Here is a 72,089-nt window from a genome sequence, read left to right as displayed (position 1 = left end):
AAAAAATCCTTTAGTTACCTTGAGCCAAAAGGGATCAGAAAATACAATTGCAAGCATGTGAACATGGCAAAAACATAATCAGTTCTCAGACTTAGTGAAAACTGGAGCATGCTGAAAACAGATATCAAGTAGGCATGTTTACGAGCTCGATGCACTCACTACGGAGCAAGTCATGACAATCTAAGCATACACCCATCAAGAATACATAAAATGCAAGCTAGACATGGCAAGAACAATAGCATGACATGCATGGATCAACTACAACATCATCGGCAAAATTGCAAACAAGTTGACAATCTGCCCAGATTCACAAAGTAGCAAAAGTAGAGCTCGATTGAATCAAGCTAGGGTGCTTCATAATTGCAAACAAAGACATGGATGGATAGAGCACTACGAGATTAACAAAACATCCTTACTGATCATCCTCAAAAGAGGCACGGATCACTACGAAACAACATGAACATATGGCAACATGAGATAAACAGATCACGGACTTAGTGGAAATGCTAAGTCCCTGAAATCAGAATTGCCAAGTGCACCACTTTGCAAGCTCGTGCTAGTCACCACACACATCACAAAAATACATGGGTTGCACCTCTGGAAAGATGGAAAAACCCTTAACAAAACATATGTAGAGCTCAGGGGCATATCATGCACACAATAATCATGGCAAAAATGACAAATAGCTAAATGGAGCAACAGATCTGACAATTATCCCAAGTAGCCCTCTTCTAACAGCATTTCGGGCATCAAGATGCACTCAAATAAAAATGATGCAATGGAATGAAATGATGTACTCTCTGAGATGAACATTTTGATATGCTATATGCCAAAAACGGAGTTACGGATGCGGAGATACGACACGGTGAACAGGAGCATATGGATCTGGGATTTTTGGGACTTGGCTGAAAATACTACCTCCAGATCTAGGGTTTGCCCGACGCGGAAAACGAGGCGGCCGGATCTTCGCCGGAATCACTGTAGACGACCGGATCCGACGACGTGGGACTTGCCGGTGACCGGACTTGGCGAGGACGGCGATGGCGGCGGCACCGCCGGGCGGTGAGGGCGCGGTGGCCTCGGGGCGGGGCGGAAGCCGAGGCGAGGCGAGGCGGGGCCGAGAGGCGGCGGCGGCGGCTCGTCGGCGTCCGGTGGCGCGGGCGCCGGCAAAAGGGGAGGCGGCGGCGCGAGGTAGGAGAAGGCGGCGGGGCGACGGTGGGGGCGGCACGCGCGGATGGGCCCGCGGGGCCCCTGCCTGGGCTCGGCGGGCCGGCAGCGGAGAGAGGCGGCCGGGCGTATAGGGAGGCACCACGTGGCGGCGGCGGGGAGCAGCGGACACGTCCGGCCGGACGGAAATTTGTCCGCCGGCGCGGAGATGATTTTTAGGGTTTCAGACGAGGGGGATCCGGATTTTCGGGGAGAGGCCTTTATATAGGCATAGAGGGAGCTAGGAGTGTCCAAATGAGGTGCGGTTTTCGGCCACACGGTCGTGATCGAACGCTCTAGATGATGGAGAAGGTTTTGGTGGGTTTTGGGCCAAGTTGGAAGGGTGTTGGGCTGCAACACACACGAGGCCTTTTCGGTCCCTCGGTTAACCGTTGGAGTATCAAACGAAGTCAAAATGGCACGAAACTTGACAGGCGGTCTACCGGTAGTAAACCAAGGCCGCTTGGAAAGTCTTGGTCCAATCCGGAAATGTTTAATCCCCACACATGAAAGAAAGGTAGAAATGACCACCGGAGGAGAACGAAGCGCCGGAATGCAAAACGGACAACGGGGAAAAAGCTCGAATGCATGAGACGAACACGTATGCAAATGCAATGCACATGATGACATGATATGAGATGCATGACAACGATAACAACACACGGAGACAAAGACCCGAACCCGAGAAAATAATATAACTTAACGCCGGAAACGGCAAGAGTTGGAGTACAAATTGGGAAAGTCACAACCGGGGTGTTACAACACTCCACCACTACGAAAGGATCTCGTCCCGAGATCTAGGACTGAAAGAACGCCGGGTACTCAGAACGGAGGTGATCCTCGCGTTCCCAGGTAGCTTCACGGTTGGAATGGTGTGACCACTTGACTTTGAGAAATTTGATTGACTTATTGCGAGTCTTGCATTCAGTCACTTCAAGAATAGCAACTGGGTGCTCACGATAAGAGAGATCTTCTTGGAGCTCAATGTCCTCGAAGTTGACGGTGCGGTCAGGAGTCTTGAAGCACTTCCGGAGCTGAGAGACATGGAACACGTCATGAACATTTGCAAAGTTTGAAGGAAGCTCGAGTTGATAGGCGAGATCGCCTCTCTTGCTGACAATCTTGAAAGGTCCCACGTATCTAGGGGCAAGCTTCCCTTTGATACCGAAGCGACGAGTACCTTTCATAGGAGAGACGCGGAGGTAAACATGATCTCCGATCTCGAAAGCCAAATCACGGTGCTTACTATCATAGTAGCTCTTCTGGAGGGATTGGGCTGCTTTGAGGTTATCTCGAATGACTTTGCACATTTCCTCTGCCTCTGTGATTAAGTCATTACCCAAAAGCTGACGTTCACCGGTTTCAGACCAGTTGAGAGGGGTACGGCACTTCCTGCCATACAGAATTTCAAATGGGGCCTTGCCCGAACTTGCTTGAAAACTGTTGTTGTAGGAGAATTCAGCATAAGGAAGACAATCCTCCCACTTCATGCCGAAGGAGATCACACAGGCCCTGAGCATATCTTCAAGAATCTGGTTGACACGCTCGAATTGACTGCTAGTTTGAGGATGGAAAGCTGTGCTGAAGCGGATGTTAGTGCCCATGGCCTTCTGAAAAGAATCCCAAAACTTGGATGTAAAGATGATGCCACGGTCTGAAGAGATCACTTGTGGAATGCCGTGCAGAGAGACAATCCGAGAGGTATAGAGTTCCACCAATTGAGCTGCAGTGATCGACTCTTTGATAGGCAGAAAATGAGCCACTTTGGTGAGTTTGTCGATGACAACGAATATAGCATCATTGCCATGCTTGGACTTTGGAAACCCAGTCACGAAGTCCATCTCAATGTGATCAAACTTCCATTCTGGAATGGCAAGAGGTTGGAGGAGACCAGCTAGACTTTGATGTTCTTCCTTCACTCTTTTGCAGACATCACATTCATTCACGAATTGAGCAATCTCGCGCTTCATTCGAGTCCACCAATAAACCTGCTTGAGATCCTGATACATCTTTGTGCTCCCAGGGTGGATGGAGAGGAGAGAATTGTGAGCCTCGTTCATGATCACTTTACGGAGGTCACCTTTTGGTACAACAATACGATCCTCGAAGAAGAGAGTATCTTTGTCATCAAGGCGGTAGCACTTGTACTTGGGTTGATTCTTGGCAATCCCAATCTTCACCTTTTTCACCATAGCATCAAGAAGTTGGGCTTGGCGAATCTGGTCTTCCAAGGTAGGAGAGACTTGAAGGTTGGCGAGGAAACCTTGAGGAACAACTTGCAGATTAAGTTTGCGGAAAGCTTCACAAAGCTCGGGTTGATAAGGCTTGAGAATCAGACTGTTGCAATAAGCCTTTCTGCTCAATGCATCAGCAATCACATTGGCCTTGCCTGGAGTATACTCGATACTCGGATTATACTCTTGAATCATTTCGACCCATCGAGTTTGCCTGAGGTTGAGATTAGGCTGAGTGAATATGTACTTGAGACTCTTGTGATCAGCGAAAATGTCCATTTTTCTTCCCAATAAGAGATGTCTCCAAGTCAAAAGAGCATGCACAACTGCCGCCAACTCGAGATCATGAGTGGGGTATTTCTTCTCGTTGGGCTTCAACTGGCGAGGGGTATAAGCCACAACTTTCTTCTCTTGCATCAACACTGCGCCAAGACCTTGGAGAGAGGCATCACAAAAGACCTCGTACGGCTTGGATTCATCAGGCGAAGTCAGAACTGGAGCGGTGACCAATTTCTCTTTCAAAGTGTTGAAAGCAATGTCACACTTCGGAGACCAAACATACTTGACGTGCTTCTGGAGAAGATTAGAGAGAGGCTTCGCGATCTTAGAAAAGTTTTCAACGAATCTTCGGCAATAGCTTGCGAGACCGAGGAAGCTATGGAGTTGCTTCACGTTCCGAGGAGGTTCCCAATTCACAATTGTAGAAACCTTCTCAGGATTCACGGCAATGCCCTTGGCAGAGATGATATGACCAAGATAAAGAACCTCATCGAGCCAAAATTCACACTTGGAGAACTTGGCGTAGAACTGATGTTCCCTGAGCTTATCGAGTACCAAACGCAAGTGCTTGGCATGATCTTCCTTGTTCTTCGAGAAAACCAGAATGTCGTCGAGATAGACCAAAACGAAGTCATTGGTGTAGGCATTGAAGATGAAGTTCATCATGCGAGAGAACGTCGGAGGAGCGTTGACGAGGCCAAAAGACATGACTGTGTATTCATATGAACCATAGCTTGTCCTGAAAGCCGTCTTGGGAATATCTTGCTCACGGATTCGAATCTGATGATAACCCATACGGAGATCAAGCTTGGAGAATACTTGGGCACCTTTGAGTTGTTCGAATAGCTCATTGATGTTGGGAAGTGGGTATTTGTTCTTGATGGTCTTCTTGTTCAATGGACGGTAGTCAACACAAAGTCGGTCCGTTCCATCCTTCTTCTTCACAAAAAGAACACCACAACCCCACGGAGAAGAACTAGGCCGGATGAGACCCATTTTCTCTTGAATATCGAGTTGCTTCTTCAGCTCCTTCAACTCTTCAGGTCCGAGCTTGTAAGGACGTTTGCACACAGGTTCCGTGCCAGGCTCAAGATCAATAACGAATTCCACTGGCCGGTGCGGAGGCATTCCTGGAAGCTCTTCTAGAAAGACGTCTTGATATTCGCAAACGACTGGAATTTGAGAGATGGCATCCAATTCACCCTTCTCATTGAGAGAAAACAGACGGATGGTATTATCCCGAGCAGCAAAGACAATTAAATCCTCAGACGAATGAGTCAATTGAATCTGCCTGGCAGCACAATCAAGATGTGCCTTGTTATTAGAAAGCCAATCCATTCCGAGAATAAGATCAATATCCGAGTTACCAAGAACAATTGGGGAAGAAAGGAACTTGCAATCGCCCAATGTGATAGTAACCTCCGGGACGCAGGTGTTAGCTATCATCTGCTTGCCTGGTGACACAATTTGCAAGGAACTTTGCAGATACTGATAATCGCACTCATACTTTGATGCAAAAGGTTTGGAAATGAAGCAATGCGATGCACCAGTGTCAAAAAGAACTCTTGCAGGAATATCGTTAACAGGAAGGTTACCCATGATCACATCTGACGAGTCCTCTGCCTGGGCTGCATTCATCAAATTGACCTTGGCGTGCTTGGGGTTATGCTTGACCACAGCTGTACTTGCCGATCTCACAGGAGGAGGAGGGGGAAGACGCCTCTGGTTGAGACACTTGTTGGCATAGTGACCCTTCTGTTGGCACTTGTTGCACGTGACCTCTGAAAGCGGACGGTGATATGGAGCACTCGATCTTGGAGCTTGAGACGAAGTCTTGTTCTGAAAGCCAGGGTTGGGTGGGTGGGAAGATCCACTGCCACCTTTGCTCTTCTGCTGATACGGCTGACGGAACGGAGGAGGAGGAAGCCAAAACTTCTGCTGCTTGGCCACTTGAGTAGAGGAAGAAGGAGTAACATCTCTGACTCGCTTCTTGGAAGCATCACACCTCAACTGAGCGGCCTCTTGCTTCAGTGCCATGTTGTAGAACTCATCGTATCTCAAGGGCTCAAAGAGAACAAGAGCTAGCTGAACTTCTTCTCTGAGACCACCCCTGAACCGATATATCATGCTCTTCTCATCAGGGACGTCCTGCTTGGCAAAGCGGGCGAGCTTCTGAAACAACTTGTTGTATTCATAGACAGACAAAGAGCCTTGCTTCAGGTTGCGGAATTCCTCACGCTTGCTTTCAACCACGCTCTGGGGGATATGATGAGCTCGGAAATCTTGACGAAATTCATTCCAAGTAATAACACGTCCACCTCTGGAATCCTTGTACTGCTGGAACCATTCTGCAGCTTGATCTTTGAGTTGGAAGGAAGCGAACTTGACAAAGTCCTCAGGCCTGACGTTACTGCACTCGAAATGCTTGCACAGATCCACTAGCCAATCGTCAGCATCGGTTGCCTCAGCACAATTGCTGAAAGTCTTTGGCCCGTTAGCAAGGAACTGGTTGAGTGTAGCAAAGTGATTCTGATTGTTGCCTTGGTTCCCTTGGTTGCCTTGATTGCGCTCTTGAAGAATTTGCATGATCAACTGTGTGTTTGCATTGGTTGCGGCCATCATAGCTTGCCATGCCTCCGGAGGAGGTGGAGGTGGTGGCGGATTAGGATTCGGAGTCGTGCGCGTTGGAGGAGCCATCCTGAAGAGGTTGACATCCATTAGCGCGTTGATAGACAAATATTGAAGCTGAATCCAACGGAATGAAAATTGCAACATATAGTCTTCACATCCGAACAGAATGAACGAATGCATTCCTCTTGAAATGGTCACATATCCATAAATTGAGAAGCCACTTAGAATTTAGGTAGAGAAATAAATCAACAAGGTACGGCTCAAGAACGAATACTCGGTAAGAAATCCCAATCTCAAACCAAATATCCGTGGAAGAAGAACTAGAGCTACAAGAATTCCCACCTATGAAACTCCCGAACCTTTCCGATTATGCAATCAGGTGTTGGGGATACAGGGGAAGCATAATATCTCACCCAAACTAGCAAATACTACATCCAGTTGTATCCATCCTTCAACACATAACCAAGAAATCTTCGGAAACCATCTACCTCAACCTTCGAAAAGCATCCGTTATACAAGTTATGGCGATACTCCCGAACTCCCACCCCAGTACTGGGTGGCGTCGAGGTTATCTCACCAACGAACTGCATAAAAGATATTTTCGATGTCAGCGTACTAAACTCAGGTATTCCAGAACTGCAACAATAAAATTATGACGACAACACCTCAGAGCTCAACTCCCCGGGACACTTCCATAAAACCCCTGACAGGAGGCACCAAGACAATGTTCTCATCATAAAACCATCGAAACGATTCCAAGATACCCGCGTGATCCTAAAAAAAATTTAGTGAAATTTGAGAAGAGAAAAGTCAAAACTCTACGTCAGGATGCCTTACCAGAGCGATGAGGAGACTGGGAAGTAAAAAGAATTCCTAACTCTCCGATATATAATTCCTAAATGACTCAAAACATTTTTTCTAGACACAACTCGGCCGCTAATAACGATCAAGCAATGGGGCTCCTAAGGTCGGGGAAGGCTCTGATACCAACTTGTAACACCCTCGATGCGACTATATCTCCCACGTGTCGAGGCACGACTTAGAGGCATAATCGCATTGAAGGCATATGTTGCAAGTTAGGCAATCTTCACAACATCCCATGTAATATAGATAATAAAAGGGGAGATAACATAGTTGGCTTACACACGCCACGTCAATCAAGTACATAAATAACATTACATCATCCAAACACTCAAGGCCCGACTACGGCGCCAAAATAAAAGATAACCCAACATGCGACACGGTCCCGATCACCCCCAACTGGGCACCACTACTGATCATCAGGAAAGGAAACATAGTAACGTTGAGAGTCTTCGTCGAACTCCCACTTGAGCTCGAGCGCGTCACCTGGAGCGGAATCATCAGGCCCTGCATCTGGTGTAATAGTAATCTGTGAGCCACAGGGACTCAGCAATCTCGCACCCTCGCGATCAAGACTATTTAAGCTTATAGCTATGGCAAGGTAAATATATGTGGAGCTGCAGCAAGCAACTAGCAATTATGGTGGCTAACTTATTCGCAAAAGAGAGTGAGAAGAGGAGGCAAAGCGCGATCAAGAAACTAGAGAACAACCTGCGCAAGCATTACTCCAACATCGTGTCCACTTCCCGGACTCCGCCGAGAAGAGGCCATCACGGTAACACACTCAGTTGATTCATTTTAATTAAGTTAAGGTTCAAGTTATCTACAACCGGACATTAACAAATTCCCATCTGCCCATAACCGCGGGCACGGCTTTCGAAAGTTCAAATCCCTGCAGGGGAGTCCCAACTTAGCCCATGACAAGCTCTCATGGTCAACGAAGGAATAGACCTCCTCCCGAGACGTTCCGATCAGACTCGGTATCTCGGTTCTTCAAGACACTTCGACAGGTTAAAACAGATCCAGCAACACCGCCCGAACGTGCCGACAAATCCCGATAGGAGCTGCACATATCTCTTTCTCAGGGCACACTCAGATTGTCTAAACTTCCGGTAGGCCAGCCCAGAGTTGCCCCTGGTAGCCACCGGCGGCTGACGAGTTGGACCAACACTCAGAGGAGCACTGGCCCAGGGGGGTTTAAAATAAGATGACCCTCGGGCTCCGGAAACCCAAGGGGAAAAGAGGCTAGGTGGCAAATGGTAAAACCAAGGTTGGGCATTGCTGGAAAAGCTTTAATCAAGGCGAACTATCAAGGGGTTCCCATTATAACCCAACCGCGTAAGGAACGCAAAATCCGGGAACATAACACCGATATGACGGAAAACTAGGGCGGCAAGAGTGGAACAAAACACTAGGCGAGAGGCCGAGCCTTCCACCCTTTACCAAGTATATAGATGCATTAAGAAAACAAGATAATATAATGATATCCCAACAAGTAAAATAATGTTCCAACAAAGGAACGACCTCCAGTCTTCACCTGCAACTAGCAACGCTATAAGAGGGGCTGGGCAAAGCGGTAACATAGCCAAACAACGGTTTGCTAGGACATGGTGGGTTAGAGGTTTGACATGGCAATTTGGGAAGCTTGAAAGCAAGTGGTAGGCATCGTAGCATTGGCATAGCAAAAGAGCGAGCAATCTAGCATAGCAAAGATAGTAGTGATTTCGAGGGTATGATCATCTTGCCTGCACAGTTGTTAGAGTTGACTGGATCTCCGAAAGAAACTCAATGGGCTCCTCGTTAGCAAACTCTTCTCCCGACTCTACCCAAACAAGACAAACAAGCAACAAGGACACAATCAACCACGTGCAAGGATCAACCAATATGGTGCAAGGATGGTATGCTATGCGAGATGCGATGCGGGAAGTATATGCAAGATGTGCCAGGGAATGCATGAACCTAGCCTCAACTTGGAAATCCAAGTGTGCCACTGGAAAGATGAAATGAAATCGCTTGAAAACGATATAAAGAACGCCGGAATCGGAGTTACGGTTTGGAAATGGCAAACGATACAAATATGACACCGGTCTGCGATTTACAGCAAGTAGCCTTCTAAATGCAATGAGAAGAACATGCTACAGCAACCAAATATGGCAACAAAATACATGGCAGGGATGCATTCAAGATGCTTAACAAAATTCTAGCACTGAGCTACGGCCAAATCATTCATTAACAGGTTCAAACAAGCATGGCAAAAATGCATATGGCAAATAGATCTCAGACTTAGTGAAATTAACACTTGTCTGGAATTTCATGGCAAAAATGGCAAAAAATCTGACAATAATCATGGATCAACAGATCTGACAATAATCTGACAATAATCATGGATCAACAGATCTGACAATAATCTGACAATAATCATGGCAAAAATGGCAAATATCATGCACACAATAATCATGGCAAAAATGACAAATAGCTAAATGGAGCAACAGATCTGACAATTATCCCAAGTAGCCCTCTTCTAACAGCATTTCGGGCATCAAGATGCACTCAAATGAAAATGATGCAATGGAATGAAATGATGTACTCTCTGAGGTGAACATTTTGATATGCTATATGCTAAAAACGGAGTTACGGATGCGGAGATACGACACGATGAACAGGAGCATATGGATCTGGGATTTTTGGGACTTAGCCGAAAATACTACCTCCAGATCTAGGGTTTGCCCGACGCGGAAAACGAGGCGGCCGGATCTTCGCCGGAATCACTTTAGACGACCGGATCCGGCGACGTGGGACTTGCCGGTGACCGGACTTGGCGAGGACGGCGATGGCGGCGGCACCGCCGGGCGGTGAGGGCGCGGTGGCCTCGGGGCGGCGCGGAAGCCGAGGCGAGGCGGGGCGGAGAGGCGGCGGCGGCGGCTCGTCGGCGTCCGGTGGTGCGGGCGCCAGCAAAAGGGGAGGCGGCGGCGTGAGGTAGGAGAAGGCGGCGGGGCGACGGTGCGGGCGGCGCGCGCGGATGGGCCCGCGGGGGCCCTGCCTGGGCTCGGCGGGCCGGCGGCGGAGAGGGGCGGCCGGGCGTATAGGGAGGCGCCACATGGCGGCGGCGGGGAGCAGCGGACACGTCCGGCCGGACGGAAATTTGTCCGTCGGCGCGGAGATGATTTTTAGGGTTTCAGACGAGGGGGATCCGGATTTTCGGGGAGAGGCCTTTATATAGGCATAGAGGGAGCTAGGAGTGTCCAAATGAGGTGCGGTTTTCGGCCACGCGATCGTGATCGAACGCTCTAGATGATGGAGAAGGTTTTGGTGGGTTTTGGGCCAAATTGGAAGGGTGTTGGGCTGCAACACACACGAGGCCTTTTCGGTCCCTCGGTTAACCGTTGGAGTATCAAACGAAGTCCAAATGGCACGAAACTTGACAGGCGGTCTACCGGTAGTAAACCAAGGCCGCTTGGCAAGTCTCGGTCCAATCCGGAAATGTTTAATCCCCACACACGAAAGAAAGGTAGAAATGACCACCGGAGAAGAACGAAGCGCCGGAATGCAAAACGGACAACGGGGAAAAAGCTCGAATGCATGAGATGAACACGTATGCAAATGTAATGCACATGATGACATGATATGAGATGCATGACAATGATAACAACACACGGAGACAAAGACCCGAACCCGAGAAAATAATATAACTTAACGCCGGAAACGGCAAGAGTTGGAGTACAAATTGGGAAAGTCACATCCGGGGTGTTACAACATATTTCCCTTGAATTGGATTTGTAAACCGGAATTCTTTCTGATGACCCGGAATTTCTTCATTGAGCCGGGATTTTGTAACTGTCATATACATTCTAAGCCGGAAATTTTCTGACGGCCTTTAAATTTTCATCAATATAACAGTAGCCTCCGGAACCGGGTTATCTTTCCCTCCATCGTCCTGGGGTTTTTTAATTTGCTGAAACTGGCAAGATTTGCTGAGTCATGTCATCGTAGCCCCCGAGTCTCAAGGTGACTCGAGGAGTTTGGCTTAAGACTCTCCATATTTAACCGTGATATAAACCGGTATGAGTCAATCAACAGCTCAGTGATATAGCTTGTCCTGCATTGGAGAACTTCACAAGACAAAGTAATCGCTCTTTTTAAAGAAAGTAATATATAATATAAAAATATACTGGATGGATTTCACCTGATATGTTAGGCCAGTAATTTATCCATCGTGGAGTTGCCGATCACCACAGTGAAGCTGAAATCAATTATAGGCGAGCCGGCCGCAAGAACAGACAAATGAGTCGGCTGCGGCATTGTAAGTCGGCGTGGACGAGCAAGTTGTCCTCCTCGTTGTGAGCCGGCGTGGACGCGTGAACCGGCCACGAGAGTGGACGGGCGAATCGTCCGTGGCGTTGTAAACCTATGCGGACGAGCAAGTTGTCCTCCGCGTTGTAAACCGGTGCGGACGCATGAACCGCCACGAGGGCAAATGAGCGAGTCGTTTGTGGTGTTATAAGGCGGCGCGGACGGGTGAGTCGGCCACGGATTGTAAGCCGGTGCGGGAGTCTGTTGAGTAAGGACGAGCACCTGTGCCGAATAATGTTGGCATGCCTTCATCTCCGTGGTATAATTCCACTTTGCAATGAATAATTCTCCTGCATATAAGACACAACAGGGCAAACTAGTTTTGCTCGGACGAATTAATATGTGCTTAAAAATAAATAGGGTAAATAGCACCTGGTATTTTTGTCAAATAAACAAGGATGTTGGTGTTGGATGAATTTTCTGGAAGCCTGACATGGTACAGATGTTGCACGGCCCCCAGCGTCAACGTATGTTGTATTCTCTCCATTTCAAAATATAGTGCGTCCGCGCTTTCCGAGATCCGATTTTAACCATAAATTTAACCGACGAGACCAACTACAGTGGGAGAAAAAAATTATATAATTGAAAACTTCTTTCGAATACGAATTTACTAATATAATTTTTGCTCCCGCCACAATCGGTCTTGATAGTTAAATTTACGGTCAAAATTAAAGCATGGGGATAGAGAAAGCACTGCATTGTGGAATAAAGGGAGTATTGCAAACTGTCGAGCCCTTCACGCGTTCATCGGACACTGTCGTGTAGACGGATGCAGGAACGGCGTCTAACCACAAACAAGTTTAGCGTCGTCGTCGCTGTGGAGCAGTAATGGAGAAATTGATTCATCACTTTGACTAGTCTTTGTCTTTCACGTAATGGATGATGGTCCTCTTTGGAAATTGTGCCATTGTGCTTTTCAATTAGCACTAGTAATAAGTCCTTGGAGCCATGCAGTAAGTCTTTGGAGTCCTGAACGGCGTCCGGCCAGGCAGTTTCAACACTCCCCACTTCCCCTCTCCTTCAGGCAGCGTCAGGCGCTCGAGAGCAGAGGGCAGGATGGCTCAGCGGCAAAAGGCGAAGGGGAGTCAAGGCAAGCTGGCAGGATGGCCGGGCCACACGCGGGCCGAGCTGGAGACGACCAGAACGAGGCAGCGCTGGCGCGGCGGCACAGGCCAGAGCAGGACACAGCCGCAGCAGTAGGAGGGCAGTGCGACCGGCGGGCGAAAGTGGCGACTCGCGGGGGCGCCACAGTAGCTGTGGACGCGACGACGGTAACCCGGTGTCTTGAGAAGGAGCAACGGGGCGACCGCCGGCGGGGCACAGCGACAGGCGAGCTGGAGGTAGGAGCCGTGGTAGAGGAAGCGCCGGCGACTTGGCGAGGCGGTCCACGGCGACGGCTTGCTCGGCGTAGCTGCAGTTTAAGAGGCGGCCGGGCGGCTTCAACGGGCCGGAGGCGCGGTGAGTCAGCGACGAGGCGACTCAACCAGATCGGCCTCGTGGCAACGGCGGATCGCTTGGGCGGCGCCGTGACGCGATAGCAGCAGGAAGTTTTCGTCGGCGCGAGGGACGGCGGCGGCGCAGGTGAACTGGGCGGATGAGGAGGAGTCACGCCGGCGACTCGTGACAGGGGCAAGGCCGTGAGAACGGCGGCTTTTTGTGAGGTCGAGGTGACCCACAGACTTGAAGTAGGAGCAGCTCTCCTGTACGGTACTTGTGAAGGGTCACGATGGAGGAGGTGGCGGCTCCTAGGTGCATCCATGGCGGTGAGAGCCGACTGCTCGACAGGGGAGCACGGCGAGGCACCGGCGACTCTGACAGAAGATGCGGTGTCTTGCCAGAAGTGGAGCGCGCCGTGGCAGCAGAGACAGGGTAATGGGCGACTCGGACGGGCGCCCGGCGATGCACGGCCGCGGCCGCGGCAGAAGAACATCCGTAAGGCGGCAACGGCTGCTCAGGTGATTCGGCGCAAGGGCAAGAGGCGAACAGCGGATCGCTCGGGCGGCGCCGCGGTCCGTTTTCGGGTCGTGTTCAAGTCCACCTTCGCCTCACCCTCCGGGTTGTGGCCCTTCTTTCCATCTTTTTTTCTTAATGAATGTGGCAGCCTTTCAGGCGCGTGCTGTGCAAGTTGATGCCCTTGTGCGTTGGCGTGAAGCAAGGACTCACCGCTCGCTTCTCCCCGTCGCCTCCCTCTTCTCGCCCACCTCGCCGGCACCACCTTGCCCGCCTCGCCCACCTCGCCGTCCACCATCTCTCCCTGTCGCCGTCATATTTCTCCCGCCTCCACTCGCACCCCACTCCACTCACACCCCACTCCACCCACGCCCCACATCCGAGGTCAAAGCTGGGAATTTTGCTCCGGTGGCGAGCTTCTGGGCGACGGAGGAGCCGGATCTGCGTGCGCCATCGCTTGATCTGCGTGCACCTGCTCTGGATCTGGCGAGGGAGGTGGTGGATGCCGTGCGGAGGTGAGCTACTGGGCGACAGACGCTGTTGGTTGGTGAAGAAGAAGGGCAAAGGGGATGGCCGCCGACGCCACCTACGCGAAACGGGTGCTGCTCGCCTGCAACGGCGCTGGCGACGCCGTCTCGCGGGGGGTCGCCGTCGGCCTCGTCAGGCACGGCTGCAGGTACTCCCTCTCACCTCGCCGTCGCTTCCCTTCTCTTCCTATTGTCAGCATTGTCTGCTTTTTTTTCGCGTGGATGTCTGCTTTGTTTTCTAACGAAACGTGTTGCTGATCTTACTGGCTGCCATGGCAGATGAGCGTCTTGAGCAAGGAGGAGCTGATGCAGGTGCCAGGTGCTCCAGGAACTGAATAATTTGAAAATATTCAGCTCATGATACCTTTGATAACAAAGGTAAGACTATGTAGTTCATGAAAAACAACATAAAATTTTCTCGCTACTGTCAGCATTGATGCTTTCTTCGAATTTATGAGAAATTAAGATGCATCATTAAATTAACTGAAACATTTCTGTTAATTAAGATGCATCATTAAGCAGAGGAGTACTTATTTGTAATCTTGCATTTTCTTGATTTTTTTTGAGTAAAATCATCTTGATCTGTTTTTGCTTCATGTTCCAGCTGTAGATGGATTTTTTTTTACTGCGTGAGTAGATGGATTAGCTGTAGATGGATGCTCATTTGGAGTAGATGGAGTAGATGAATGTTCTCTTTCAGCTGCAAAGACCCTGCTGAACAAATCGCAGATCATTGCCATTGCCCTGAAGATGTAATTTCGCCTTTCTCATGCCTTTTGTGTTTTGCCAACTTCTACTCCTGTACTCAAAATTATTCAGCACATGGCAGTCAATGATAGAGCACTTGTAGCTTGTGTTTATACTGAACTCTGTTTATGTTTATATTGAACTCTGTTTCTGTTTATACTGGCAAATTAGATGCAGAGCATTAGAGTGTTGATTTGTGCTGATTTCCACACAAATTTCCAGGTCTTCAGCGGCAAAGGGAGAGGGGCATCAACAGAGGATTGTGAGGAGCGGAGCAGCAGATGGTCGAGAGGAGCGGAGCAGCAACAGAGGATCAATTCGAGATGGATGCACGGGCGGGGACGGACATGGGGCTCTCGATCGGAGCGGAGGAAGGCGGCCGGCGAGAGAGCTGTGGCCGACGGGACGGGACCTGGGGCTCTCGATTGGAGCGGAGGAAGGCGGGCGGCGAGGGAGCTGTGACCGGCAGGGACGGACGCCGGAGCTGCGGTGGAGGATGTGGGAGCTGGGGACGGCAGAGGGCGGAGCCTGGCGGAGGAGAGGAGCGGAGGAAGAGGACGATCCCAGCGACATTTTTTTTTTTCAAATTGAGGGTAGTTTGGTACTTTCCTCCCTTTTCACCTGGTCGGAAAGAATGCCCCAGCGACAAATATTACGGAACAGAGGGAGTATCATTTAATGTTTTAACAATGATTGAATAAATAAACAAAAAATCTGACTAGGGCGATACAACAACTACGTAACTATGCTCTGCCCCCACAGCTTTCACACAATCTAATTTCATTGCGTCCTACGATCTTCCCACATTTCACGTTAAACTTCACTGAGTGGCAACTACAAAATCAAGGACAGTAGTTGTCCAAACTTTAGCCAAGCAAACATGAATATCCGCTGTTGGGATCACCGTTGGAACACAGCAAAGCCCTCGGAAAATCACCCCTTGTCAATCTGGGATTCAGTTCAGCTCTTTGAAAAAAAAGTTCGTCTTATCTTTGCAAGATATTCACTTGGCTCGCTTTGCACGGCTCATCCATTTCTTTATAGGAAAAACAGACAGTCTCGGTCTTCCTGCTTCCCTTGGAGGTGGTGACTCTGGTGATAATTCCTTCTGCTCATCCGTGTCCTTCTGATCAGAATATGGTAGCAATTCAAATGCACCCCGTGTAAAACCTCGAGCAATCTGGATTGTTTTCATTAGCAAATGAGTTCGCTTACGTTTATCATTATTGAAGATTCATGGAGGGTGTAAATGGATAAAGAAACGCATGACATGTTATACCTTCAACAAAACCCAAACTTTGAGGGAGCTACTAAGGATCCCTAATTTAGTCCTTTTGCCTGACGTCAAGTACGTGCACATCTCATGGTCCACCCTAAGCAAAAATCTTGGCCACAATTTTGGTTTTTCTGGATCTGGATTATGACCAGAGACGGCCTGTTCATTGGAAAAGATTTAAGACAAACATTCCTTGTCAATAACTGTGACTAAAACACTGAGTACATCATGACCTGAAGTTCTATGTCTGGAATTTTGGCTATATAAGGAGATCATATGTGCATCCAGAAGAAAAAGGTTTATCATAATGCCAAATTATCTAAACAAACATGCGATTTCAATTCCATGGGTCATCAGTATTGTATCAAATTATCTCTAGAAAATTAGCTACATCCAGTGTGAGCATTCATTTCGATAGCGTAACACAAACTAAAGCCATAAACTGAGGACGGACAACAAACAAGCATTGTCTGTAGGACTTACCAGGCGTCGACAGATTTCACGTTCTATCTTAGAAAAGGACGTATCAAGAGCTTCAACACGACCAATACCATGGCAACATGGACAAGGCTCGCTGATCATGAAAGTAACACTTGGTCGAACCTGCATACCAACCAGGCATATCAACATTACTGGCAACATGATAATTTAAAGGAGGGGTGTCGGGATGACTCAAAAGTAATAAACAAATAACAGTAGTAAGTACTCCCTCCGTCCCAAAATTCTTGTCTTAGATTTGTCTAAATACAGATATTTAGACAAATCTAAGACAAGAATTTTGGGACGGAGGGAGTATGTTGCTACACGAACATAATTTCACCATTAAAATAAAAAACAAGAACATTCAGAAACTACTGATGACTAAGCAGTTACAACCTTATTTTCAAAGAGAAAAGACAGTTGATGTTAGCTGTAATCTTTATGTTGTATTTACTTGGCTATTATTAGTGTAGGTCCGCTCGAGCTTTCTTAGTATGTACTCCCTCTGTCCCAAAAAATATGCACGCAGGCAGCTAGTAGTCAATTTGCTTTCTGCATGTACTAGCAGCTGCTAGAGTTGCATGGTCGATTTAGCATTAGCAATCGACTTGCCCATTATCTATAGACCCCAGGGCAGCAATACAAGCAACAGCTTCAGAAAAACACTATCCTGTGTTCAGCCCCAGCTTCCCTCTGCCTCTCTATCTCAGCCTGAGTTCTAACATTCAATATGAAAGCAAGGTGCTGATCCAAGACCATGTTAGCTTCAGTGGGTGGCCGCATCGGTCGCAGCACACAGCAGCATGTCTATAGTCGTCGTTCGCCTTCCACGCAGCCAAGCCGCAGGGGGCGCCATGACAGACCAGAGGTTGCCATCCAGCGCGGGGTGAAGGAAGTCAACGGCGCGGTGTTCCTGCAGCTGACTCAGGAGGAACTATGAGGATTGGAGCCTCCTCATGAGGGTGAAGCTGGAGGGCCATGATCTGTGGGAAGCCATCGAATTCGGCGACACGACCACCAGGAAAATCGCATGGCGCTTGAGGCCATGGGTGTCTTCCGCACCGAGAACGGTGGCGAATTCACCTTGCTGGAGTTTGCACGCCATTGTTAGCTTCCGCGGGGACCGGACTATCCTGGTCAAGCTGGTAGTTGGTGACTTAGTTCTCAATGTTATCAGCGTGTATGCCCCGCAAGTAGGCCACAATGAGAACACCAAGAGGGAGTTCTTGGAAGGCCTGGAGGACATGGTGAGGAGTGTACCGATTGGCGAGAAGCTCTTCATAAGAGGAGACCTCAATGGCCTCGTGGGTACATCTAACACAGGTTTTGAAGGGGTGCATGGGGGCTTTGGCTATGGCATCAGGAATCAAGAAGGAGAAGATGTCTTAAGCTTTGCTCTAGCCTACGACATGATCAGCTAACACCCTCTTTAAAATGAGATAATCACATCTGGTGACTTTTAGTAGTGGCCAACACTCTAGCCAGATTAATTTCGTCCTCTCGAGAAGAGAAGATAGGCGTGCGTGCCTAGATTGTAAGGTGATACCTGGAGAGAGTGTTGTCCCTCAGCATAAGCTGGTGGCTGCTGACTTCCGCTTTCAGATTCGTGTCCAGTGGGATAAGTGTGCCAAAGTTGCTAGAACGAAGTGGTGGAAGCTCAAGGGGGAGGTAGCTCAGGCGTTCAAGGATAGGGTCATTAAGGAGGGCCCTGGGAGGAAGGAGGGGATGCAGACAATGTGTGGATGAAGATGGCGACTTGCATCCGTAAGGTGGCCTCGAAGGAGTTTGGAGTGTCCAGGGGAAGGAGAAGCGAAGCTAAGGATACCTGGTGGTGGAATGATGATGTCCAGAAGGCGATTAAAGAGAAGAAAGATTGTTTCAGACGCCTATACCTGGATAGCAGTGCAGACAACATAGAGAAGTACAAGATGACGAAGAAGGCTGCAAAGCGAGCTGTCAGTGAAGCAAGGGGTCGGGCGTATGAGGACCTCTACCAATGGTTAGGCACAAAGGAAGGCGAAAGGGACATCTATAAGATGGCCAAGATCCGAGAGAGGAAGACGAGGGATGTTGGCCAAGTCAAATGCATCAAAGACGGAGCAGACCAACTCCTGGTGAAGGACGAGGGGATTAAGCATAGATGGTGGGAGTACTTCGACAAGCTGTTCAATGGGGAGAATGAGAGTTCTACCATTGAACTGGACGACTCTTTTGATGAGACCAGCATGCGTTTTGTGCGGCGAATCCAAGAGTCTGAGGTCAAGGAGGCTTTAAAAAGGATGAAATGAGGCAAGGCGACGGGCCCTGATTGTATCCCCATTGAGGTGTGGGAAGGCCTCGGGGACACAGCGATAGTATGGCTAACCAAGCTTTTCAACCACATTTTTCGGGCAAACAAGATGCCAGAAGGATGGAGACGGAGTATATTAGTACCAATCTTCAAGAACAAGGGGATGTTCAGAGTTGTACTAATTACCATGGAATTAAGCTGATGAGCCATACAATGAAGCTATGGGAGAGTCATTGAGCACTGCTTAAGAATGACAAGCGTGACCAAAAATCAGTTTGGTTTCATGCCTGGGAGGTCGACCATGGAAGCCATTTTCTTGGTACGACAACTTATGGAGAGATACAGGGAGCAAAATAAGGCCTGAGTTCTAACAGTTGATGCAGTCGAACTTCTGATTTTGACAGTATTCAGATGCTGACATACAGTGTTTTCTGCCAGAATCCCCATATACTGGAAATTCAGTATAAACCATGACCGTGGGAGAGAACAGAGAAACCTTGAGATGAGAAGAAAACGTTTGTACGTACACTGACAACATGAACTTCTGAATCACACTTCCATCTTCACAAATTTCAATATAGAGAGTATTCTCATTAAAACGATGTCATTTTTAGTCAGAGTTTGCACCCTAGCAAGCATAGGTCAGGCAAATCGTGGATCAGAACGATGGGTGATTAATCAGTTCAGGATACCTCACCTAATTATGTCTTAAATTTTATAAGGAAAATGGACAATAAATGTGGCAATAGTGATTTCTCAATATTTTTGTTTATTTAGCCTTCTTTGGATACCCTTGGGTTTCATCAACTTACTATTGCTCAATACGTACTATATAATCAGATAAATATGTGTTCATGTTATTGTGAACCTCTTGGATAACTGTCAGCATGCTGGCAAAGTGATTCAAGCAATTACGAGTTTGCCACTGATAACTCCAAGTAACAACCAACAAGATTTATTGCGCTCTTATGAAAATTGAAGTTTCCAGTATACAAGAACATAGTGTCAGCATGCTGGCAAAGTGTCAGTAGCACATTACCCTTTTTCTAGTTATTTCCATCAAACCTAGCTTTGACAATTCTGAAACACCAACGGTTGAGCGGTCCTTTTCTACTGCTTTCTTCATTTCATCATAGATTAATCTTTTGTTTGCTGAGGGAAAATGCTAGATTAGATCAAGGATAAAAAAAAGGAGCAGCAAAATACGCATAATCTTATGGACATCATTAAGTGCAAGAAACATTGATTAAATAACCAGGAAGGAATTTGTCTCAACCATCAGAAGAAAAATGGGAATGCCATAACAGATTGGTCACGATGTCAACTAACAATTTAACCAACTCTGCAGGATGCCCAAATGGTAGTACAAGTAAAAGCGGTGTTCTCTATTACCTGTAGTGGCCTTAATTCAGAGCATAAGCAAAGCTCTTAAAATTCCATGAAGATTCAGTTTTGAACAGAATGCACTTTTTAAATTACAAATCGTGAATTTCCTGTCAGAAGAGAAATGATGGCACACACAAAAATCTAGCCAAACAATTCCTAACTTTTGCAAAGTATCCAGATCAGATGCCAAATATTCTTATAGAGATACTGAGCAAAATTTAATCATTTTTTTGTTGAAAATCCAACCAAATTTACCAGCATCCAGATACATATAACAACTTAACAGGTAAAGAAGAAGAATTTGTAGGACAAACACCACACTGAATCTTACTGGCAGGAGTAATGATATGCAAGTGTTTGACTACAAAATGTAATATACTGTTCACTAATAAAAGAATGCCATTAAATGAAATCTTATACTTGATTTTTTACAAAACAATCTAGCAGTTTAACATCAATAAGCAGCATCATTTGCTAGGTAATTTTACCCTAGCATGTGAAAACATGAGAAGGTACAGGTCACAGAATGATATTCAATGAGACTGCATTCTAGTAAATTCTAAAACATCAGGCTGCACAAATGATACTAGTATACGATATAAAATTGTACAAGATAGTCAAGTATCAACGGGTTGGCAGAAAAAATAAATAAATAAAGCAAAACATAAATGCAAGTTTAGTGAGAATATGTAAAACAAATGCACAATCCTGGATATGCATTTACATGACATTATTACTTCTACGAGAGTCGAAACTATATCTTACAATCGTCCGTCATGTCGATAAAATCAACAACAATGATGCCACCAATATCCCTCAAGCGCAGCTCACGAGCAATCTGTGTTGAAGAAATTTCAAGATTAGCAATCAAGTCCAGTACTTTAATAATCTTCCATACTTCAAATATACAATCAACCTATGCAAGCCAGATTTATTATCTTGCTCCATAGCGTGTGTATGGTTGCTGGTTACACAAAACACAAGTACCAGTTGCAGGTATGGTATCATTGTGCAAAGCAATTTTCTAATAGGGATATCAATGCATCAAGTATAATTTGAGTAATAAATGGTACTCCCGTTCCAAAATAGTGTTTACTAGATTTTTCAAAGGCATACTTTTAAACTTTGACCGAGTTTATAGGAAAAAATTATCAGCGTCTAGAATTCCAAATCAATACCATTATTTTAATCATGGTTATATTTCATATGGTATATATCCAGTATAGTAGATATAGATAATTTTCTCGGTGAACTTGGTCTAAGTTTCTGAAATTTAACTTCTGAGAAAACCAATGTGCACTATATTATGAACGCAGGAGTACAGAATATCCTGATGAAGGCTGATTGTCCCAGCTAAAAAAAAGAGAAATATGCACTATTTAATCTTAAAAAGCAGAAGGTTATGAAGTAAAATGTGTGCCATCAGACAGTGAATTTTTTATTTAGTACTTGAAATGAAATAAGTAACAATTCCTTTGTGAACCATACACAGATATCACTTCTCAAAATACAATCACCTAAATGACAGTAAGTCAACAACACTCATAAAATGATAAAATCCAAATATTATGCTATTATTTGATGTTACATTCTACCAGAAGGGATGCATTTATTTTTGAATGTGCAATAGCTACGTGTGTGTGAGCAGCCCACTCATTAGGTCATCCTGCCTTGGGATTAGATAACCAACATATAAAAGAACTAATGAAAATTTGTGATATGAGCATGTGATACACTGATGCTAATATATAGCTAACAATATGAAATTAATAGAATAGCCAAACAGAACCAACAGCCCGGACAAACTGACATACTACCGCTATTCAAAACATAAGGCACATAAGTATACATGTGATCAACTTTTTAAAACTTTGACCACTAATGTTGTTGTATTTGTCTTGCAAAATATTTGCATGTCATATATCATTTTACTAAAAAAATTAAGCATATTATAAAGTAAAAATCGTACTCAAGATCATGCATTGGAGACTGAAAAGTCAAACACCCCTTATATATAAACAGGGGAGTAGCAGCTCTAGCACATACACCAACTGCATCCCTTAAGTGCTACTGCAAAGTCGATAGTTTCATCATAAATATGTTCACTCATAACAAGAAGCAAGAGCAATATTTTCATAGCAAACCTGTGCCGTGCAAGACAAAGTGCAATGAATTGCATCTGTAGCAATTAATAAAGCAATGAAAGTGAATCACGACAGAAGGATAAGTTCATGACACAGATAGATTCTGAGAGACAATTTGGAAGCAAATATACTGTTTTCCTGCAAAGCAAAAGCATAAAGCACATACTTGCTTTGCAGCTTCAAGATTGACATCTAAAATAGCCTTCTCCTGCGACGTCCCTTGACCAAACATACTGTGGCCACCATTCACATCAATGGAAACTAGAGCTTCAGTCTGTTCTATAATTAATGAACCCCCATTCTGTAGCACAACCCTGCAACAAAGGAAACACTATCATATAATAAGGCAGAAATTTATAAGCATCTCTAATATCAATCGGCGTGGCTCCTTCACCAGCTCAAGTTGCCGCGGGAGCTGCTAAAGCTTGACCTAACCAAAGCGTTTGACTCGATCTCCTGAACATTCGTCCTCAAGGTTCTTTGTCGCTATGGTTTTGGCAAGAAATTCTGCGGTTGGCTGTGCATATTGTGCTCCTACGCCAATACTAGGGTCCTGATCAACGGCATGCCCAGCGCACCGATTTGGCACCGGAAGGGCATGTGGCAAGGGGACCCGCTTTCCCCGCAAATCTTCATACTGTCCGTCGACACCCTCTGCCGCTTGGTTCAGCCTACCCTGGACTTTGGCTTCTTTACCCTCATAGGCAAATCCTGGCTAAATCCCTGCACGCTGACGACGTCATTGTCCTCTGCCATCCTTTCAGGCAAGAGTTGTGGTACAGACATGCGAAAAGCTGGTGACTCAATAAGTGGTGGCTGTTGCAGGCGAACTGAATACTCGCTGGTCTCCAATCGCTTGGCGTCCAGCTGTGTACTAGTATGCGATTGTGGATGGCGTCGTGACGAGCGGTGGAGGCAACGGTAGGCCTCCTAAACTCCCTGCAGCGAGACGTGGTACACCAATCGATCAGATCTATCACATTGACCATTGGCACAGCCCGGGGCAAAACAAACACATGGGCAGGCCACAATGTTACATGGGCTGGGCTTCTTTACTTTGGTGCATTAGCTTGATGTGTTTATTACCTAACATCCCGTCATTATCAGAAGGACACTAGTGTTTGAACCCCTGAAAACCAGCCGCTGAATGAAGACATGGACGAAATATACAAGATGACACCTCATAATTCCGTCGATAATCATCCATAGATGTTGTGCCACCTAACTTCTGGGCAGTTTTTAGTCTGTATAAGTGGAGGAAGCCGACTTATGGTGGATTTCGTCGCCTCTGGCTCCCAAGGATGGCCGAATTTCCCCTTCGTCCCTCCATAAATACCGCCCTAGGACATTGCTGCAACTTCGTGTAAACTGATGTGTCCAACGACCGCCGGTGAACCGCTTTTCAGAACCCCAACTCATATTCGCAATACTCACATTGCTGTTCATAGCTTGGTCAATAACAACTCTGGAGTTGGTTTAGCGATTGCATGGCACAGCGTCAACACACATTGTAGTCGGATCGTCAAAGTCAACTCCTATAAAATCAAAGGAGTACCTCTAATCGGAAGATCAGGACACCCAAGTGCCTATCATTGGCAATGGGCAGTCTTCTTGCCAGTTTTGGTCTGACCGCAGGCTTGGCAGTAGCGCGGTGGCAAAATTATCAACTGACATCCTCGCCAAGATCCCTAACAGTCGAGGTGAAATTCGCACCGTGGCCCAGGGGCTTCTCAATGGTGCCTGGATTGACAACATCCTGATTGAGCTTTCCTTGTTGGGGCTCTGAGAGTTTGTGACGCTCTGGCGAGCCTACCAACCCTTCGATGAGCCTGAATGCCTCGTCTGGAGGTGGACTAAGTCTGGTGTCTACTCTGCCAGACCAGGCTATAGGGCAACCTTCCATGGGTCTGTCGCTGTTGTGCCTGGAAACATACTTTGAAGACATGGGCTCCTCGTAAAGTCAATTTTTGGCTGGCCGGTCTGATCGTTGTTGGAATGTGCAGCGCCCTTGCCCACAAAGCGCTGCCACATAATCCTGCTTGCCTGCTCTGCGTCCAAACTTTGGAGACCATGCAGCATCTCCTGGTCCACTACCTGTTCGCCAGGGATATTTGGCATGAGGTCATGCCTTGGTTCCGTACCTCCTCCAGGGGGCCTGATCCTGGCGAGACCCTCATCGACTAGTGGCTGGAAACCAAGCAGAGAACCTCCAAGGAGCGGCGAAAAGGCCTCGCTAGTACTGTACTCCTAACATCTTGGATGATCTGGAAGCACAGGGATGCCTGCACCTTCGGCAACGCACAACCGAACGATCGCACCCTTCTCAGTGATATCCTTCTTGAAGGTTGTGCCTGGGTCAGAGCCAGAGCCGCCGGGCTGGCTGCTTGCTGGCCAGAGGGTTGGGACAGTTCACTCATTCCCGAGGGAACCTCCTTTTTCTGCCATTTTTCCTTCTTTTTTTTCCTTGGCTCCCTTGGGTGCCAATGTCAATTCGGTCATGGGCCAATTGACTTGTTTGGCCCATGATGGATCAGCTATTACAAAACCAACTTCTAAGTTAACTTAACTCTTTGAGCTAGTTCTACGCAGAAATACCTACGACACCAAGCCACTGTAGTTGTTGCACTCTGCTCTTTGGATTGGCTTTTATTAAATTAATTTATTCTTAGTTAGGAAGTGATAAAAGCTATGGTAGCAGCAATGCAGAGATAACATCCACACTACTCCACAAAAGCAGCTCCTTGGTCCAGACGTACTGAAGCTACTTATCAAACTCAAATACACAATTACAGATGCAATTTTGCTCTCCAGTAGAATGGCTCGCAGATACTACACACAGGAAGCAAAAACATTAGCAGCTGTAAAACGAACATCAGTAATGCAGGAAGAGATATCATACCTTTTGCAGAGAATATTGTCGATCTCCTTTTCGATCTTATATTCATCGAATATGGGAGTTCTTTTCTCGTAGAGGTCGACTCGATTGCAGAGCTCAGGTGCAACCTCTTGGAGATAGCCCGTAACCTAGAAACGAAAGAAGAAAAGCTTTTTTTTACATCAAGAGGTCTGGAAAATGTGATTTTCTACTAAGAATGGACAATATCCCTCAATGTAAGGTAGGGCACACAATACATGTTTTGCTTTTATATCCATAAGAAACACTAATATGCTGACAGTAAAATGTAAATTGTACATTTTCACTTTAAGGTTGTTTTAAGGTACACTAATATGCTAACAGTACAACTATCCATATTTAATTATTATGCTTTGTAGGACAGTGGAGGCACACCTGTGGTCGAACCCATAGATTGTTCTGGCGACCCACTCCTTTGCTGCCTGGAGCTCTACCTCAACTAGGTCAGCCATAACTTGTATTCCCATGAGGCCATAGGCCAGTATATATACATGTACAGGTGTAGGATATGCAGAAAACCCCTTATACAATGGGGTAAATGCAAAAGGCTACATGGCTATATAAATAGTACTCTAACACCCACCCTCAAACTCATGGTGGATAAACAACACCGAGTTTGAAGAGATAGAAACCATGCTGCACCCTAGTCTGGGCCTTCGTAAAGAAATCCGCCAACTGTAACTCGGAAGGCACATACTAAAGAGCAATAACCTGATCCTGCACACCAACGCACACATAGAAAGCATCAACACCAATATGCTTGGTGAGCTCATGCTTCATAGGATCGTGCACGATGCTAATAGCGCATGTACTGTCAAACAATAGCAGGGTAGGTGTAGTGACAGAAACACCAAACTCCTAAAGTAACCACTGTAACCAAGTCACCTCTGCCTTCAAAAGAGCCATAGCTCGCAACTCAGCCTCTGCACTTGAATGGGAAACTGCAGTCTGTTTCTTCGTCTTCCAGGCAAATGAGAGAACCACCAAGAAAAACAAAGTAAGCAGAAAGTGAACCGCGGTCTGAGGGATCACTAGCCCACGTAGCATCCGAATAAGCCTGAAGCTGCAAGGAACTAGAGCAAGGAAAGAACAGACGGTGAGAGATCGTGCCCCGAAGATACCGGAGAACACGACGGAGATGACTATAGTGAACCGAAGTGGGAGCAGAGACAAACTGACTCAGAATATGGACTGGATAAGAGATATCTGGACAAGTGACAGCTAGATAGACAAGACTACCAACAAGATGATGATAACGTGTTGGATCAAACAAGGGGACACCGTCAATATCACGGAGGTGGACATTGAGCTCCATGGGAGTCAACAATGCGCTCATTTGTAAGAGCAACACAAGCAAGATCCTGGATATACTTTTCCTGGGAAATAAAAAGGCCATCGGTGGTAGAAGAGACTTCGATTCCAAGAAAGTAGCAAGGAGGGCCAAGATCAGACATAAGAAACTGCTCACTAAGACGGGCCTTCACAAAGGCAATATACTCGGGGTCGTCGCCAGTGATGATCATGTCATCAACATAGAGAAGAAGAAGAGTTCGACCATGAGCAGAAAGGTGGACAAACAGCGCTGGATCATGAGCACTCGCTGAAAAACCAGGGGCTGTCACCACAGAGGCAAAACACTCAAACCAGGCGTGAGGAGCTTGCTTAAGGCCAGAAAGAGAGAGCGATGAAGACGGCAGACCATGCCATCAGGAATAGAATACCCAGGTGGTGGCTGCATGTAAACCTCCTCACGCAGCTCACCATTAAGAAAGGCATTCTTAACATCAAGCTGAGACACAGACCAGTGCCGAACAAAGGCCACGGCAAGAAGTGTACAAATAGTGGTCATCTAGGCCACAGGAGCAAAAGTCTCATCATAATCACGACCGTGTTCCTGTTGAAAACCACGAGCCACAAGACTAGCTTTGTAGTGCTCAAGAGAACCATCGGAACGAGTCTCAACCTTGTAGACCCACTTACAAATGATGTGACAGACACGAGGAGGAAGAGAAACAAGATCCCACGTGTCGGTGCACTCAAGAGCAACAAGCTCCTCAGCCATCGTAAACTGCCATCCAGGATGAACAACAGCTTCACGATATGAAGTCGGCTCAAGAACAGCAGCGCTTGCGCTTGGAAAACCAAGTCGATCAACAGGCGGAAGCGAACAAGGACGCAAGCCATAAGTAGGTTGATGAGATGGGGAAGATGGCACATCAATAGACACATCCACATTACGCGGACGACGAGTATAATACCGAGGAAAAGATAGAAGAATACGAGGAAGAATCACTGAGATAGGTGAGGGTGACGAAGAAGACACCGGGGATGAAGGAGCAGAATCATGTGACGAGCGAGGTGAGGAAACCATGGGAGATGGCGTTGGATATGCATCAGTCGGAGAAGCAGGGGCAGTAGGACGGACGGACAAGGGCTGAACAAGAGTGATAGGTGTGTCAGGAAAAGTGAGGAAAAATATATCCTCCACTGAAAAGGTCGAGGAAGATGGACGCGGGTAGAAGGGACGAGACTCGTCAAAAGTCACATCCCGAGAAATACACATCTGGCGACTAATTGGATCCCAACAACGATAGCCCTTACGCTCATCATTATAACCTAAGAAGACACACTCAACTGAACGGACAATTTGGTGTGTTCATGAGGGGCAAGAACATAGCAAGCACAACCAAACAAATGAAGCACCGAATAATCAGGAGAACTATCAAAGAGATGCTCGGAAGGAACGCCACCCTGCAGAGCAGTGGATGGCCAAAGGTTGATGAGATAGGTGGAAGTGGAGACAGCCTCAGCCTAGAAGTGAGGTGAAAGAAGAGGCGGCAATCATCAATGCAAAGCCGTCTCAAGAAGGTGACGATGCTTGCGCTTAGCCACGCCATTCTGAGCATGAGCACCAGGACATGGCAACTGGGCAAGAGTACCCTGCTCAGCAAGGACTCCATGCAACATCTTGGAGATATACTCTCCAGCAGAGTCAGCACAGAACACACGAATAGGCATAGTGAACCGAGTGTGAACCATGGCAGCAAAATGCTTATAGATGGATAACACCTCACTACGAGAAGACACAAAATATATCCAGGTGTATCGAGAGAAATCATCTACAAAGATAATATAGTAGCGATGACCTCCTTTCAAGGCAAAGGGAGTTGGACCCCGGACATCAGAGTGAACAAGGTCAAAAGGACGCTGAGACAGTGTCGCTATGAGGATAAGGTAATTGGACCTGTTTACCAAGCCGACAACCCTGACAATCTAAAGACACACCGCCGGAAACGGATCCAAGAAGACCACGTCGAACTAAGGATGAAAGACGAGAGCCACACAAGTGACCAAGGCGAAGATGCCACTATTGAAAAGAGCTGGTAGACAAGGCAGCAGAGGGGGGAGACTTGCAACGGACGGCAGATGAAGCCAGTCAAACTCCCAGAGGCCCTGAGAGTCATGATGTCGAGGGCCAGCACCAAGGAGAGCGTCAGAATGACGGTCCAGAACGGAACAATAGTGAAAGTCGAGAATGACACGACAACCAAAATCAATAATCTGGCCACCAGAAATGAGCTGCATGGTAAGTCGGGGAACATGAGCAACATCAGGAACATGAAAAGATGAAGTACCAAGAATGCCTCGACCAATAACCGGGAGAGAGGTACCATCACCAGTAAGAACATGAGCAAAAGAATCAAGAGGTCGAGTAGAGGACAAAGTGGATGAATCATGAGTCATATGAAAAGATGCTTCGGTATCAAGAATCCACGAAGATGTACCTACTTGTATAGAAGGTGGTCTCACAATGCCAAAGAGTCAGTAGCAGAACCAGCAGAACCTGTCGATGGAGAACCGGAAGATGGAGCTAGCAGGCATCGAAGTAGCACCAATCTCCTGCTCGGTCAAGGACTCAACTGAAGAGGTCGACGTAGATGCACCCGACAATAGAAAGTCAGAGGCAATCAGCAGGGCATGAAGTTGCGCAATCTCCTCAATGAAGTACACAACTGAAGTAGTCGACATAGTAGCACCGGGAAAGGAGCGGCCACCACCACTTGTGGAACCCGCTAAATGTGACGGTGTAGCATGACCAGTAGCACCGGCAAAGGCCGATGGTGGAGGAGACGAGGCCGTATGCAGACAAGCACCAAGGGCCAAGGGAAGACATGTGTGTGAGGCACAGTCGATGGAGTCATACGCACTAGTACAGCCGGTGAAAGTCGCAGAGGTGTCGGGGAAGAGCAACATTCACAGGTGAAAGTCGCGAGAGGAGTCAGTGTAGAGCAACAATCACCATATGAGGTCACAGGAGGAGCCGCAGAAGAGCGACCAGCACAACCTGCGGAAGACGCCTAAGGGGACGACGTTACAGGTGAACAAGCATCAAGCCCCGAGAAACGGCCCATGTGCAAGACAGGGGTAGTGAAGAAAACAACGTCAAGATTCATCGGGCGGCGAGGGACATACAACCCCGATGAAAACATCTCTCTCTTTTTTCTCCTTTTTTCACAACCGACCGACAGGCAGTAGCAGCCCTCACGGGCTACCACCAGAGGGTCCCGACGGGACCAAGGGGCAACAGATGAGCCGGAGATCAATTCCAGCCGGAGGTGGCCGGGTCCGGCGGCCAGCATAAGGAATCAGCGGCCGGTGGTGACAAGAATCGATGGCCAGCGGCAGAGATCGGCGAGGAACGACAGCTGGGGTCAGAATCGCGATCGAGAGCCCACATGACGAACCGGCGGGGCCATGAACTAACAAGGTGACGACCTGGGCGGCTCGACAGAATCAGGAGGCAATCCAGAGGAGGGAACCAGGGCAGGCGACGCGATCCAGAAAGCTGGACCTGGATGACTCAATCTAGAGGAGTCTCGCGGAAGTCTGTGGCTCGATCCAGAGGAGTCCCGCGGCGTCTCGATCTAGAGATCAGGACACGGGCGGCTTGATTCAAGACGAAGCAGGTGGCTCGGGGCAATGGCGTTGACCGGAGTATTGGGAGGGTGGGCAAGCAGTTGCCAGAGTAGAGAAACGAGGCGGCGACGAAACAGCGACATCTTGTCACAGCGGTAGTACACACCACCGTGTGACTGCCAGTTGGCATGGCCAAGTGTAGGCGTGTGTGGGTTCCACCTGTAAGCGTGTAAGAGGCAAGGGCCAATGGCGTAGCGTGTGTACTTAAACCCTGGAGAAGGGATGTATCGGCATGTTGGTTGAAAGTAATCTGAATTCCCCTCACCTACTCCCCCTTCGCTCATCCCCTTTCCAAGTCTTCGCACCTTTTCCCTCCCGATCCAATCCGTAGCCTACTCTGGTCGCCCCTCAACCAGATCGGGGCGTTACACATCCAACAAGGAGAACACGACGACGCCAGGAAAGGATCAAGCACGAGTTGTGCGTGCTAAAAAAACCTGAGATCTAATACCATGTTAGGAATATGCAACTTGTATTCCCATGACGTCGTAGGCCAATATATATATACATGTACAGGTGTAAGATATGCAGAAAACCCCTTATACAATGGGGTAAATACAAAAGGCTACATGGTTATATAAATAGTACTCTAAGAAGCCACTCTCTGGTATGGGCCTGGGCCTCCTAGGCCAGCAATACATGGGTCACTCATACAACACTCGCCCTCAAGTAGGGTGATAGATATCATTCATTCCCATCTTGATGCGGAGCATCCCACGGACATCACCATGTCAAGTGCCCCACCATCAGGAGACACACGCATCTCCCACATCATACATATGAAGGTGAATTTCTCTTCTTTACGTAGTGTTTACTTGCCCCTTCGAGGATGGTATACTACTTGACCCTCCTTCCTAATGCATGTATAGGTTTAAGCTGAGCTTCGCGCATGTTGAGGGAATGCAAGCACAAGAGTACGACTATGCCATCCAAGAGGGAAGCGTGGAAGCAATGACGAAAGAAGAGGTGCATCCGGACGGCTAGCCGGACAGTCCGTGTGGGTCTGCACAGCTTCAAAACCTTCTGTTGCCACCAGACTGTCCAAAAGACTCGCCACCGGACTGGCCGGTCCGACCGACCAGACTATCCAGTCCTGCGCCGAAGCCTCCGAAGATTTGCACTACCGGACTGTCCAGTCCTCCGCGACCAGACTGATCGGTAAGACTGACTGCGCAAAGTTTTGGGCCCACGAGCCATGTATCCCCTCCTCACTTACCCATTCGTGGGTGGACCTATATATACCTCCCCCCCCCTTACCCAAAAAGGTCAACACCGCAAACACACACAAACACAGGTAGCACAACCAAACCTCTCCCCCACCTTAGATCCAGGGTTAGCTAAGATTAGAACTCATTCCTAGTGGGATTCCTCCATTGTGGAGATGACTCCTCATGGAGAACACGACCTCCCGAGGGAGAAGACTCACGCAATATCAAGGCCACGTGAAGATTCCTCTACGAATTCAAGCCCTCCTTGTGTTAGGACTTGGGGAAGAACCCTATCTTGTTTCATCTCTCTCTTGTGGATGATTTGGATCAAGGATCTATCTGTGTGTATCTTTATTGCAACTTGTGTGTTGATTTGTACTAGTTCCCATTGTGTTTCCCCTCGTGTTCTTCGTGTTCTTCCTCACATCCACCTCCACTTCGTGAAGATTGGACCACTCTAGTATGGGCCTAGCCATCCTGGGCCAGCAATACGTGGGCCACATGGGCCACTCATTTAACAGGCTTATGTGACAACAAAAAATGTGCAGCAAATTTTCAGAGAATATATTTTCAAGTGTTTACTTCTTGGATTACAGAAAAAACAGGCATATAGAAGTCAACTTCTGTCTAGAGGTACACACCATAAAGCATGCATCGGTGTGAAGGAAAAATATTTTACAAAAAATATTTCTTCAAGAGTTTAAATGACTATAAACGTACCTCATGGTAGGTGCGAGGAGAATCCACAACCAACCTCTTGACCTATATTTAGAATACCAGTTAATCGGGATTCGAGTAAAGCGTTTGAAAAGAAATGTACTCGTGACATAATTTTATTGGTTCTGCTGTGTTTTGAACAGTATGCAAACTTAACTCACCTTCTCATTAAAATCATCTTGAACAATAGATAGAGCCTGGCCCTTTGATCTATACAACATAACAGGAATAGCACCTTCCACACCCTCCTCGGCAGCTAGGGCAGCAGATTGAGCATGTTCAGTTATTCCTTTCCAGGTAGATAACAACCGATCAAGGTCCTTGTTTAACTCCTCCCAAGAATGGCCAGCGGCAACTGTACGAGCTGTCAGAGTAAATCCAGGAGGTCGTAATAACTTTGTAATGCCCTTCAACCGGGTGCGTTCTATCCCAGTAATCTTTTTTGAAACTCCAACTTTGTTGCCACGAGAGACCAATATCTGCAATTCAAAATGGAAGGCTCATTCCAAAGTTAAAAAAGTTTCTACCTGAGCACCTATGCACCATACAATGCGGGGTCTGTCAGAACAAGGGCATTCTTTCAAAAGTTTTGGTACTTAGATCAGAATGTGCCTCGAATAGTTAGTCGTCGGTGATATCATTAACATGTTATCATGGCAAATGTCCGTAAGCGACATATTCCAGGTAAGTTAAGATCATTGCTTTGTTCAAGATCAGAACTCAAAAAGGTTTCTTACATAGTGAAGCATGAAACAGCTTGTTATGGCATATTTTGCAAATGCACGTGTTAAGGATGTTGTACATCCCAGATTTTTCTTCACATTTTTTTCATGTGCGTAACATGCGTTTTTGCAACAGGGTGCAGACACAAATAGTGGTGGTTCCGTGAACTAACCAAGCCGCATTTAGCGGTCAGAGATATTCCTTTTGTGCGACTGTTGTACCAATGGCAAACAAGACCAAACAAGTTGGGGTAGGCTAGAGTTGAAACCCATAAGATCTCGAAACCAACTCATGGTTCTGGCACGTGAATAGCTAACACGCATCCCTGTCCATTCCTAGTTCTTTGGTGATAAACAAGAGATTATGAAGCATTAATTTTTTTAAACAAGAGATTATAAAGCTCTAAAAATGTAATGCTCGAAGAGCATGAGAGCTAATGAACTATGTTAATCTTACGCACCCAAAATCGGCTTCTTAAGCATGGAAAGGGACTCAGTGTTGGACCTTTCGTGCCCAATCCCTCCTTGACAACTTGAACCATGATTTTTGTGCCCTTGCGAACTTGAGACCACCTACATCCATTTGTATCATCGTTAGATTCCCTCAAAGCATGCTGAATGGAAGATAATGTCTTAATATCATTGCAGATCTCTGACCGATCTCCTGGTGAGTGATCATCATTGTATTCATCTTCCACGTGATCATCAATTTCATCATCCCAACCAGAGACATTTTCAAATTCAGCACCATCAATCTTCTTCATATTAGAATGGGACACAATGTCCAAGCCTTCTTCATTTTCCTTAACATTCTGAGCCAGAAATGTTGATGAATCATCGTCATTTTCTTCATCTGCAAACTCATTGTCAGCCATATCATCATCAACATCATCATCATCATCATCGTATGTCAGAAGGCTCTCATGGTTATAACCAGAATCATTAGCAGAACCTCCTTTAATATCCTTGACAATTTGAGGATACACAAATGGATCACGGTTTTGCTTTATGCTCATAAGTGAAGGTCTCAAAATTCCAATGTCGACAAAAGCACCTCCCATGTGAGGCACAAGTTTTGTTATTATACCTAAATAAATACTGTCACAATGTACATTGTTCTTTATGGGCTCCAGCAAGAGTTCAACTAATTTCCCATCTTCCAATACTGCAATTCTCTGTGTACTGCAGATAGAGGAGTTAATTAATATGACTCTTGGTGGTTCACCACTGGCAGGCATATCCTTCTCAGAAGCTGCTGAGGGTTTATCAAATTCTTTTAACCTTTTCATAATGCCCTTTGCTTCTACTTTCCGTTTTGATATAACACCAGCTCTGTTTGCTGTCACCCAAGACTGAAATAACCATGGCTCCTCCACAGGCTGATCCTGTTCAGGCATGTTTTCAGTTATTTCACCTGAATCCTTTTCCGTATTCAAAAACTTCCTTCTGTCTTTCTTGCGTTTCACTTGTGCAACGGAGTTCTTTGCTGAGACGATAGGTCCAAGAACCCATGGCTCCTCAACAGGCTGATTTATCTCATGTTGGTTTACACTTACTTTAATTGCATTTGGTTTATCAGCTGCAGCAAAATCATCATGCACACTGATGGATGGACTGACTGAATCTAAAGGTGTGCCATTCCAAAGTCTCATTATAATATGCTCACCTGCCAATCAACTGAAAACATTTAAGTGTTCAGAAACTCTAAGGGCCTCAGTCAATACTAATTAAATGAAAATATGTGGTAGAGCAACATTACCTACAGATGAAGCTCCGTCCACCATATCTATAACAGAGTGGGCTTTCACAATGCTCTCACGCTTCCCTCTCTCAGCAATTTGATCTTCAACAGAATCAGCTTCCATCAGCCATGATCCCCAGGAAGGAGAGGAAATACCTGCCACACTGGTTTCCATCCACTGATCTTTTACAAGGATGACATGATTTTTCTGGCTAACAGAAGGTATCGATAAGGAGCACTCAGGTCCAGGCCTCCATATGATGTCATTAGAGGAATTTTTTTCCTCTCGAACAAAATAATTATACTTGAAATGCACACCATATGGTACCTGAAAGTGTGTAACATGTCAAAAGAATGATATCATTTTTCTAACAATCATAATAAGCAACTGTTGTGTTTCTGATAATAACCATGAATAGGCAGGCATGTCAATTAAATCAATTACCCATAGCATTTGACACGAAAACTGTTTGTAAAGTTGTGAATTTATAATGTTTCTCAGGTGTATAAAATACAGGAAGATGTGCCTCATCCTCCCAATATAGGTTCCATATAACAATGTTTCTTATCACAAATCCATAAACAAAGGAATTTGTGAAGTAAAACCTAAACCGAGCAACCCAAAAAGGAATGGAAATTCTACTTTGCATAAGTGTGCATGCGTGCACTTCAATGGGATTTTTTACTATACTGAGAGCACATGCAGGCATGCAAGAATCTTACACATCATGCTGACATCATCACATTAATTGCTTTTTGAATTTTTTAAATGATTTATCTCACAAACCATTAATCCAATAACGATCAGTCTTAACCGATGGGTTCACCTCGGCGAGGGCTATGAAACAAGATCCCATGTGACATGTTCCGGTGAAAAAAAACCGCTGCCACGAATTGCCAGATTATGTCACCATAGTTGCCATCACGGTTGCCACAAGAATTATGAGTAGTTACCAGACAATAATTTTGTATATTTTTTAACTTTGCAATGTTATATTTTTTAACTTTGCAATGTTATGCAAAGCTAGATAGTGATTATTCAAGTGTTAACGAGTAAGAAGCATCAGCCTACACTTCAGTTGAGCAATCTGGCAACTAAGTTAATTAAATCCGGTAACTATCTGACTAATAACATGGCAAGTAAGTGATAGTAATCTGCAAGTATCGACAACAAAAAGTTGTCGAAACATGCCGACATGTGATCTAGTTTTGAAGATCTCGCCACGAGAAAGCTAAGGTGAAAGTGGATCGTCAATCAGGTTAACAATTCAGGAGATAGAACTTTTTTTAAGTTCAAATCTGAAAGAATCTTTTGATGATGTCATGGTTGCATGTGTTATGATGCAACTTGTATTATTAGGAGGCCAAAGCCAGCATATATACATGTACAAGGGGATGCCAAAAGACCAGAATACATCATCAATATAACTCTAACCCCCCCCCCCCCCCAAACAATGAGTTTGGAGAGGTGAAATCTATGTTGCGCTCTAGTCTGGGCCTTCGTGAAGAAGTCCACTAGTTGTAACTCAAAGGCACATACTGAAGAGCAATAACATCATGTTGCACAGGCAGCGCACACATAAGAAGCATGAACACCAATATGCTTGGTAAGCTCATGCTTCACGGGGTCCCGCACAATACTAATAACACCTGTACTGTTTGACAAGAGGGTGGTAAGCGTAGTAACAGAAACACCAAAATCCTCCAGTAACCATCATAACCAAGTCACCTATGCCGTCAGAAGAGCCATAGCTCTCAACTCGGCCTCTGCACTCAAACGGAAAACTGCAGTCCGTTTCTTTGTCTTCCAAGCAATGAGAGAACCACCAAGAAAAACACAGTAGGCAGAAAGTGAACGGCGATCCGAAGGATCACTAGACCATGTAGCATCCAAATAGGCCTCAAGCTGTAACGAGTTGGAACGGGAAAAGAGAGACGATGAGAGATCGTGCCACGAAGATATCGTACAACATGAAGAAGAAGGTGACTAGTAAATTGAAGTGGGAGCGGAAACAAACTGACTCGGAATATTATAGGATAGGAGATATCCGGACGAGTGACAGTAAGATAGACAAGACTCCCAACAAGATGACGATAACGGGTCAGACCAGACAAGAGCTCGCTATCAGAAGCGCGAAGGTTAACATTAAGCTCCATAGGAGTCTTAACAGTGCGCTCATCACTAAGAGCCGCACGAGCAAGAAGATCTTGGATATACTTCTCTTGGGAAATAAAAAAACCATTAGAGATGGAGGAAACCTCAATCCCAAGAAAGTAACGAAGAGAACCAAGATCAGACATAAGAAACTGGTCACTGAGACGGGCCTTGACAAAGGCAATGTACTCAGAATCGTCGCTTGTGATGATCATGTCATGAACATATAGAAGAAGAGTGTGACCACGAGCAGAAAGGTGGACAAATAGCGCTAGATCATGAGCATTGGGCGAAAAACCAGCTGCAGTGACCACAGAGGCAAAACGCTCAAAACAAACATGGGAGGCTTGCTTAAGGCCATAGAGAGAGCGACGAAGACGGCAAACCATGCCATCAAGAACTGAATACCCAGGTGGTGGCTGCATATAAACTTCCTCACGCAACTCGCCATTAAGAAAAGCATTCTTAACATCTAGCTGAGACACAAACCAGTGGCGAACAGAGGCCACAACGAGAAGTGTGCGTACAGTGGTCATATGGGCCACAGGAGCAAAAGTCTCATCGTAATCACAACCATACTCCTGCTGACAACCACGAGCCACAAGACGAGCTTTATAGCGCTCAAGAGAACCATCAAAGCGAGTCTTAATCTTATAGACCCACTTACAAGTGATGGGACGAACACGGGGAGGAAGAGAAACCAGATCCCATGTGCCAGTGCGCTCAAGGGCGGCAATCTCCTCTACCATCGCAACTGCCATTCAGGATGAACAACTGCATCTCGATAAGAAGTCGGCTCAAGAACGGTCGAAAGACCATAGCGAGAAGGAGAATATCGGTCAAGTGGCCGACAAGGCCGAGAACGAAGACCATAAGTCGGCTGAGAGGAGGAAGACAACACAGGAAGTAGAGGGTACATCATTAAGACTTATCTACAACACGTGGATGACGAATATAATGGAAAGGAAAAGAGGGAAGAGGTGGAATCACTAGAGGTGGAGACGAGGAATGTATCGGTGATGAAGGTGGAGAAGCGGAAGGTATCGGTGATGAAGGTGGAGAGTCATGTGATGAGGGAGAAGAAACCATAGGAGAGGATGCCATCGGATCTGCAATAGCGGGACGAGTAGGAATACTGGGCACAGAGGGAGGTGTATTCAGAAACATAAGAAAAGAGATGTCCTCCGTGGAAAAGGCCGAGGAGGATGGGCGCAGGTAGAAGGATCGAGACTCATCAAAGGTCACATCCCGAGAAATACACATCCGGCGACCGACAGGATCCCAACACCGATAGCCCTTATGCTCATCACTATATCTGAGAAAGACACACTCAATAGACTGAACGGTCAGTTTGGTGCGTTTACAAGGGGCAAACAAAACATAGCAAACGCAACCAAACAAACGAAGCGTCGAATAATCAGGAGAACAGCCAAAAAGGCACAAGAGAGGAATACCACCCTGTAGAGCAGCAGATGGTTGAATGTTGATGAGATAGGTGGAAGTGGTAACAGCCTCAGCCCAGAAGTGAGGTGAAAGAGAAGCGGCGATCATCATCACACGCACCTTCTCAAGAAGGTGATGATGCTTGCGCTCAACCACACCATTCTGAGCATGAACACCAGAGCGAGAGAACCGAGTAAGAGTACCCTGCTCAGCAAGGAATCCTCGCAGCGCATGGGAGATATACTCACCAGCTGCATCTGCACGAAAAACACGAATAGGAGTGAAAAACTAGGTATGAACCATGGCAGCAATTTTTTTGTATATAGATAAGACCTCACTACGAGAAGACATGAAATAGATCCAAGTGAAACGAGAAAAGTCGTCTATAAAGATAATATAGTAGCGATTACCCCCTTTCGAAGCGAAGGGAGCCGGACCCCAAACATCAGAGTGAACGAGATGAAAAGGGCGCTCGGACATTGACTCATTGTGAGGGTAGAATAGTTGAATCTGCTTACCAAGCCTACAACCCAGACAATCTAACGAAGCGTTATCAGAGACAGACCCCAGAACACCACCATGAACCAAAGATGAGAGACGAGAACCACATAAATGGCCAAGACGATTATGCCACTACTGAAAAGAGCTGGTAGATGCAGCAAAGGGGCTGCGGGACTAGTGGCGGTGGCAGCGAAGGGAAGACGAATCCAGTCAAGCTCCCAGAGACCATCAGAGTGTCGAGGGCCAGCACCAAGCAGGGCGGCCGTGCAACGATCCTGAACAGAACACAAATCAAAGTCAAGAATTACCCTACAACTAGAGTCAACAATCTAACCACCAGATATGAGCTGCATGGTAAGTCGGGGCACATGAGCGACAGAGAGAACATGAAATAAAGAAGTGCTAAGAGTGCCTCGACTAGCTACAGAGAGGAGTGCCATCAGCCGTAAGAACACGAACAGGAGACTCGACAGGTCGAACGGAGGTCAAAGTGGAAGAATCATAAGTCATATGAAAAGACGCTCCAGTATCAACAATCCATGGAGATGTACCTGAATGATGAGAAGGTGGTTTCTCAGTGCACGAAGAGTCAGTCACAGAACCTGCCGGTGAAGAATCCCAAGCAGCAAACAGGCATCGCAATTGCACAATCTCACACGCAGACAGGGACACATCGGAAGAGGGTCGAGGTAGAAATACCTGCCGACGATGAGCAGTCGCCACCACCCGTGGAAGCCGCGTGTAGAGTCGACCGAGAGTAGCGAGCAGACGTAGAGCTGCATGTGGAAGCCACTGGAGGAGTCGACGTAGAGCGATCACCTCCGCGCCCGGAAGCCACTGGAGGAGTCGACGTAGAGTGATCACCTCCGCGCCCGGAAGCCGCAAGAGGAGCTGACGTACAGCGACCATCACAGCCTGCCGAAGACGTCATAGGGGACAGCATCATAGACGGACGAGAACCAAGCATCGAGCGACGACGTATGTGCGAGACGGGGTCAACATAGGGAACACCAATGAATATCACCAGATAACCAGGATGCGAGGGCTTTTTTTTTGCTCACGGTTTAACCAAATACTAACTGAACCAATCTGCTGCTCACCCTCACGAAGGAAGCCCGGGCGATAAAACAACAAACGCTCAATCGTCACGCGCTATCCAGATCAGAGTCTGGCAGCAGCAGAACACGCGAGCTTGCAAGAGACGCAGCCGACACTGGAGAAGCACCACGCGAGGTCGGGCACGTCCAACTGGCGAGATAGAGCGAAGCCGCCGCCGGCCGAAGGAGCAGCATCACGCTGGCTCGAAAACAAGCACACGCACACGATGCAACGAGCGGATATTCAGCGCGGTCAGCGAAGCAGCCAGACGGGAGCAGGCACTGCCTGGATCTGATGGGCCAGGGCCGGTCAGCATGCGACAGCAGGGCCACGGCCTGGAGGAGGCAGCTGCCGGCGAGCAGTCATGGTGGGGCCATGGCCAGGAGGAGGCAGCTAGCAGGGCCTGGTGGGCCGAGGTGGGTGGCGCTTGGAGGAGGACGAGGGAGCCGCCGGATCGAGACGGGAGTGACAGCGACTGAGTCCTCCAACCGAAGACACCAGCGCCAGATAGCAGATCGGGTGAATTGGGCGTTTGGCCTTCAGATGCAGTTGTAGATTAAGGGTTGAGGAAGCCTGCGACCACCGGCAAAGAAGGCAACGGCGATGCGCGAGGTTGGATCAGAGGCGAGTTGTGGCGCCAAAAACAAATCTCTAAACCTAGGCTCATGATACCATGTTATGATGCAACATGTATCATTAGGAGGCCAAAGCCAACATATATACATGTACAAGGGGATGCCAAAAGACCAGAACCCCCCCCCCCTCTCTCGGCCCTCCCTCCCGCCCTAAAGCCAAACCCATTGTGTTCAATCAAACTTTTTTTCATATACATTTTGCCTTTTGTGGAGACAGGTGCCTACTCTCTCTCTACCCCTCCCTCCCCCCTCCCTCTCTCCCGCCCCTCCCTCCCTCTCTCTTCTGGGGGGTGCGTGCTCGAGAAGAGCTCCGGTCAACTGATTTCCGGCCAACAAAGTTGTGCGCGCGGCGCAAAACACTGCTCCCTCTCTCTCTCTGCCCCTCCCTCCCTCCCTCTCTCTTTTGGGGGGTGCGTGCTCAGGAAGAGCTCCGGTCAGCTGATTTCCGGCCAACAAAGTTGTGCGCGCGACGCAAAACACTGCTATCTCTCTCCCTCTCTCCCTCCCCCTCTCTCTCGTGTGTGTGCGTGTGTGTGTGTGTCCATGCTCAGGAAGAGCTCCCATGAGCTGATTTTCGGCCAACAGTTCGCATCAGACTTGTTCCGAGGGAGGAGGCATGTGAGTGGCGGAGGACTGCCTCGTCAGGCTCCAAAACCCCACCGCCGTTTGCACTTACCAAACCACGGACGCGGCAAGATGCAACACAGTGGAGGAGATATTATGGTGCAGCAAGTGGTGCACAATCCCAGCGACGGCACCAACCTCTCCTTCCCGATGATCACCTGCTCGAACTACTCCGACTGGGCGCTGGTAATGGAGGTCAACATGCGGCCGCAAGCCTGTGGGATGCCATGGAGGACGACACCGTCTCCTGAAAGGACGATCGGCGGGCCATGGCGACGCAGATCCAGTCCACCCTGCCAGAGAAGCATAGCATGCTCGCAGCGAAGAACCAAGGAGGCATGGGACGTGACCAGGACGCAGCGCGGCGGTCCCATGCGGGAGGTGAATGCCCAACGCCTCCGTGCTGAGTTCGAAACGATCGCCTTCAAGGATGGCGAGCGGATCGACGACTTCACGATGTGTATCACTGGACTAGTCGAAATGATTGCCTCCACACTTTGTTGTCCTAGCTTAGCTATTAAGTATTGCTAGCATAGCCGGTTTGGCTAGTCTTATAAAAGGACATGTACTCCTGTTTGTAGAAGTAAGCGTGTGATATTGGTATAAACCTATAGAGCTTCATACTACTTCCTTGTGTGCATGTGTGTTGAGAAAACGGTGAGTGGATCCTGGTTTGAGAACCTAGCAGTTCTAACAGACATAAAGAGAAGGTGTTGGAGCGGCTCAAGCCAAGAAAGGGCTCTTGCCTATGTTGCATGGCATCTCATAGTCCCGTGAGTCATGATGAGCGAAGTTGCATGGATGACATTTTGTATGCTTCAGCTATCGGGTCCAGCATGTATGCAATGTTATGTACTCAACCAGATGTTTCCTATGCTCAAGTGTTACGAGCAGATACCAGGCTGAACGAGGTGAGAATCATTGAACAACAGTTAAAAATATACTTGAATACTTGAGAAGGACTAAGGATATGTTCTAGTTTATGGAGGTGAGGACGAGCTCGTTACAAAGGGTTACACTGATGCTAGTTTCCAAACTGATAAGGATGACTATCAATCGCAATCTCATTTTGTGTTCTTTCTAAATGGAGGTGCAGTGAGCTGGAAGAGCTCCAAGCAAGAAACGGTTGTTGATTCTATAACGGAGGCCCGGTACATCACGGCTTCTGAAGCTACGAAGGGAGATTTTCGGATTAAGAACTTCATTTATGCACTCCGTGTGGTTCAGGGCGCATCCAATTCTTTCGATTCCTATTGTGAGCTATCGCACAAGCCAAGGAACCAAGGCATCACTAGAAACACAAACACATACTCAGGCGATATCATCTCATATGAGAGATTGTTGAGAGAGGTGATGTAAAGATATGCAAAGTACACACGGATCTAAATATTGGTGATCCACCGAAGAAGCCTCTCCCGCAGCCAAAGCATCAGGCGCACACAAGGGCCATGGGCATATGATGCCTAAATGATCGACTCTGGTGCAAGTGGGGGACTGTTGGAAATATGGCCTAGAGGCAATCATGTGATGATGTTATTTCCCTATGTATTCATGACTTATTTGTATTGTCCTTGCACATCATCACTGGTATGTATCGATAATTATGTGACTTGTTTGTTAGACTATATATTGTATGATAATTATTCTAATGTTCCCTGGTTGATAAGGTTATACAAACACATATCCTTTGACTGGTATATGATTCGGTTAATGACTATGTTTCGCAAGCCATGGGCATAGACATGCTGCCCGATAGTATGAACTCGCGGATGGGGATCACCGAGTCAAACATATCCACTTCAAGACGCGTCAAGATATTGTAATTTGTTAGTCTCAAATACAACTTATATGTCGTGTCCTAGACTTGAGATCTTCGCATGTACTCAGGATGTCAATCGACTTGGGATCTATCAAACTCTCCTCCATAACTAGGTAGTTATAAAGCTAGTTTTGTTTTAGTCATAAAACATGCCACGAGACATGGTTGATTGGTTGGTCGATGTAATAGCCCAGGAGTAGCACATTTTATTAGCCACTGAAGAAAAGAATAATATGGTCTCGATGCCAAACCATAAAGGAAATGAAAGGAACTGGAACAAAATAAAACATTTGAGTGGGCAAAACACTTGAAATGAACAACAGGATATAATCTAATTGTTGTAATAGGCTGAAAAAGCGTAACTAAATGTTTTAGTTGTTCCCTTGGAAACCATCATATGTTTCAAGCATATGCATCACTTTTACACAGAAAAGGTAGAACACATCCATAAATAGGCATATTTTATTTACTAAGCAAGATCTCTTCCAGAATGCTAAAGTCACTTAGTTTGCGCCGGTCCAGTTTGTTTTCTAGTTTACCTTGACCAGACCAACCACAGCATGCCTTATTGAATATAACTTGCTCGTTATTAACTTGCTTAGATGATATTATAGCAAGTTTAGGAAACTGTCCAAGGATGTACCATCTCACTTGACTAGTTTGGCACAAAGTTATTTCGGTTGGAAGAGTTACCTTGATTACAGCCGTCCATTTATTGCTACTTTTAACAGAAGGATTCAACTGAACAGCCATATCAGGTTCCCAACAACCCAGGGTAACTGGATCACCTGTTATGAAGATAATGTAACCATCCATAACATCTGCTTTAACGCTCCATGATATCGTACAGAATCCTTTACATGTTATGGCTGAGTCATCTGTAAGAAACCAACTGGGGATGACATAAACTTCAAAATATCCACAATGTGATGAAGTATTTTAGGTGCACATGCTTTTAACCTTAATATTAACACTAAAACAAAAATGAACAGCTTTACTGAAACAGAAAAATCAACCAGTCTACTGGTGCTACACAAACATTCTCGATTGATGTTGGCTATTGCCTATTTGGCTTTGCTTGTACAGATTAGAACTTCTGGATAATTTTTCTTGTTGTTTTGGTGTTCTTAACCTTCCCCCACTGCTCGTACAGAGCCAGACAATGACATCACATGGTTTCAAAATTATCGATATCCAATATTTATGCATTGAAATATACAAAGAAAACTAAAAGGTTGTTACCTCATTTCTAAATTCACGTCAATTTTGGTTAGTTTGGTATGTACCAAAATAATATGGTATATAAAGAAACCGAACCATATTTTGATTTCATATTGTATTTACTTAAGTATTGACACAGTATATACCAGAAAACATACTCCCTCTGTTCCATAATTCTTGTCATGGTTTTAGTTCAGATTTGAACTAAACGAATATGAATGCAGAGTTAGCCTTTATGTGACAAAATATATCAAATTTTCTAATTTGAAGGCAAAGGAGAAATTCTGTATTGATATAGTAATGATTAAAAATGATGGTGAATTCACATTTGCATACACTCAATCACAGTCATAAAGGATACGGAATAAATGTGAACCTAGACTAATATTACCTAGAAATCATAATTAATGTACAACTTTGTATTAGCACAACAGATTGTAAATTCAGATAACCAAACAATAAAATACCAAAGTTACAGACTAACATACAAAAATTGACTGACTGTCCATAGAAGTGCCAAGTAACGTATCCATATTTTCTCATGTTTTATCACATGGTACCTAAAAGATATGAAGGCATTCAACCTAAGCTAAAGAAATTACCATGTCCTGTAGACATCAGTTGAGTTGGGGAATGAGACGAGTTTGCTTCCACCTGAAGATTGCCACTGGGGGATTCTGTCAATTGCACTGAACACAAAGTGTGCCTGAATAAATATGAGTTGCCAATCAACCACGGGATCAAGTGGCACAAGGGAAATTGAAGCTCCGTTCATCTAAGCAGGCAAAGATACTGTTCTACTGCCCACTAGAATCAGAAACAATCCAGGAACTCTTCTTACTGCCTTCCATATTATTATTATTATTATTATTATTATTATTATTATTATTATTATTATTATTATTATTATTATTATTATTAGCAAACATAAGACTAATCCAAGAATTCACTCACGATGATTTCACGATAAATACATGAACTCTGAACTGTTACTTTAATAATGTGCGAGAAGCAAGTCACTAAGCAAAACCACACAAAAAAGATTCGGTATCAGCAGGATATCCACACAACCAAATGAGGATGAAATCCAGGAAGGGACCTTCCCCGGTGGCCGGTCAGCGCTGAGCTGAGACCGGCGGCGACGCGCGGGGTTGCCCGCATGGTACCCAGAGGGGGAGTTGGAGGCAAAGGGGGTGCGACCAGCGCGCGGGCAGCCATGGCAGGGCATCACAGGGACGAGGTCTCTCCTCCGCGTGTACCCACCACCACCACCACCACCATTTGCTGTGAGGATAGGGGGATTGGAGGAGGGCGTTGGGGTTTTAGAGGGGAAAAAAGTGGAGATGGGAGGACACGCTGATGGACACTAGATTGAGAAAGCTGGAGGAGATAAGAAGAAGGGCTTTCTCGTTATTATAAGGTGCGTGGGGAAGCCGAATTTTGGAACCGGATACACGCTCTCTAATTTTTTCTAAAAAAAAAAAACTTACAATCTACTACTACCTTCGTCTAGATTTATTGGCCTTCTTCTTATTTTGTGCCAAATTTTGACAGTAGATGAAAAAAACGTATATTGTTGGATTCATATTCAAAAGAGGTTTTCAATTATACTAATTTTGTACTGGTATTTATAAAAATGTCCTAGTATATAACTTATTTTTTGATAATTAAATCAAAGGTCAAAAATTGACTTAAAATACAACGGGACTAATAAAATCAAAACAAATAGTACCTGTGATGTGTATAAGTAGATGAACTAATAACGACTACAAACACTAAAGCAAGACGAAACCTTGTTGTGTCATCGCCCCTTCCTCGCTATAGCCGATAAAATCTTATTGTAGTAAACAGTCGAAAGCTGTCCGCTAAAAACCCAGAGGGCCAACGCACCAAAATAGCAACCATAGCAGATAAAGATAAGCTTAAATCGGAAGAATCCAACATGACACTACACAAACGGAAGACTATATCCAAACAGATTCACCAAAGATCAACCCCGTGAAAATCACCGAGCGTGCCTCCACATGGCCTCTAACGACGCTTAATGCACCGTCGAGATGGCGGCTAGGCGGAAAGGACCGTATTCCATTATCCGTAAGATGGTGCTGCCTCGCTTCCCTGGTAAGGGCACAAACCCTATAATCGAACTGAAAATTGTAACTAAAAACGGAGTTCGAGCCCTCCCGTCAGCAAAGGCAGGGTCCACTACACCTGCATGGCCCTAAAGCCACCAGGTGTGGCAAACCGAAGACAGGGAAACCCTAATCGCATTGCCACCCAGAGATGCAAGACCAAGTGGTACAATATTTGATACGTCTAATTCTCATCACACGCGCATCCTTTATGAATATTAAATCAAAGAAAATGATAGAATATCAAATAGTTCTGGATATTTTTATATACATAGTCAAGTGTTCTACTCACGTGTAAAGTTTCATGGAGAAATAATATCAATGATATTTTGGGTAAAAAAGGACAAAAATGATGCTATAAAAACCTAATGTTCAAAGCAATTTGGAGATATGATTTGTTTTCTTCGACAAACTTCACATGTGGGTACAACAATCGACCAGGTTTGTTGACCTAAAATTTTAGAATTGTTTGATTTTTCTATCGTTTAGATTTTCTATTCATGAAGTTTGTCCATGTACCCATACCCTGAGAGCTAACGGTCCGAAGTCGAGTTCGCCAGCTTGGTTGTCCTACATGCATATGCAAACCCCATTGCTCTGTTAACCATTCATAACAAAGCAGCTAAGGTTCCGTAACCTGGGATCTAATGCCAACTTGTAGGCCTCGGGGCTGACACTATGCGGATCTAGCAACTTCACTAGCCTCCGCATAATACTGATCCTAAGATACCACCTTCACAAAGTGTAAGTGTTGGAAATGTGCACACTCTGTGACAGGATGGTCGGTATCACACATATTACAAATATTCTTCAAAAACAACAACAACTTCAAAAAGTCAAATAATGAATAGATACAACAAGGGTCTCTCAACCAAGAAAGAGCTCATGCAACCTAAGCCAATAAAACTATAGACAGTTAAGGAACAACAATTACCTTAATAAGACTTAAAGTAAAGCAAATGATGTCCATATCTCTGCCTAAACCATTGTCTGAAGGCAACCAAGCTAATGTCATCCATCACCATACTTGTTCTAAATAAGTTGCAAGGATGGTTTAAGCAAGGTGAGTGCATGACATACTCCGCAGGTCTTATTACACAGGGTGACTAGACAAACTAAGCAATAGGTATGAAAGGGATAAGTGGTGAAGCAGGTGCAAGCTCGCACATGTGGCGACACACTACAACTATGTTGATCATAGGCTAGGAAAGAGAGAACATCTAAAGAGGTAACCCGTCGTCGGTGTCAAAACTGGCAGACCTCAGGTAGGGGGGCCGAGCTAATAGATCGGATCGATGGGTAACAAGAGACAGGGTACAAGGTGTTTTTACCCAGGTTCGGGCCCTCTTTGAGGAGGTAAAACCCTACGTCTTTCTCTTGCTTATATTGTGGGTGTATCAAAGTATAGAGTTGATCTACCTCGAGATCGTAAGTTGTGGACTAACCCTAAGGGTAATGGTGATGATGATCAATGTGTCTCTATGGACTAAATCTTCCGGTTTATATAGGCACCAGGGGTATCTAAGGTTACAAATGGTCGGTTGCCATGTAGGGGTTACATGTCGATCCTAATAGATATACTTGGAGTACACGCCAAGTCCTCGGTGAAGCCTGATACGCTTACACCACAAGTTAGAAGCCTTCGGAGTCCTTCCTCATCAACAGAGGTTCAATCCGTCCCATGGACTAGACCGGCTAGGCTGGGACCCCCTAGTCCAGGACACATCAGTAGCCCCAGAATTGGCCTTTGATGCCGAGGACGACAGTCTTCTATGGACGCACAACTTCGGCTAGGAGCCTTCGGCTCGACAGGCGAGTTCCTATTCATGATTTGAATTCGACTTTGAAGTCTTTGCTTTGAACATATGAGTTCTCTTTGGCCCTGGTCCCATCGCATGTTGTCTTGAGTGTTGTGTAGTTTGGGGAATCGAGACGCTTTTACAGCCAGACGTTGAAGCATCGCTTTTTCTCGCCTTATTTAACAGGTACCTGGCCCAAAGCACGACCAAGCGCATATTGGCCTTCCCCTCTCACGGTTCAGCGCCAACCTCCAAAGTCTAGCTTCAAGAGCTCCAGTAATGGCGAATGACACGGGCTCTTCTAGGAGCCCCCATGGTCCCCTCAAGGGAAACTGGGGAAGCTGCTCCTTCTTGTGTCTTCAACTAAATTGGCTTTCCACCCAGGGCTACCTGTTGGATCCAGATTCGGCCTCCACCCACCCGGGCTTAATATCCGTAGACGAGTAGACGCATGCCGACAGCCATCCCATCCCTCACGGGGATGAGCGGGTATGCTTTGTTTCTTTCCTCCTTCGTGTCATGTGATTTGATATGCATACGTTCCTCCCGGGCTTGCTTGAGTTCTATGGGATCCAACTCCACCACCTGACCCCCAGTTGGATCCTACACATCGCAGGGTTCATCGCCCTTTGCAAAATGTACCTCGGATGCGCGCCACACTTCGGGTTGTGGAGGAATTACTTTTGTGTGATGCCCTGTTACCGAGACGGGAAACTGACTGAAGTGGTAGCCGCCAAGGTATCCTGAATAGTCAGGACTGGCTACCCCGCTGGAACAAGAGGTGGCCCACACGGCCTAACTACACTTTTTGATGTGAGATATGACTTATGAACAATGTCTGCTGCTCATCAACAGTGCTCCGCTGTAGAGCATGGTCGTCTCATCCCCGCAGGTCCGATGATATGCCTGAGGTTGACTTTGCCGGGCTGCAGCCGGACGGGTTCCAGCCGGACGGGTTCCAACCGGACGGGCACCAGCCGGCCAGGCTGCAGCATGACAGGGGTTGCTCCCCTGGAAACTTTTTGAAATGGTTTCTTGTCTCCTTGAGCCTACCCGAGGTTCATCTCCCCATCAGTAGCCTCCGAGCCTCCGGGCGACTCGAAGAGTTGAGCGGAGGGTCTCCATTGCTTCGTCTTTGAGGTTGCTGATGGCAGCCAATTGCAGACCTTGGTCAGCGCAGCTGACATATCTTTTTTGTTGACCCAGAAATGGAACTAAAAAGAGTATCCCGCACATATTTCCCTAGAGGTGACCATGGGCTATCAAACCCACGAGAGAAAGATTCCCTTGAAGCGATGGTCTCTAGCAAGCTTTTGCTAAAGTGTCAAATCCAGCTTTTTACCGGATCAGCAAGCAAATAGTGATTCAAACATTTACAATAAAAAGAAGGTACGGGGATGAGGTCTTAATGCTTACAACCATGTATTGTTGTTGGGATAAAAAACGATATTAGTTTGTGCTCGGGAAGCCATCCATCAAGAGATCCTTGCTTCGTTTGGAATGGGGGATGTGTCCAAATAACATCCTGATCGGCACGAGTCTTGTATCAAGAATTAGTTGTTCTACTGAAGGCCATATTCAACTCGCAGGGTTTCCCGATAATTAAGATAATAATATCATACAAAAGCTTTGGGTGTTCAATGACTAGACCTCATGAATCCCCAAGGATATTATCCATGTTACCCTACTGCACCTTACTGTCACCGGTGTTCGGTATAACACTTCATGGTCCCCTTGCTACTAGCCTCTCTGGTGCTCGATCTCCATGATCCTAGGTACCTACAGGGATGAAGATCGTGGACGAGACAATAGAAACTCCACAATGCAATTTTATTTTACACATACAAAACGTTGTGTCAAAGGCTTCTGTTGATCCCTTCACCAAATACTTGGGGCTGCAAGGCTCATGCCTCACCCCATACCTTACCGGACCACTCACACAAGGAGATCAGATCGTGAGAAGAAATCATCGAAGAACGCATCTTGAGATTGATTGACTGCAATATGTCTTACAATACATGCCTTGTGCGATGCACATATAGCAAATCCTTCACCAAGAAGGTAGTCCTTGGATCTTCTCCTTCAGCCAATAGCTTCATCAACACTTGCATCAAATGATGTGGCAGCTCAGGTTCTTCATAGATCTTTTTAGCTTCTTCAAGGGGTGGATCTACTGGAAGAGCATGAAGAAGTTCATTCCAATAGCAAACATCAGAGCAGAAGCTAAACAACCTGGCATCATGAAGAACAGACAACACTGGGCGAAAACATGGAATGGATTCCATGTCCACATGAGGAATATGGCGATGTGGGAAGATCTTGTTCTTATCAAACAAACAATGAAGCATGGTAGTTCATTTGTGTCTTTGTCCAGAAGCGCAGACGCATGATCTTGGCTGAGTCATATGGTGACTCGCCGATAAATAAGTTCTTTTCTTCACAGAATTTGGCTCTATCAAATTGTGGTCGTCTGAGGCTTATGTCAATCTTTGGCATGACCGGAAATGGTTGAAGATTTCTTTTCTTCGGCCTGACATCAAATACTAGTCTAGGAGATCTAGTTGAGTCTTGTGGGTTAGTAACTACAAGTGACTTTGCAACTTCCTTGGCAGTGGCAGTTGGAATAGTACATGTATCTGCTGAAGGAATTGATTCATCGTGCGTGAGGGGATGCATTGACGACATCCACCATCAGGTCATCTTATGCAGTCTCATCAGCTATTGCAACCGGAATTTCTTCATTAATGGTTTGAAGAGAAGGTTGCCTTTCTTCAGAGCCAATATGAATTTCTTCAGAGCACGCAGGCGACTGAGGTACTTGCGTCAGAGGTGTGGTGACAGGGGAATTGGGATGATCTGCGTCCAAATAGTCATCATGGAGCATGGGCATTATAGCTCCGTCAATATCCACATCCTTGTAACATCCCAAATTTTCAATTTGGAATGTTATACGTAGGTCATTCATGCATATCATATTTTATTGCATATTTCGTTTTTGTGATCCTTGAAATTCTAAGCAACTCAAGGACCCATGAAGAGAGTTGGGGATTTCACGATTTTCATATTTGAATTTTGTCAAATATTGAAAGAAGGATCACTTTTGTTTTAATTAATTTTTCTCTCCGAAAATATTTCATATTAAAATATATGAGAGGAGATAATATGACTTCTCCAAAATAAATGAAATATTGTAGGAAAAATATTAAAATCAAATAAATAATTTTTATTTCGATTTTATTGCAATTTTATTTGAATTAAGAAAAAAAATGTGTTTTTCAAAATTGCATTAGAGGCCCAAATAAATGTTCGCTTTGTCCGCTATATTTTTAGAGGACGGGGAAGATTTATTTCAGGATTTTTGAAGACCGTTTAGTATATCTTTTAATCGTTTTTCTGCGTGTCGGATTTTTGTTAAAAAAACGAGCCGCCTTACCGGGTCGTGTCCGCCTGGGACACTGACCCGGCCGGCCCTTTAAGAGCCGCAGCCCCGAGCAGCCACCCCACCCCACCGAACCCCAAACCCTAGCCCGATCCGCGCCGCCGCCGCCTCATGTCACCCATCGCCGCACCACCCCGCCGCCGTCGCCGGAGCCGCCCCGCCGGAGTTCCTGCCGCCGCCGCCGACGTGTTTGCCGAGGTTGCCACCGGTTTTATTTAAAAACCGTTCGGTTTTATTTCGAAAATCTAGATTCGTTGTTTTTTTATTAGATCGGTTCGGTTTTCTTGGTTTAGTTAAATAGCGGACGTTCGTCCGTACGTTCGTTTTAACGAACGGTGTTCATCCATTAGCCACAGAGAGCGAACGTTCGTTCGTTAGCCTGTTCGTCAGTTTTTCTTTTTGCAGGGTTTTTCCACGATTATGTTCGATCACGATTTCTGCCCTGATTTTCGTTTTAGTTTATCTTTTCTCTCATTTATCGGAAGCAGGCGATTCAAACACCTAGATCTTGGTCTCGAAACCCTCTTTCTGTTTAACCAACTTGAACAAGATTTGGGTACTGTAAAATTTGACTTTAGTCCAGATTAGTAATCAAACCTTGTTTCTTTCACAGTTTGAGTTTCGTTGCTCCGTTTGATTTGATTCTTTTTGCAAACCGGAGTTCTTAAGTTGAACTTTCTGGTTAGATCCTCTTATTTGAGTTTTACCCGTGCATCTTTGCTTGATTGCTTATGTATGCTATTGTTTGTTTGCGATAGAACACCCGGAGTGTGAAGCGTGCTACTACGAGTCCCTAGGTTTTGCGGATCGTCAGCAAGGCAAGTAACACATTGATCATAACCCTTTCATACCCAGTTTCATGCATTAGTTACAATCCTCAAAACACTGCATGATTAGGATATGATTAACTTGTGGGTATTGGGAAGTAGATGATGAGGTAGAACCTATTACCTGTTTTATTATCAAACCCTTGGGAGTTACTTCTACGTTATGCTTTTATCGCTATGCTATGCTTGTAGACGTGGATTGGGTTTGAGTGTATCCATGATAGATGTGAGTTGTTAATTAATGGTTTAAGTTAAGGTGGCAACTTTAATACACATCTGGGTGGATTGTTGGTTTTGGGCACCTGGGGTTATACCAGTGTTGTCCTAGGAGATCCCGGGGTTATACCGTGTGATCCTCCTATAGTCCGCCACCCATGCTCAAAGGGATCATAAGATTATTCATGCTAGAAACTTCCGTGTGCAGCCACAAGCCATTACGGGCTCTGGCGTAGTTGAGTATGTTGCATGACCTCTTCAAGTGGTAGGCTAGCAGATGTAGGGGATGTAGGTTGGTACTGTTTACCTGGGGTTAGAGTTAATGCTTTTGAAAGACTGTGTCTCGGTCATCCGTTTCTCAAACACCATGTAGTGCAAGAAATCCAACGGAGGAGATCGACTCTTGTGGGGAAAAGTGCGCAAACCTCTGCAGAGTGTACAAACTAATCATGGTTAGCCGTGTCCCCGGTTATGGACAATTTGAGTATCTGGTACCTGAATTATTGATTTGATCTCATCACTCTAAATTAATTTGTTGGGTTGTTAATGATTACCTTTTTAATTGGGATTGAGATGGGGGTACCATTCTCAATGTTTCAACTACCATGATAGTTAAATAAAATATATTCCTTTGTAGTAGGGAAAAAATGTCTTTTCGCAAAACAATGTAACCGTAGAGCCTCCACCAGCCAAATATGCATGTAGTGATAGCATTTACCTGTTCATTGCTCTACTGTGTTATATTGCCAGCATATTCCATGTGCTGACCCGTTTTCGGGCTGCAACTATCATGTTGCAGACTTTTCAGACGAGGAGTAAGGTGCGCTAGGTCGTTTGTCGTGCACTCAGCTATGCCTTTAGAGTTGATGGACTCACTTTATCTTCCAAGCCTTCCGCTGTTATCCTGCTTAGATGGCCTTAAGCCATATTTATTATAGTAAGTTCTCTTTTGAGACATTCGATGTAATAAGTGTGTGATTGCTACTCTGTTATAACTCCTTCGAAGTACTGTGTGTGTCAGCGTTACCGATCCAGGGATGACACTGAACACAGAGATTTGACCGTCTGAGGTCGGATCACTACAAAATGGTATCAGAGCACATGCTGAATGTAGGACACGGCCACTAAGATGAGCCATAGGTCACTCTTTTCTACTCATTTCTGACTGCTCTCCATTATCTACTCCTTAGGATGGCGGATTCAAGGAACAAGTTTGCACAACCGGATGATGACACACCCTTTCGACGACACTTGAAGGAAGTCACTAGGTACCTGAACATTGGAATACCAAGCTTCACCGGGACCTACACCGCCACTTTACCAGAAGAGGAGCATTGGTTGATTCAAGTTCAAATACCAGGAAGGACGTTCACACCAGTCACTAAACCCATAGAGTTTTCCTTTGACGCACCCACCTGGAGTCTAGGAAAGAGCATCACAGCCTACATTGCTATGGGACGAATTGGAGAAGTCTACAAACAGGAGCTAAAGGACACCATCTACCAGATATGTGGGCGCCGAGATGAGCAATGGGAGATGATCAGCACCAGGAAGGACAGGTCCATTGCAGCATTCATCCAGGAGTTAAACCATCATATCCATCGCCAGGAGAACCAGATGTGTGCAAGCATGATAGATTTGAAGAAGGCGATGACCAGCATCACGGAGCTAGAAGAGGAGCTTAAATCTACACGCGATGGATATGAGGAGGAAATGATGATACTTGTGGAGAAGAATGACGACATGACAAGGAGGCTAGGAGTTTTCATGGGAGACCCCGCGCCAGGAGGAGAAGACGACGAACCCAAGGAGATTCATTCTGAAGACTATATCATCATCGACGACACCGACTCCGAACCTGATGATAGTGATGATGATTATGAAGACGAAGCCGGAGCGGATATCATGGAGTCTTCCACCGATCAAAACTTCTAGTAGACCACCATATGATTAGTAGTGTTTTCCCATGTATATAGTATAGTCTAAGCACTGTAACGATAGTTAGATCGATTGTATGCCCTTGCTTGATTGATTGAGTGATATGGTATGATTGTGTTTGTCTCATGTGCATATGGGTAGTGATTTCTCCTTAGATCTCATTCTATTCTAATCTCTCCCCTCTGAAACCCATCAGATGCCTCTGAGACGTGACCCCGGTTTTGTTTTCCCACCGGAGCTCACCCAGTTGATCCAGCAGCAGAATACACTGATGCAGTTACTAGTTCCGAATCAGGGCAACAACAACAACAATAACAACAACCCACCACCACCACCACCAGTTGACAACTTAGCCCGTTTTCTTAGGCTACAACCACCGGTGTTTTCTAGTAGCACCGAGCCAATAGTTGCGGATGACTGGCTATGCAAGATTGGAAGGGAGTTGACCACCACAGGTTGCACAGATGTTGAGAAGGTGCGTTTTGCCGCACACCAATTGGATGGACAAGCAGCTTCCTGGTGGGAGAATTACACAGCCACTTTCCCTGTAGCCAATATCACTTGGGATCAATTTCAGCAAGCTTTCCGCACCGCCCATGTCTCAACTAGAGCTATGAACATGAAGAAGCATGAGTTTTGCAACTTGCGCCAGGGAAATCATACTGTGGCTCAGTACGTAGATGAGTTTAGTAAGCTGTCTTGTTATGCCCCTGATGATGTGGCCACAGATGCCGCGAAGCAGGAGAAGTTTATGGAAGGGCTGAATGATGAGATAAGCAAGCAGTTGATGGTGGCAACATTTAACAACTACCAGGAGCTGGTAGACAAGGCTCTTATGATTGAAGGGAAACATCATCACATGCAATCAATATAAGTGATATGATATGGCCATCATCATCTTGTGCTTGTGATCTCCATCTCCGAAGCACCGTCATGATCACCATCGTCACCGGCGCGACACCTTGATCTCCATCGTAGCATCGTTGTCGTCTCGCCAATCTTATGCTTCCACGACTATCACTACCGCTTAGTAATAAAGTAAAGCATTACATCGCGATTGTATTGCATACAATAAAGCGACAACCATATGGCTCCCTGCCAGTTGCCGATAACTCGGTTACAAAACATGATCATCTCATACAATAAAATTTAGCATCATGCCTTGACCATATCACATCACAACATGCCCTGCAAAAACAAGTTAGACGTCCTCTACTTTGTTGTTGCAAGTTTTACGTGGCTGCTACGGGCTTAAGCAAGAACTCATCTCACCTACGCATCAAAACCACAACGATAGTTTGTCAAATAGACTCCGTTTTAACCTTCTCAAGGACCGGGCGTAGCCACACTTGGTTCACCTAAAGTTGGAGAGACAGTCGCCCGCAAGCCATCTATGTGCAAAGCACGTCGAGGGAACCGGTCTCGCGTAAGCGTACGCGTAAGGTTGGTCCGGGTCGTCTCGTCCAACAATACCGCCGAACCAAAGTATGACATGCTGGTAGGCAGTATGACTTGTATCGCCCACAACTCACTTGTGTTCTACTCGTGCAAATAACATCAAACCATAAAACCTAGGCTCTGATACCACTGTTGGGGAACGTAGTAATTTCAAAATTTTCCTACGCACACGCAAGATCATGGTGATGCATAGCAACGAGGGGAGAGTATGATCTACGTACCCTTGTAGATCGCAACGGAAGCGTTGACACAACGTTGAGGAAGTAGTCGTACGTCTTCTTCCCGATCCGACCGATCCAAGCACCGTTACTCCGGCACCTCCGAGTTCTTAGCACACGTTCAGCTCGATGACGATCCTCGGGCTCCGATCCAGCAAAGCGTCGAGGAAGAGTTCCGTCAGCACGACGGCGTGGTGACGATCTTGATGTACTACCGACGCAGGGCTTCGCCTAAGCACTGCAACAATATGACCGAGGTAGAATATGGTGGCAGGGGGCACCGCACACGGCTAAGGAACGATCTCAATGATCAATTGTGTGTCTAGAGGTGCCCCCTGCCCCCGTATATAAAGGGGCAAAGGGGGAGGGGTGCGGCAGCCATAGGAGGAGTCCTACTCCCGCCGGGAGTAGGACTCCCCTCCAATCCTATTCCAAATAGGACTCCCCAAGTGGGGAAAGAGAGAGGGGTTGGCCGGCCACCTTCCCTAGTCCTAATAGGACTAGGAGAAGGGGGGGGGAGGCGTGCAGCCCATGGGGCAGCCCTTTCACCTTTCCACCAAGGCCCATGTTGGCCCATTTGGCTCCCGGGGGGTTCCGGTAACCCTCCCGGTATTCCGGTAAAATCCCGATTTCACCCGGAACACTTCCGATGTCCAAACATAGGCTTCCAATATATCAATCTTTACGTCTCGACCATTTCGAGACTCCTCGTCATGTCCGTGATCACATCCGGGACTCCGAACAACCTTCGGTACATCAAAATGCATAAACTCATAATAACTGTCATCGTAACGTTAAGCGTGCGGACCCTACGGTTCGAGAACAATGTAGACATGACCGAGACACGTCTCCAGTCAATAACCAATAGCGGGACCTGGATGCCCATATTGGTTCCTACATATTCTACGAAGATCTTTATCGGTCAGACCACATAACAACATACGTTGTTCCCTTTGTCATCGGTATGTTACTTGCCCGAGATTCGATCGTCAATATCCAATACTTAGTTCAATCTCGTTACCGGCAAGTCTCTTTACTCGTTCCGTAATACATCATCCCGCAACTAACTCATTAGTTGCCATGCTTGCAAGGCTTAAGTGATGTGCATTACCGAGAGGGCCCAGAGATACCTCTCCGACGATCGGAGTGACAAATCCTAATCTCGAAATACGCCAACCCAACATCTACCATTGGAGACACCTGTAGTACTCCTTTATAATCACCCAGTTACGTTGTGACGTTTGGTAGTACCCAAAGTGTTCCTCCGGCAAACGGGAGTTGCATAATCTCATAGTCATAGGAACATGTATAAGTCATGGATAAAGCAATAGCAACATACTAAACGATCGGGTGCTAAGCTAATAGAATGGGTCATGTCAATCAGATCATTCAACTAATGATGTGACCTCGTTAATCAAATAACAACTCTTTGTTCATGGTTAGGAAACATAACCATCTTTGATTAACGAGCTAGTCTAGTAGAGGCATACTAGTGACACTCTGTTTGTCTATGTATTCACACATGTATTATGTTTCCGGTTAATACAATTCTAGCATGAATAATAAACCTTTATCATGATATAAGGAAATAAATAATAACTTTATTATTGCCTCTAGGGCATATTTCCTTCAGTCTCCCACTTGCACTAGAGTCAATAATCTAGATTACACTGTAATGATCCTAACACCCATGGAGTCTTGGTGCTGATCATGTTTTGCTCGTGGAAGAGGCTTAGTCAACGGGTCTGCAACATTCAGATCTGTATGTATCTTGCAAATCTCTATGTCTCCCACCTGGACTAGATCCCGGATGGAGTTGAAGCGTCTCTTGATGTGTTTGGTCCTTTTGTGAAATCTGGATTCCTTTGCCAAGGCAATTGCACCAGTATTGTCACAAAAGATTTTCATTGGACCCGATGCACTAGGTATGACACCTAGATCGGATATGAACTCCTTCATCCAGACTCCTTCGTTCGCTGCTTCCGAAGCAGCTATATACTCCGCTTCACATGTAGATCCCGCTACGACGCTTTGTTTAGAACTGCACCAACTGACAGCTCCACCGTTTAATGTAAACACGTATCCGGTTTGCGATTTAGAATCGTCCGGATCAGTGTCAAAGCTTGCATCAACGTAACCTCTTACGGTGAGCTCTTTGTCACCCCCATATATGAGAAACATATCCTTAGTCCTTTTCAGGTATTTCAGGATGTTCTTGACCGCTGTCCAGTGATCCACTCCTGGATTACTTTGGTACCTCCCTGCTAAACTTATAGCAAGGCACACATCAGGTCTGGTACACAGCATTGCGTACATGATAGAGCCTATGGCTGAAGCATAGGGAACATCTTTCATTTTCTCTCTATCTTCTGCAGTGGTCGGGCTTTGAGTCTTACTCAATCTCACACCTTGTAACACAGGCAAGAACCCTTTCTTTGCTTGATCCATTTTGAACTTCTTCAAAATTTTGTCAAGGTATGTGCTTTGTGAAAGTCCAATTAAGCGTCTTGATCTATCTCTATAGATCTTTATGCCTAATATGTAAGCAGCTTCACCGAGGTCTTTCATTGAAAAACTTTTATTCAAGTATCCCTTTATGCTATCCAGAAATTCTATATCATTTCCAATCAGTAATATGTCATCCACATATAATATTAGAAATGCTACAGAGCTCCCACTCACTTTCTTGTAAATACAGGCTTCTCCGAAAGTCTGTATAAAACCAAATGCTTTGTTCACACTATCAAAGCGTTTATTCCAACTCCGAGAGGCTTGCACCAGTCCATAAATGGATCGCTGGAGCTTGCACACTTTGTTAGCTCCCTTTGGATCGACAAAACCTTCCGGTTGCATCATATACAACTCTTCTTCCAGAAATCCATTCAGGAATGCAGTTTTGACATCCATCTGCCAAATTTCATAATCATAAAATGCGGCAATTGCTAACATGATTCGGACAGACTTAAGCATCGCTACGGGTGAGAAAGTCTCATCGTAGTCAATCCCTTGAACTTGTCGAAAACCTTTTGCGACAAGTCGAGCTTTGTAGACAGTAACATTACCATCAGCGTCAGTCTTCTTCTTAAAGATCCATTTATTCTCAATTGCTTGCCGATCATCGGGCAAGTCAACCAAAGTCCATACTTTGTTCTCATACATGGATCCCATCTCAGATTTCATGGCTTCAAGCCACTTTGCGGAATCTGGGCTCACCATCGCTTCTTCATAGTTCGTAGGTTCATCATGATCTAGTAGCATGACTTCCAGAACAGGATTTCCGTACCACTCTGGTGCGGATCTCACTCTGGTTGATCTACGAGGTTCAATAGTATCTTGATCTAAAGTTTCATGATCATCATCATTAGCTTCCTCACTTATTGGTGTAGGTGTCGCAGAAACAGTTTTCTGTGATGTTCTACTTTCTAATAAGGGAGTAGGTACAGTTACCTCGTCAAGTTCTACTTTCCTCCCACTCACTTCTTTCGAGAGAAACTCCTTCTCTAGAAAGTTTCCGAATTTAGCAACAAAAATCTTGCCTTTGGATCTGTGATAGAAGGTGTATCCAATAGTTTCCTTTGGATATCCTATGAAGACACATTTCTCCGATTTGGGTTCGAGCTTATCAGGTTGAAGCTTTTTCACATAAGCATCGCAGCCCCAAACTTTAAGAAACGACAACTTTGGTTTCTTGCCAAACCATAGTTCATAAGGCGTCGTCTCAACGGATTTTGATGGTGCCCTATTTAACGTGAATGCGGCCGTCTCTAAAGCATAACCCCAAAATGATAGCGGTAACTCAGTAAGAGACATCATAGATCGTACCATATCTAGTAAAGTACGATTACGACGTTCGGACACACCATTACGCTGTGGTGTTCCGGGTGGCGTGAGTTGCGAAACTATTCCACAATTTTTCAAATGTACACCAAACTCGTAACTCAAATATTCTCCTCCACGATCAGATCGTAGAAATTTTATTTTCTTGTTACGATGATTTTCAACTTCACTCTGAAATTCTTTGAACTTTTCAAATGTTTCAGACTTGTGTTTCATTAAGTAGATATACCCATATCTGCTTAAGTCATCTGTGAAGGTGAGAAAATAACAATATCCGCCACGAGCCTCAATATTCATCGGTCCACATACATCGGTATGTATGATTTCCAACAAATCTGTTGCTCTCTCCATAGTACCGGAGAACGGTGTTTTAGTCATCTTGCCCATGAGGCACGGTTCGCAAGTACCAAGTGCCTGTTGTGAAGGATTACCCAGATGTATTTTCATAGGAGTTACCAGGCATGCCGCTAGATCGAGACATTGAGTTTTTGATAGAGCTCTTGCCAGGCACCGGACCGATATCGAAGAGACCATACTAGATGCCTGCAAATGATCTGGAGGAGATTAAGAAGCAGATTAAGTGTAACATCCCAAAATTCTAAATTTTGGAATGTTATAATAAATAGATAGATTTGATTGATTGTTTGATTGATTGTGTGAGATTGAGTGAAATTCGAAACCTTTTTGAAAGTTAAATGAGAGGGAATAAAAAGACTTTCCCAAACTTTCATTTTTCATTCGTGATCTCCGAGAATTCAAATTCTTTTCACCACGAAACCCTGGAGAGAAGATGACATGACTTCTTCCATTTATTTAAATGACAAGGGGTGTTGAAAATATTTGAATTTCATTTGGAAAATATTTCCAATTCTGAAACTTTATGCAACTCAATGATTTTCATGAGAGGAGATAAAATGACTTCTTCAAATTATATGAAATATGAGTTGGGAGTTTCAAAGGATCAAATTCAAAGTCTTTTTGGAATTATTTTTCAATTTGGAGTTATTTGGATTTTTTTTCAAATCATTTTTCTCCAAAAATAAAATACATGGAAAATAGGGTAACATGATTCCCTACAACAGAAAATTGGAGAGAAATAAATTTGATTTCATTTTGGTATTTTTAAAATGATTTTTGTTGGATCTTATTAGAGTAGAAGCACTGTTAGAATTATTAGAATTTGTGTGTATTTTATTTAATGCCAGAAAAATGTTCATGTCGTAGAAAATCTTTTTCTGAAAATTTTGATATATAATATGCCTATATAAAATTTTTATTTTATTTTGTTATTCGGTTTTCCTTCTGTTTCTATTTTAAAAAAAACTGTACGTGCGTCCCATATTTATTTATCGCCTACATGCGCAGTATAATAGCTTCTGGCGCCCCATTGTTTTTCTCTTAAATAGGCCAGGCCCAGCCAGCCTTTTCTTTTTTTCTCTTAGGCCGAATTTTGTAAAAGAAAAAACTGCACCGCAGCGTGTGCGCGGCCGGCCGAAGGCCTTTAGGCCCATCCGCCTCTTTTCTTCTCTATTTCGTATATTTTCATCTACGTTTAGTCCTACATTGCCTAGCCTTTGACCCCTAAGCCTCTTTTCCACCAATAAATATAGACCCATAGAGCCTCCAAAAATCATCCGATTCGGGTTAAATCAATATTTTGGTTTGACTAAATTCATTTAAGAAAAATATATTTCTCCTCTCCGGCGCGACTTCTGGAAGTATCCTCTCTCCAAAGTTGTCTTTTCTCTGCCTTATAAAGATATCTCTCTTTGTTTTTTTTCTTCTTCTTATACTTTCGCAGTTTATTATTTTTTTAGACTAATACGATAAAATAATTAGATTATCAATTAGTCTACGTATTTATACATTAGACCGTAGCCCGTATCTATTTTTTTTCCGTAAAATAGCTTGGCCCTGATTTTTCAAATAGTCATAACTTTTTACTCGTTTGTCCAAATCCAACGAAACCAACGCCCACTTCTTCGTTATGATCCCCTCTATCCAGTAATCCAACCCAAACATGTTTTTGAAATTTTCAAATTTTGAATTTTGTTCAGATTTATATTCAAACTTCTTTTGAACATAACTTGAGTTTCGTAACTCCGATTTAGTTGATTCTTTTTGCAAATCGAAGCTCTTGACCTAAACATTCTGATGAGGCCAAATTCATATAATTTTGGTACTGTTAGAAATTGTTTTATGTTGCCAGAGTTATTTGCTTGGTTTTGACGTTTTCTGAATTGTCTTCTTCGTTCTTCCCGATCTTTTGAGTGATTGCTTATGTGTGGTTACTATTGCTTGCTTACGATAGATTGACCGGAGTGTGACGAGTAGAACTATCAAGAGTTATGAGTGCGAATCATCTTCATCAACATTGCAGGCAAGTTCACACTTTGATCATATCCCCTTTAAGAGCCGCCAGCCCACCCCACCGAACCCCAAACCCTAGCCCGATCCGTGCCGCCGCCGCACCAACCCCCCCGCCGCCGTCGCCGGAGTAGCCCGCCGCCCCGCCGGAGTTCCTGCCGCCGCCATTGACGCGTTTGCCGAGGTAGCCGTCGGTTTTATTTAAAAATTGTTCGGTTTTATTTCGAAAACCTAGATTCGTTGTTTTTTTGATTAGATCGATTCGGTTTTCTTGGTTTAGTTATATAGCGAACGTTCGTCCGTACGTTCGTTTTAATGAACGGTGTTCATCTGTTAGCCGCAGACAGCGAACGTTCGTTCATTAGCCTGTTCGCCAGTTTTTCTTTTTCCAGGGGTTTTCCGTGATTATTTTCGATCGAGATTTGTGCCCTGATTTTCGTTTTAGTTTATCTTTTCGCTCATTTATCGGAATCAGACGATTCAAACGCCTAGGTCTTTGTATTGAAACCCTCTTTCTGTTTAACCAACTTGAACAAGATTTGGGTACTGTAAAATTTGACTTTAGTCCAGATTAGTTATCAAACCTTGCTTCTTTCGCAGTTTGAGTTTCGTTGCTCCGTTTGATTTGATTCTTTTTGCAAACCGGTGTTCTTAAGTTGAACTTTCTGGTTAGATCATCTTATTTGAGTTTTACTCGTGCATCTTTGCTTGATTGCTTATGTATGCTATTGTTTGTTTGCAATAGAACACCGGGAGTGCGAAGCGTGCTACTACGAGTCCCTAGGTTTTGCGGATCGTCATCAAGTCAAGTAACACATTGATCATACCCCTTTCATACCCAGTTTTATGCATTAGTTATAATCCTCAAAACACTGCATGATTAGGATGTGATTAACTTGTGGGTATTGGGAAGTAGATGATGAGGTAGAACCTATTACCTGTTTTATTATCAAACCCTTGGGAGTTACTTCTACGTTATGCTTTTATCGCTATGCTATGCTCGTAGACGTGGATTGGGTTTGAGTGTATCCATGACAGATGTGAGTTTTTAATTAATGGTTTAAGTTAAGGTGGCGACTTTAATACACATCTGGGTGGATTGTTGGTTTTGGGCACCTGGGGTTATACCAGTGTTGTCCTAGGAGATCCTGTGGTTATATCATGTGATCCTCCTATGGTCCGCCACCCAGGCTCAAAGGGATAATAAGATTATTCATGCTAGAAACTTCCGTGTGCAGCCACAAGCCATTATGGGCTCTGGCATAGTTGAGTATGTTGCATGACCTCTTCAAGTGGTAGGCTAGCAGATGTAGGGGATGTAGGTTGGTACTGTCTACCCGGGGTTAGAGTTAATGCTTTTGAAAGACTGTGTCTCGGTCATCCGTTTCTCAAACACCATGTAGTGCAAGAAATCCAACGGAGGAGATCGACTCTTGTGGGGAAAAGTGCGCAAACCTCTGCAGAGTGTACAAACTAATCATGGTTAGCCGTGTCCCCGGTTATGGACAATTTGAGTATCTGGTACCTGAATTATTGATTTGATCTCATCACTCTAAATTAATTTGTTGGGTTGTTAATGATTACCTTTTTAATTGGGATTGAGATGGGGGTACCATTCTCAATGTTTCAACTACCATGATAGTTAAATAAAATATATTCCTTTGTAGTAGGGAAAAAATGTCTTTTCGCAAAACAATGTAACCGTAGAGCCTCCACCAGCCAAATATGCATGTAGTGATAGCATTTACCTGTTCATTGCTCTACTGTGTTATATTGCCAGCATATTCCATGTCCTGACCCGTTTTCGGGCTGCAACGTATCATGCTGCAGACTTTTCAGACGAGGAGTAAGGTGCGCTAGGTCATTTGTTGTGCACTCAGCTATGCCTTTGGAGTTGATGGACTCACTTTATCTTCCAAGCCTTCCACTGTTATCCTGCTTAGATGGCCTTAAGCCATATTTATTATAATAAGTTCTCTTTTTAGACATTCGATGTAATAAGTGTGTGATTTCTACTTTGTTATAAATCCTTCGAAGTACTGTGTGTGTCAGCATTACAGATCCAGGGATGACAGTGAACACGGAGATTTGACCGTCTGAGGTCGGATTGCTACAATCCTCTTGAGTTTCTTCACTACTTACAGATGAAGCAACGGTATTTTCTTCAGTCACGGGAGCTTGAGAAGGCTTCCGTGATGATACTTGATGAAGTGAAGCATCAACTTCCACTTCAATTTCTTCATCCATCTGCTTTGTGGTAGCAGCAGAATGTGTATGATATTCAGCAAGTATCTCAAGGGTAAGCCGGACTACAGCATTTGTTGGATTCGGTACAAGACATTTACGAAATTCAAAGTACCGGTTCATTTATGGTTAAATGAACTGGCCCTTGGGGACTATAGATGAAGCTTTGTTCAAATTTTATTGGATTTCAGGAAAATCTAAAGGTACAGTCTTAGCCTATATCATAAAGTCTACAGATCATTCCGTTTTTCTCATAATTTGAAGACTTGGGGGCTGGCAGAATATAAGTAAGCCGGAAGAACATACCTCATACTTTAGCTGCAACTGCTTGACCATTTCGATCTCTGAGTCGCGGATGGAGTGCACATGGCTGAGATAGCCGGATAATATATCGTTGGCATTCAGATGGCCATAATGCGAAATATCAAAACACACTTTCTGTCTCTCCAATGCCCTTGTTTCGCCATGTGACGAGCCAGCACAGTGGGATTCCCCGGCTCAATGAAGCGGCTCCCAGTGATCAGAACGTCTTGAGCAGACAGTGATGGCGGGTTAGCCGAGCTGGATGGTCCAGTGGCAGAAGGGTTAACGGTGGCATTGTCGGCTGACGGCTCAGGAGGATTTAATTCAACATTGGCGGCCGGGTCCTCTGGAGTTTCAGTAGGAGGGGTAGAAAGTGGCATGGCCGGTTCAGGCGCCAGGACTGGCGGGTCTTCCACTGGTTTAGCCACCTTGGCCTTCTTGGACTTAGCTTGACCACTAAAAGAAATGTTATGACACTATCAATATAAAGATACAATTTGAAAAACACAGAGAAAAAAGGGTTCTTTCTTACCCAGGGGTGGTCTTGAAAGCCGGAAATTGGGTCTGAGATGAGTCGCTAGAAGAGCGAGACACCTCCTGCAAAGATAAAACAAAGTAAGTAATGCAAGGGAGATGATCCATTAACAGAAAGTCAAAGACAAGAAATAAACCTCATTCTGGCGTTTTTGAGGAGTCTGTTGAAGAACAGCAGGCGGTTCATCGTCATTCCGGGTCTGACGGCATCTCTCATGTTGCTGCTTTTTCAAAAGAAAATGAGGATCCAGATAAGCCAAAGGGTGTGAAAACCTTACTTTCCGGGTTACGACTCGAAGTTTCTGTCTTGGCAAATGGGCTGAGTCGAAGGAAATAGTTACCTCTTCTTCCACGGCCTGACTGGCCCATATGTCGTCCTGGCAATGATCAGTGTTAATAAGATTATTAAAAAGTTGGCCAAGGGAGTCAAGGGCTACCTCCGACTCAGAAGTATAATCAAGCTTCATCATATCCTCAGTGGTACTTTTCTTCTTCTTGGACCGCCGAGTCGTTTTCTTGGTGTTGATAGCAGCGGCTCTAGCCTTCTTGGCGGCTTCGTGGTCGTACTTGGCTTTCCAGAAATCAGATCTGGCCTGCAGATGAATAAACGAAGATAAAAGATCAAGCAAGTACTTAAGACGGCTGGGAAAATACAAAGGAATCAAAGGTTCTTTACCTCTGGCGTCGGGTTAAGTTTGCAGAAGGGGTTTAACCCGACCTTACTGCAGTCTTCGCATTTGCCATTTACCAGAAGGGTTGACATTGCAACAATATCTTCTTCAGGTAATTGGACGGAGCTGTGATGAAGAGAATCATTTGGGCCTCCACCATATTCACACATCAGTTTTGATCGGCGGCTTAGAGGGATAACCCGCCATGAGATCCAGCAGCGGGTCAAGTCAACTCCAGTTAAACCATTCCCTAATAAGGCGTTAATCCTTTTGATTGATGGGATCAGCTTCTTGCGTTCAGCAGTAGTAAGCTTGTCAGGGAGCACGAATTTGGAGTCAAGACGCTCGGCGTGATAACCTGACAGTGGCTTCTCGTTTGCTAGTGAAGTGTCTTGACAATATAACCAAGTCTGATTCCAGTCTTTTGGATGACTCGGCAAGACTATGAGGGGGAAGACAGCGCCCTGTCGACGCTGAATTGAGATGCCTCCAAGCTCCAAGCTAAGGCCGTTGGTGCACTTGTTTTGCCGGTTCAGATAAAAATACTCTCTAAACAGTTCCACGGTCGGCTCTTCCTGAAGGTACACCTCACAGAGCACTTGGAAGTTGTAGATATTGGATATGGAATTGGGCCCGATATATTGAGGGTGGAGTTTGAAAAAATGGAGGACATCTCTGAAGAACTTTGAGCCGGTGTAACACCCTCGATGCGACTATATCTCCCACGTGTCGAGGCACGACTTAGAGGCATAATCGCATTGAAGGCATATGTCGCAAGTTAGGCAATCTTCACAACATCCCATGTAATATGAATAATAAAGGGGAGATAACATAGTTGGCTTACACTCGCCACGTCAATCAAGTACATAAATAACATTACATCATCCAAACACTCATGGCCCGACTACGGCGCCCAAATAAAAGATAACCCAACATGCGACACGGTCCCAATCACCCCCAACTGGGCACCACTACTGATCATCAGGAAAGGAAACATAGTAACGTTGAGAGTCTTCATCGAACTCCCACTTGAGCTCAAACGCGTCTCCTGGAGCGGAATCATCGGGCCCTGCATCTGGTGTAATAGTAATCTGTGAGCCACAGGGACTCAGCAATCTCGCACCCTCGCGATCAAGACTATTTAAGCTTATAGGTAAGGCAAGGTAAAATATGTGGAGCTGCAGCAAGCGACTAGCAAAGTATGGTGGCTATCCTGTTCGCAAAAGAGAGCGAGAAGAAGGGGCAAAGCGCGAGCGAGAAACTAGAGAACAACCTGCGCAAACATTACTCCAACACTGTGTCCACTTCCCGGACTCCGCCGAGAAGAGGCCATCACGGTAACACACTCAGTTGATTCATTTTAATTAAGTTAAGGTTCAAGTTATCTACAACCGTACATTAACAAATTCCCATCTGCCCATAACCGCGGGCACGACTTTCGAAAGTTCAAATCCCTGCAGGGGAGTCCCAACTTAGCCCATGACAAGCTCTCACGGTCAACGAAGGAATAGACCTCCTCCCAAGACGTTCCGATCAGACTCGGTATCTCGGTTCTTCAAGACACTTCGACAGGTTAAAACAAGACCAGCAACACCGCCCGAATGTGCCGACAAATCCCGATAGGAGCTGCACATATCTCGTTCTCAGGGCACACTTAGATGAGCGCTCCACACAACTAAAACCAAACCTCGAGTTTCCCCGAGGGGGGCTGCACAGGACTCTAGTTTGGACCAACACACAGAGGAGCACTGGCCCGGGGGGGGGGGGTTAAAATAAGATGACCATTGGGCTCCGGAAACCCAAGGGAAAAAGAGGCTAGGTGGAAAATGGTAAAACCAAGGTTGGGCATTGCTGGAAAAGTTTTAATCAAGGCGAACTATCAAGGGGTTCCCATTATAACCCAACCGCGTAAGGAACGCAAAATCCGGGAACATAACACCGATATGACGGAAACTAGGGCGGCTAGAGTGGAACAAAACACTAGGCGAGAGGCCGAGCCTTCCACCCTTTACCAAGTATATAGATGCATTAAGATAACATGGCAATATAATGATATCCCAACAAGTAAAAATTGTTCCAACAAGGAACAGCCTTCAATCTTCACCTGCAACTAGCAACGCTATAAGAGGGGCTGAGCAAAGCGGTAACATAGCCAATCAACGGTTTGCTAGGACAAGGTGGGTTAGAGGTTTGACATGGCAATTTGGGAGGCTTGAAAGAAAGTGGTAGGCATCGTATCATTGGCATAGCAAAAGAGCGAGCAAAACTAGCATAGCAAAGATAGTAGTGATTTCGAGGGTATGATCATCTTGCCTGCACAGTTGTCAGAGTTGACTGGATCCTCGAAAGCAAACTCAACGGGCTCCTCGTTAGCGAACTCGTCTCCCGGCTCTACCCAAACAAGACAAACAAGAAACAGGGACACAATCAACCACGTGCAAGATCTCAAACAATATGATGCAATGATGATATGCTATGCGGGATGCGATGCGGGATGCATATGCAAGATTATGACAGGAAATACAAGATTCTGGCCTCAACTTGGGAATCCAAGTGTGCCACTAGAAAGATGAGATGAAATCGCTTGAAAACTATATAAAGAACGCCGAAATCGGAGTTACGGTTTGGAAATGGCAAGCGATTCAAATATGACACCGGTCTGCGATTTACAGCAAGTAGCCATCTAAATGCAATGAGATGAACATGCTACACCACCCAAACATGGCAACAAAATACATGGCAGGGATGCATTCAAGATTCTTAACAAAAGTCTAGCACTGAGCTACGGCCAATTCATCCATTAATAGGTTCAAACAAGCATGGCAAAAATGCATATGACAAACAGATTTCAGACTTAGTGAAATTAACACTTGTCTGGAATTTCAGATCAGATAGCACTCTTCGGAGCAACAAAACTACATGCTACATGACTTGAACATGCCAAAGTAAAGCATGACATGGAGCTACTCAAAGAGCTTAACAAAATTCCCTTAGTGACCTTGAGCCAAAAGGGATCAGAAAATACAATTGCAAGCATGTGAACATAGCAAAAACATAATCAGATCACAGAGTTAGTGAAAACTGGAGCATGCTGAAAACAGATATCAAGTAGGCATGTTTACGAGCTCGATGCACTCACTACGGAGCAAGTCATGATAAGCTAAGCATACACCCATCAAGAATACACAATATGCAAGCTAGACATGGCAAGAATAATAGCATAGCATGCACGGAACAACTACAACATCATCGGCAAAATTGCAAACAAGTTGACAATCTGCCCAGATTCACAAAGTAGCAAAAGTAGAGCTTGATTGACTTAAGCTAGGGTGCTCCATAATTGCAAACAAAGACATGGATGGATAGAGAACTACAAGATTAACAAAACATCCTTACTGATCATCCTCAAAAGAGGCACGGATCACTAGGAAACAACATGAACATATGGCAATATGAGATAACAGATCAAGGACTTAGTGGAAATGCTAAGTCCCTGAAAACAAAATTACCAAGTGCACCACTTTGCAAGCTTGTGCTAGTCACCACACACATCGCAAAAATACATGGGTTGCACCTCTGGAAAGATGACAAAACCCTTAACAAAACATATGTAGAACTCATGGGCATAACATGCACACAATAATCATGGCAAAAATGACAAAAAGCTAAATGGAGCAGCAGATCTGACAATTATCTCAAGTATCCCTCTTCTAACAGCATTTCGGGCATCAAGATGAACTCAAATGAAAATGATGCAATGGAATGAAATGATGTACTCTCTGAGATGAACATTTTGATATGCTATATGCCAAAAACGGAGCTACGGATGCAAAGTTACGGCACGATGAACATGGGCACTTGAAACGGAAAATATCAGGGACTTCGTAGAATTTTCGACCTCCGGATCTAGGGTTCGTCCGGTGCGCGAACCGAGGTGGCGGCGCGGCTCGCCGGAGAGGACCCGGAGCTCGCCGGAGAGGGGTGCCGGCGCCGGATCCGGGCGTGGGGATGCCGGATCTGGCCGGCGGCGGGGCGACGACGGTGGAGCGCGGCGTCGGCGGGGGCGGCGCGGTCGAGGCGGCGGCGCGGGGCGGCGCGGCGATGCGGCGACGGAGCTCGGGCGCGGCGGCGGAGCGGCGAAGGAGGCGGGCAGCGGCTCGCGGGCTCGCGGGGGCCGGCGCTGGGCCTGGCTGGCCGCGGCGGTGGAGGTGGTGGCGGCGCCACTTGGCGCGATGGGAGTGGGTTGCGGCGATGTGTCCGGCCAGGGCGGACGTGTCCGGCCGGCGCGGAGATGATTTTTAGGGTTTCAGACGAGGGGGATCCGGATTTTCGGGAGGGGGTGTATATATAGGCATAGAGGGTGCTAGGAGAGTCCAAATGAGGTGCGGTTTTCGGCCACGCGATCGTGATCGAACGCTCTAGATGATGGAGAAGGCTTAGGTGGGTTTTGGGCCAAATTGGAGGTGTGTTGGGCTGCAACACACACGAGGCCTTTTCGGTCCCTCGGTTAACCGTTGGAGTATCAAACGAAGTCCAAATGATATGAAACTTGATAGGCGGTCTACCGGTAGTAAACCAAGGCCGCTTGGCAAGTCTCGGTCCAATCCGGAAATGTTTAATCCCCACACACGAAAGAAAGGTAGAAAAGACCACCGGAGGAGAACGAAGCGCCAGAATGCAAAACGGACAACGGGGAAAAGCTCGAATGCATGAGACCCAGGGACAACTGGGCCAGCCAGGCCCGCGGGGCCACCAGGCAGTGACCCAGGGGTGGCCCCAGGTGTGCCAGCTCAGCGGAGCCGCCGGAGTAGCTCCGGCGAGCTCACGCGCAGCGGCCGAACACCGCCGAGCTTCGGGTTTCGCCTACGGGGCACCAAAACGAGCATGGCCGGGCGCGTTAGAGCGACAAGACGACGACGCGTCGATTGGAGGTGGTCTGGCGAGCTGTGGTGGACGGAGAAGGGCGCATCGAGCTCATCGGCGGCGAGGGGTTTCGGGCGAGCAACGGCAACGGCGATGCGGCATGCTACTGGGCAAACAGAAGAGCGTGGCGAAGCCTACGCGCGCGCGCGAGCACAACGGCACGAGCCCGTGACCATTTGGTCATCGGAGACTCGTCGGCGACGAGCTCCGCGGCGGCATGTTCGGGCGCTCGTCGAGCTAGGGGCTAGCGGCCACGGATAAGCGTGTGAGCGGGCGCGTTGCATTCCTGGAAGCACCAGGAACATGATGCCGTGCTCAGGCGAGGACGACGGAGAGCATGGCATGGCGGCGAGGCAATCTGCGGCGACGGGCTCATGGCAATGGCAACGACGTAGCTACGGTGCGCGAGGGGCTTAACGAGGAGGAGCAGGAGGCGGGAGAGCTCACCGAGCGGCACACACGAAAGGCCCTTGGGGGGTTTAGGAGCTGTAGAGTCGACGGCGCTCGTCGGAGACGTGCCGGGGATCCGAGGAAGAAGACGAGGCTGGGGCAGCGTTCGAGGGTGCCCGGCGTCCTGCATCTTGACGGGGAGGCGTAGTCGAGGGAGGCGGAGCGAGCGGACACGTCGGAGGGGCTTGGAGCTTGCGGTGGTCGCGAGTTCTACGGCGGCAAGGCCATGGCGGCGCTCGGTTGCGGTGGGGAACGAGGGGGAGTGGCGCGGTGGATCTGAGGGGGAAGGGAGAGGCGCAGGAACCGAGGGCGAGAGTGGGGGCGAGTGGGAGGCGGGATCGAGGGGGCGGGGGGGGGGGGGGGGCTTATCCTCTCCCGTCGCCGGCGAGGGGGTGCGGCGGGGACGCGCCCTATTCTGACCCTGGTCGGGGGAACAGGGAAGGGGAGGGAGCGACCGAGCGAGGTGGCTCAGGCCGGCCGGATGGCCAGGTGGGCCGGCCTGGCTGAGAGCTAGGCCGTCTGGTCCAGGGGGCTTCTCGTTTCCTTTTGTTTTATTTTCACTTGTTATTTTTATTTATTTTCTTTTCTGTTTTATTT

At 46.0% G+C, this 72,089-nt stretch overlaps 1 protein-coding gene, 1 long non-coding RNA gene and 1 pseudogene across 10 annotated transcripts; 1 reads left to right on the top strand and 2 right to left on the bottom strand.

Annotated features, from left to right (window-relative positions):
- The first annotated feature begins 12,336 nt into the window (after window positions 1–12,336).
- On the top strand, window positions 12,337–15,520 carry LOC147959550 (uncharacterized). Of its 4 annotated transcripts, none has more exons than XR_015612221.1 (5): window positions 12,514–13,516; window positions 13,671–14,187; window positions 14,318–14,416; window positions 14,643–14,790; window positions 15,008–15,520. It is a non-coding gene; the product is annotated as an uncharacterized LOC147959550 (long non-coding RNA). The 4 variants fall into 4 exon arrangements; XR_015612220.1 differs by having other exon boundaries at window positions 12,514–13,570; XR_015612219.1 differs by having other exon boundaries at window positions 12,337–14,187.
- RNEE/G (RNAse E/G-like protein) lies at window positions 15,413–45,529 on the bottom strand. 6 transcript variants are annotated; one of them, XM_048686927.2, is made up of 16 exons: window positions 45,236–45,529; window positions 44,739–44,842; window positions 43,609–43,793; window positions 39,439–39,654; window positions 34,659–34,968; window positions 33,557–34,565; window positions 33,361–33,472; window positions 32,339–32,656; window positions 32,181–32,222; window positions 25,261–25,385; window positions 22,528–22,675; window positions 20,983–21,055; window positions 19,871–19,983; window positions 16,545–16,664; window positions 16,065–16,220; window positions 15,413–15,965 (listed from the first exon to the last, which is right to left on the bottom strand). In XM_048686927.2, the coding sequence occupies exons 1-16, from the start codon at window positions 45,352–45,354 to the stop codon at window positions 15,789–15,791; spliced, it is 3,327 nt and encodes a 1,108-aa protein (XP_048542884.1). In that variant the 5' UTR covers window positions 45,355–45,529; the 3' UTR covers window positions 15,413–15,788. The 6 variants fall into 6 exon arrangements, with proteins under 6 accessions (XP_048542884.1, XP_048542883.1, XP_048542886.1 ...); XM_048686926.2 differs by having other exon boundaries at window positions 33,361–34,565; XM_048686929.2 differs by lacking the exon at window positions 45,236–45,529 and adding an exon at window positions 38,359–38,495 and having other exon boundaries at window positions 33,361–34,565; window positions 44,739–44,843.
- LOC147959549 (uncharacterized) lies at window positions 25,999–32,173 on the bottom strand (annotated as a pseudogene).
- Window positions 45,530–72,089: the final 26,560 nt, after the last annotated feature.

This window comes from Triticum urartu, chromosome 7A (assembly GCF_056163025.1).
Source record: "Triticum urartu cultivar PI428250 chromosome 7A, HENAU_Tu73, whole genome shotgun sequence".
NCBI lineage: Eukaryota > Viridiplantae > Streptophyta > Magnoliopsida > Poales > Poaceae > Triticum > Triticum urartu.
Note: the sequence above shows the minus strand (reverse complement) of the source record. Positions and strands in the feature narration are given on the sequence as shown.

What these genes read in the sequence shown, in the direction of transcription:
- RNEE/G (XM_048686926.2), bottom strand. Translation starts at nt 45,354, where the DNA reads ATGGCTGCCCGCGCGCTGGTCGCACCCCCTTTGCCTCCAACTCCCCCT. An exon ending in CGACTGCTCATCGTCGGCAG is followed by an intron (nt 34,969 to 39,438) that starts GTATTTCTACCT and finishes ACACACTTTCAG; the next exon opens with GTACCATATGGTGTGCATTT. An exon ending in CTCCTCGCACCTACCATGAG is followed by an intron (nt 25,386 to 32,180) that starts GTACGTTTATAG and finishes TTTCGTTTCTAG; the next exon opens with GTTACGGGCTATCTCCAAGA.